Source organism: Miscanthus floridulus, chromosome 18 (genome assembly GCF_019320115.1).
Source record: "Miscanthus floridulus cultivar M001 chromosome 18, ASM1932011v1, whole genome shotgun sequence".
Classification (NCBI taxonomy): domain Eukaryota; kingdom Viridiplantae; phylum Streptophyta; class Magnoliopsida; order Poales; family Poaceae; genus Miscanthus; species Miscanthus floridulus.
Window position 1 is genome coordinate 14,317,909 of NC_089597.1, and position 71,811 is coordinate 14,389,719.

The 71,811-nt window shown below is 46.0% G+C and overlaps 3 protein-coding genes, 1 long non-coding RNA gene and 1 pseudogene across 4 annotated transcripts; 2 read left to right on the forward strand and 3 right to left on the reverse strand.

Annotated features, from left to right (window-relative positions):
* Positions 1–11,981: 11,981 nt before the first annotated feature.
* Positions 11,982–14,570, reverse strand: LOC136522994 (uncharacterized). Its single transcript, XR_010776051.1, has 5 exons — positions 14,508–14,570; positions 13,679–13,787; positions 12,843–12,914; positions 12,215–12,292; positions 11,982–12,072 (listed from the first exon to the last, which is right to left on the reverse strand). It is a non-coding gene; the product is annotated as an uncharacterized lncRNA (long non-coding RNA).
* An 18,928-nt stretch (positions 14,571–33,498) lies between these two features.
* On the reverse strand, positions 33,499–35,750 carry LOC136519438 (probable E3 ubiquitin-protein ligase WAVH2). Its single transcript, XM_066512842.1, has 4 exons — positions 35,632–35,750; positions 35,105–35,524; positions 33,764–35,020; positions 33,499–33,677 (listed from the first exon to the last, which is right to left on the reverse strand). Exons 1-4 carry the CDS (start codon positions 35,734–35,736, stop codon positions 33,609–33,611), a joined length of 1,851 nt encoding a protein of 616 aa, XP_066368939.1. The 5' UTR covers positions 35,737–35,750; the 3' UTR covers positions 33,499–33,608.
* Positions 35,751–37,894: 2,144 nt separating this feature from the next.
* Positions 37,895–38,302, reverse strand: LOC136523329 (thaumatin-like protein 1). The gene is made up of 2 exons (XM_066517046.1): positions 38,247–38,302; positions 37,895–38,162 (listed from the first exon to the last, which is right to left on the reverse strand). The coding sequence occupies exons 1-2, from the start codon at positions 38,300–38,302 to the stop codon at positions 37,895–37,897; spliced, it is 324 nt and encodes a 107-aa protein (XP_066373143.1).
* Positions 38,303–38,886: 584 nt separating this feature from the next.
* On the forward strand, positions 38,887–39,783 carry LOC136523330 (uncharacterized). The gene has a single exon (XM_066517047.1). It carries the CDS (start codon positions 38,887–38,889, stop codon positions 39,781–39,783), a length of 897 nt encoding a protein of 298 aa, XP_066373144.1.
* A 20,645-nt stretch (positions 39,784–60,428) lies between these two features.
* On the forward strand, positions 60,429–62,595 carry LOC136523739 (uncharacterized; annotated as a pseudogene).
* Positions 62,596–71,811: the final 9,216 nt, after the last annotated feature.

The following is a 71,811-nucleotide window of genomic DNA, read 5'->3' on the forward strand; positions in this document are numbered from 1 at the left end:
ACCGTAGAGCTGCCCCACGCCATCCTCGCTCGCACCAGCAACAAGCCCTAGCGCTGAGTCCCCGTGCTGCGCCTTCCAAGCTCCATCATCGATTGTCAATCTTTGTCGAGCCGAAACCCTAACCCTGCCTCGCGATTCGGTGGTTCCCCGCCCGTTCGTACCTCTTCTTGCCGTTTCGCCGTTTCGTCAGGTAGCAAGCCTCTGTTTCAATTTCGTACCTAAATTTCTTGCTTCCTAGGGTTTTGTATCTATTAGATATATTGTAATTATTTGTATATCCTATCTATTCCATCATGCAGCAAGTCGGTTCTGTTGAGGTGTCAGTGGTAGTTGTCAGTTAACTCGGGGCCAAGCTCGCGAGTATAGAACGAGGCCAAGCCTCAAAAGTGACAGTTGATCTTTGACAGCAGCAGTTGATTCTTTTTTGATCCATCAGATGGCTCGTACGAAGAATGTCGGAGGTGGTCCCGGTGACAAGGATCCGAGGCCCCTGCCTCGCTAGCCTGCAGAACCAAAAGGCAAGGCGACCAAGAAGTTGGCAGTAAGGAAGTGTAAGTATCCAGATGCAGAGACAACGAGAGCCGCCGCAGTTGCTGAGGCCGCAGAGCGTGCCAAGAGAGGAGGCACTCGCAGTGGAGTCCGGATTGCTGATCAGCTTTCACCAGAAGCGAGGGCTTCACTTGAGCGAGTTGAGTGACTTCATGGTGCTCCAGCTGGGACTCTCATGATTGGAGGATGACGTGTTGCCATTGATGAGGTTCAGCCTCATGGGGAGCCACAGTAGCAGCCACAGCCAGCACAACAGTCTCAGGAGGGTGAGCAGGCCAAGGTGACAAAGCCGACACCACAGCAACAGTTACGCTGCTCTGGTCGTACTCGTGCTCCAGTCATGTCGAGGGCAGACACTCAGAGGAGGGGCTCTCGTCCACCGCCTAGACCACAGGGTCCACCTCCAGTGACCCATCTTGACCTGAGGGCCGCCACGGCCAAGCAGGTGCAGTAGCTGAGGTTCGTGGACTTTGAGGTGTGGTTTCCACCTAGGCGGGATGAGAGAGCATCAGAGGGATTCTATACACCCCTACAGGCGGACTTCTATAATGCATATCTCAACAGTGGAGCAGTCTTTAGATCACAGAGGGTGTGCAACATAGAGTCTATAGTAGCAGCAGCTGGAGAGCAGATTCACCCGTATCTATCCTATTTGCTAGGGCTGACAGATCTGATCGGACAGACAGGCCTGTATGTTCTATCTTAGGTTCGATAGTTCTATGCTACTCTATGGATTAACCCCCAGCACAGGTTCATACACTTTGCATTTGGTGGTAGAGACTATTAGCTGACGAGCACTAGGGTCAGGGAGATTCTTAGGCTTCAGGAGCAGCCAGTCAGGCTCCGTGAGGTGTGCTATGGATAGACCGCACCCCCTAGACACCCTCATGGTGGTATGGTACCTCCTACGGACTTGGTTTTCATCACTGTTTCATAGAGCCCTTTGGCGAGGGGTCAAGGAGGAACCCCAGTGATCTCACTCCCACCGCTCACGTGATTGAGGCTATCATGAGGAGGACTTTACTTCTGAGGATGGGATATAGAGAGGGATTGACTCGGATACAACTATGGCTTCTCAACTCTCTGATGCAGCAGATAGTTTTTGATATTTGGGATCTTCTTCTATCAGAGATGGAGGAAACTATAGCTGAGGGCTTCAGGGGTCACAGGCAGCTACCCTATGCTCACTGGATCACATTCCTTATCCACAAAGCTGTTATAGTTAGGTAGCCTGAGATGATTGCTGAGTACAGTGGTGCCACTACAGAGTTTCCTGCTTATAACCTGACTCAGATGATCCGCCATAGTACACCATAGGCACCTAGCCAGCCATGTCATCGTCCTAAGGTGCCAGAGACTATAGCCCAGCAGGATGATATTATCAGGGATATTGCAGCCATAGAGGTGGAGCAGCTTGCTCAGCAGGAGGGGTTGGTCGCTAGCGAGCCCAATGATAGTTCTGATGATGACTACTAGCCCATTCCTCAGATGCCTCCACGACGACATGATGCTGAGGCCGGTAGCTCCAGTTCAGCGCCACCTACCCCGCAGATAGACCCCGCTCTTCTTGCTATACTTGAGCAAATGAGGCAGGCCCAGGCACGACAGGCTCAAGAGACAGCTGCTACATTTGCTCAGTTCTAGACTCGGCAGGACGAGTTCCAGCGACAGTAGCAAGCTATTCAGTAGCAGACATAGGCTCTATAGCAGCAGCAGCAGGCCATGCATCAATAATAGATCCTCATGCAGCAGCAACTTCTCAGATTCATGCAGCATGTAGTGACAGCGATTGGGGTCCCACCGCCATAGGCTTCACCCCAGCTTGGTCAGTCTGCCACCACTTCGATGACTCCAGTGTTACAGCCTAGTGGGCTTCAGAGTTAGGGATGGCCACCAGCATAGTATGCTTCACCTACAGAGCAGGTGTCCTAGTGGTTCGCTTCGCCAGTGGTAGCCCCGTAGTTCACACCTCTTCAGATGGGCTTCACACCGGCACAGATGTCGTTGCTGCTAGTGCCAGACACTTCAGTCTCCATGAGTCTTGGTGCCTCCTTCAGTGAGTTGATAGGGCAGCCCACTCCTCCATACCTACATGTTATAGGTCCTTCTATGGCTGCACCTATCATAGTGACTACAGAGACGCTCCCCTCCTCAGTGGCATTATCAAAGCTGGCTGCTTCAGTTATACCAGCCCGGCCTACAGCAGCACCAGTTCCTGATCCGACCCAGACTACTCTAACCTCACTTCCAGCTACAGAGGGTCAAACAGCTCAGAGCTTAGGATCAGATGATGATGGCACCTAGTTCCACCTCGCTCCTCGTACCTCAGCGCCCGGCTCGTCCGCTGCAGCCCTGTCGACCGACCCTTAGGTTTTGGTGTTTGACGCCAAAGGGGGAGACGGTTCGAGTATGTTATGCTTAGGGGGAGCTTAGTTATTATATTAGCTTATCTATTTCATTTGGAGTTTTTATATGTGAGATACACTATTATGCATTTGTGTGTGTGATACATTATGCATTCATGTTTACTACTATATTTATGTGATAGTGATATCTACATGATCATGATATATGACATGTGTGCTCTCTACTTTGAATTATTTATATGGCATGTCACATGTGCTATGCTCATTTGCATTTGCTTTCGCGTTTTACTCCGATGCAAATGAGCTTTATTACTTGTACTCATGCCTATTTCATATCTTTTGAGTACATCATGTTGGCTTGGGTCATATAAGCTTGTCTAACACTTTTGTTCTTATTGCCAAAAGCTTATATGAACCAAGCACATTAAAAACCTCATCTCTTTCATATACTTGAGGTAGTATTGTCATCAATCACCAAAAAGGGGGAGATTGAAAGTATCTAGGCCCCTAGTTGGGTTTCGATGATTAATGACAATACGTGATTACTATGACTAACGTGTGTTTTGTAGAAACAATTAAGTTAGGTCACGGTAATGGAGATCGAATGGGCAATCAAGGTTGTCATGCCCCCAACGATGGAAATCATTTCGGATTTCAAAGGATGGACGACAAGGTTAAGGATGGACTAGCTCTAAGTGTCGATTGGAGTTGGAGAGACACTTAGAGTAGTTTAGGACTTTGTTTTTCCTTTGGCCGTACTATTAAGGAGGGTATGAACGGGTAGCTTGACCTAGGTGAGTCTAGTGGGTTAGGTGTGGTGCACACTTGTCAAAACTGGCACTAGGTAGCTCCAAGACAGCCCTTTGATCCAATGGAGAAAACTTCATTCACATATGATCGAGAGTTGGAAGTGAATGGAGGGTCAAATACTGACCGGACGCTGGCTCCAGTGTGACCGGATGCTGGCTCAGGGTCTGGTCAGTTCATTTGACCAAGGTGAAAGCGTCTGGAAGTGACCAGACGCTACGAGGTCATGTCACCGAACGCTGAGGGCCAGCGTCCGGTTGACTCCAATAAGGTCCCAGAGAGGGAGAATCCTGATCGGACGCGTCCGGTCAATGCTGACCGAATGCTGATCAGGTTCCAGCTACTGACCAGACGCTGCTCAGCAAGTGACCAGACACTGGGGGTCCAAAGTTCGGTCGACATCAGTAAGGTTCTAGTGAGGGGAAAACATGACCGGACGTGTCCGGTCAGTGCTGACCGGATGCTGGCCAGCGTCCGGTCAACACTTAACCACTAGAGTTCAGGGTGCACTGACCAGTGCGTCCGATCAACATGACCGGAGCATTCGGTCACCCCATAGAGGCACATAATGGTTTGTTTTTCAGCCAGTGTTATAAATACAACCTCCACTTGTGTGTGGGGGTACTTTTGCTCATTCCAACAGCTAAGAAACACCTTAGAGAGTGCCAAGAAGAGCAAGGTTCTAGTGAGGTGATTGAGATTTGAGAATCCCAAAGAGAGCCCTCATTAGTGAAGATCAAGAGTAGCAAAGTGTGCATCCACCTTCTCATTAGGCTTGTCGTTGTCAAGTGAGAGTTCGTGCTTGTTACTCTTGGTGATCGCCATCACCTAGACGGCTTGGTGGTGATTGGGAGCTTGGCGATCATCCGACGGAGCTTGTGGGTGACCCAACTCAAGTTGTGAGCGGTTGTGGGGATTCACCGTGATGGAGTGTCGAAGAATCAACCCATAGAGAGCACTTGATCCTTGCGCGGATCAAGGGGGAGCTACACCCTTGCGCGGGTGCTCCAACGAGGACTAGTGGGGAGTGGCGACTCTCCGATACCTCAGCAAAACATCGCCGCGTTCCTCCTTCTCTATTTACTTTGAGCATTTACTTTGAGCAATTCAATTCTTGTCTTTACATTCATAGAATTGCCATGCTAGAGTAGGATTGGAAATTAGGTTGCAAGTCTTTTGTGCGGTAGAACAATTAGAAACACTTTCTAGGCACAAGGGGTTAATTGGGCTAACCATAGGATTTAATTATTGCAAAGAAATTTAGAATTAGCCCAATTCACCCCCCTCTTGGGCATCTTGATCCTTTCAAAGCCCATAGATGTTGAACAAATGCATGATCTGTCTATTTTAGTTGGGATTGGTCACGAAATCCTTATGCTGCTGAAGTGCATTTTAGCTTTAGTTTTTTTAGTGGTAGTTGGGATTGTCTACATTGTAGCGAGACTTTCATAAATTAATACCTTGTGTGATGGCATGCATGTCGTATAATTAACTAATTATGTTCTATGTTTTAATATGGTATGTATGTCATGTAATGCAGATGAGCCGTCATTGGATGTACAATGCTGATCACCGCTCCCAAGAGTTCATTGAGGGCGTGCATTCTTTCTTACGTGTGGCCAAGGCAAACAAACACGATGGTTTCATGTGCTGCCCATGTGCCATATATAAGAATTTGAAGGAATTTGAAGGAATATGTACACGAAATACGTCAAGAAGAACCTAACGCCCAATTTTAATACTAGTGGCCCACTCACGAAGTTGAGGCCCTACTGGAATGATTTTATATAGTACAAGACATCGGAAGAGGGTGAGGAACAGGTGAGAAGGAACCAAGAGAATGCCCGACAGAAGGTATACCACCATGGCATGGGATCAGGTGGCTACGCGACTGCCATTCCCAAGTGGGGAAAAATGGAAGCAGACATTCTTGCCAAGGGCATCACACCAGAATCACTCAATTGGCCCAAACACGCGAAGAATTGATTTTTCGCTCATGGGGGAAGACTGGACCTAGAGACCGGGAAGCTGGTTCATGGCCCAAAACTCGAAAGAGCAACACAAAGATTTTCTTATGCTCTACAAGCTAAAGCTATTGGTGCGTTCAGGCCCAATAGAGAGAAGGATGAACTGATGTATGCCATCGGGACTGCTAAACACAGTGGCTGAACAAGAGGTTTAGGACGGAACATTTCTTGGGAGCATGGTTTTCCTAACGACAGAGATACCTACAGAAGCCGGTAGAGAAGGAAGGATGAGGAAGCAGCGCGGATCAGTAGGTTGGAGGAATATGTTCGTGAGTCACGGGAGGTGTTGCTTCAAGCATAGGAGCGCGAAAAAGACATGCAAGCTAGAATGCAGGACGAAATCATAAAGCAAGTGCAAATAGCAATGAGTGCCCAAAGGCAGGCATCAGATCCAAGAATCAATATTAATGTTAGCCCCCCTGATCAGTTGAAAAGTAGCTGCGCTTCCACGGAGTTGCCAAATCAAGATGGCGTAATGCTACGTTTCCCTATGGATGACATCACTGCACCATTTACATCATGTGAGCTACATATTCCAAAAGAGAATGCCACAATCATGGTGGCTCTCGGTGTTTTTTCTCCTCTAGATCCTACCAAGACACCAAGAATCCATGGGGCAATAATACCACCTGGATATGTTAGCGTCTCAGTGGATAGAGTTAACAAAAGTTTTAGTGATCTGGCTCTTGACATTCCAGGAGGTGATAGGGAGAAGACTCTAGGAGAAGCAGAGAAGACATTCATACTATGGCGCAAGCGCTACATCATTATTCTTGGGGTCTCTAGTCCACCGTCGCTTCCTCAACTGTCAGACAATAGGTGCGGACAAAAGTGAACGAAACAATTTTTTTTCACTAATTTTCTATTGACATGCATGATTAATAATAATAATTTCTTATACCTAATTGTTCTTTTTTTGTACTCACACAGCAGGGACTCCGGCAACCTAAGTCCAATTATTCAATCTCTAGATCATCATAGTGCTCCAGGCAATGATTATGCAACGCCGCCACCGCCGCCACCTCCAAGGAGGTCTCCAACGGCTGCCCCGCCTCCCTTCATGACCAAGAAGCAGCTAGCTCCTAAGAGGTCCGCCCCACAAACAAAGCCATTGGCCCACCAGCCGGCAAAGAAGAAAGCCTCCTCTAATCCAGTTATTCCCCAAAAACTGTCTTACGAGAAAAGTGAAAAGGAATTAAATGCTACAGTACAAAAAGATGTGAGCAGTTTCTTTGAAAAAGCAAGAAAACAACGAGAAGCGAGGGAGAACCCGCAGAAACCATACTTCTATCTACCTCTAGATCTTCTAAGAAAGAAGGTGGACTAGAAAAAGCGGGAATCTCAAAAGACCCTGCCAAAATCGGACTACGACCGCTCTCTCACCAAGTCATTTGAGGTGGCGCAGAAAAAGACTAGAGGAGGGAAATGTGTTGCACAACTCGGACAATAATTGCAACAATCAGTCCCCCCTCTTGTCATTTGTAATGAATATGGTTCAAACTTAGACTTACTGGACGTCGATTTTGAGGACCTGGCTCGGTTTTATGAGGATACCGGTTTGGACCTTGCCCAAGTGCTCGCTGAAGGACCATCTACTCCAAAAGTGGATCATTGGAAGAAATTTAAACATGGAAAGAGTCTATACAACCCTGAGGCCTTAGGTGAACTGGGTACGCAAATGTACTTGCTAAACAAGTGGTACATGGCGGCGTGTGAATGGGGAGATAACTTTGTTTCTGTCAGAGTTAGAAACCAACATTACTTCCGTGGCGATGACGTTATATATGTCGAGTTTTTAGAATTACTCCAACTATGCCACATGGACTCTCTCGACAAAAGTCTCATTAGCTGCTATTGTCTGTAAGTGTGATTATTTTCAACTATTAAAGTGTATATATATAAAGCTACATGTATATATATAAATTATATATCCTCACACTATATTTTTATATATGCAGATATGAGATGATAGAACTCAGAAAGAGAAAGGATAATGATGTTGGTTTCGTTGATCCAAATGTCGTATTCAAACACCATAATCCCCCGCCTCAAGGGAAAGCTGAACTCAAGAAAAATCTCATGAGGTTCTTAGTGAACCAACAAAACAAGGACATACTCTTCCCCTACAACCTCAACTGAGTGTTACATAATTAATGTCGATCATATGGATATTTGTTCAATTATTTGCTTACTAGCTAAGCTATCTCCCATATATATATATATATATATATATATATATGTTGACTCTAGTTAATGTCGATCATATTTGTGTATAAAAACATATGCAGCAATCACTAGATATTGATGGTCATAGATATGGCCAATAGTCGGTTGAGCATCTTAGACTCGTTAAGAAAAGAGCAAACAGAGTACCAAGACATGATAGATATTATCCAAGGGTAATTTGGTCTCTCTAGCAACTATATATACCCCGATCTCTTAACTACAACAATTATTAAAGGTCAAATTAATTTTTTATTTTATTGGGTGCAGTGTTTGGAAAAGTTTTATTGAGGAACACCACATGAAACATTGCAAAGCGCCACTAGATGTAATCGCACACAAAGTAAGTACTAGCTACGTATGTGTACGTATATATATATATATATATATATATATATAATTCAATTAACACAATGCATGCTTTCAATTCACCGGATCTTTTTTCTCGTAAAAGTGGGTTCTAAGGCAAAAACAGGGGAACAACTACTGCGGATACTATGTTTGCGAGTTCATCATGGCGTACGCAAAAAGAACTCCTGAAGAGATCCTCAAAGTACGTTATACAAATATATTCATATATTCATAATTTCTTTTATTGCTCATATATATAAGTAATCACGTGACCAACACACATACACACACACACACATATATATATATATATATATATATATATATATATATATATATATATATATATATATATATATATACTTTTCCTTTAACTTTATTGAAGACTCTATGGTTGAAGAAAAAAGTCATACGACGTGACCAACTGAAAGCAATTCAAGAGACCATAGCAGATTTTCTTAATGACCAAGTCTTAAACCCCGCTGGCGAGTTCTACAATGACGTGAACGAAACATGGAAGCCAAACTAGATGGAGTGAATTTGTTATCCCAAGGATATGATAGAATATACAATGCAAGCTTTATTTGTAATATATATACATATTATATGTACATAAAATTACGTACAATATATGTATATGCATGTAATATATACGTTGGTTTCATACTTTAGTTTGTACAAAATGTTCGAACATTATAAGCGTGTAGAATACGTATATTATTAGCAGCGTAGAATGCGTATTCGAAAACCTATTCGAAAACCAAAACGAATCATCAATTGAAAATTGAAACAAAAAAAAAGAAAACCTTTAGTCCCGATTGGTAATACCAACCGGGACTAAAGGGCCGGCCCACGTGGCCAGGCCAGGAGGCCTCTTTAGCCCCGGTTAGTATTACCAACCGGGATTAAAGGTGGACGTTTAGCCCCAGGCGAGAAACCGGGACTAAAGGAGTGGCCCTTTAGTCCCGCATTCGTGCTCCTGGTTGGGAAACCGGGATTGAAAGGGTTTTCCAACCGAGAGTACAGCTCGTTTGTGTACTAGTGTAAGGAGACATTCTGATTATCAATGTTCCAACTAGTATTATTCAGGATCAATTACAATGGGAATTTACTAATTGTGCAACCAACATGTTCAACAAATAAAGTTTCAAATTAAAAATTATGCACAAAAGAGTCCTATCGTGCACATAAGGTGTGTGCGTGTATTAGTGTTCGCTCCGAGAAATTGTGCATATAAGGTTAGCGTGCATATAAGGCACCAATTATTCTCTTAGATATATGCCGGTTCAACTACAGAAGCAACAAGTTTGTTGTTTATAAATTCATTTTTTGATAACTCTATTGTTCCTTACGTACACTAAAGTTCTTATAAATAGGTAGTAGATGTGGTGGTCACACATGCTCATAGGGACTATGGGGAAGAAGCTAAGAGACGCAGTAAGAGATCGGAATAGGAAGCATCAGGAAAGCAGCCTGAACAGCAGTGGCGACACTTTCAGTTTAACGGTGTAAAAGGATTGCTTTGTGTCTTCATCACTCACAGCAGTCCAATAGAGCAGATGACACCATCATAGGACGCCCACTTTGCTCACCTCTTATCCCCTATGGCAGCGTGCTTTCAAGCCGCCTACTCCTCTCACCCTCATTGTTCACAAGACGCATGCTTTCCTCTTCCTCCTCCTTCTTGGAGGCTGTGCCACTACGCTGCACATAGACTTTTAGCCATGGTGCTTGACGACGGGTCCTCGCTGCATGTGGATCGACGACTCCATGGAATACGTGGCATGGTTGCAGCGGCAGCACAGCCATCGCATCTTGGTTGCCACAGCGTAGCAAGTGCTCGCATGGTGAGGCCGACGGTGAGGCAAGGGTAGTACAACCGGTGTGCCATGCATGGACGCGACTGGTGGCAAGGCAGACATTGAGGCTGACCATGTGTGTGTGTGAGACTAATAGCGACTGAACCCTTCTAGACCCTATTGCGAAGAAAATAGGGTTTTGTTCATTGATGAACACAAGTATATGTGACTAACGTGAGTTTTGCATGAGCTAATTGCACTTGAGTTATTAATCACATTGATAATACAACTGACTTGACCCCAAGACTTGGTATCTAATAATTGTATATGGAGCAAAGGATTATATGAAGACCAAAAATGGTATAGAAGCTAATGTAGGCCACGATCAAGGGGCCGGACAGTCTTTAAGTAGTGTGCAGTGTACTCATATAAGATGTACAAGAAATAGAGCACAAACAGGTAGTTGGGGGGTTGGGTGGCCCACATACAGGTTGCACTAACCCCACATTCCATCAGACCATGGAGGCTTCCCTAGTCTTGTTGAAGTTGTTTGTGCCGCTCCAAGGCCACCGACACGTGCCTTCATGAAGGCCACTGGCACCAGCTGTCTACGAGATGCCATTGAACCAGGACACAATCGTGGGGGCTGCCCACAATATACATCTTGGCGGACCATCCTAATCGGGGCTTGGTAGACTGGATCCGGACCGCCATGAATCTTGGCCACCGGCCCTCTCTATCGTGGAGGGCGCAGCTCCTAGAACTAGCCACATCGTCATGAAGAGCCGGATGACGTTGGATGGGACGAGGGAGAGGAGAGAAGGAAGTGACTCAGATTGAGGTACTCCAAAATTAACACGTGTCTTTTGGCAAACCTTAAACTTAAATAATCTGACCGCCAAAAGATAATAAAATGTTAACATTTCAAAATGCATCGTAACAGGATAAGTCTTAATTTAATAAATTTCACAATTTTTGTACTACAGAGGTTTTTTACGGGCTAGGCCAAAAAATGTGAATGAAAGGATAATATATGGACCACTTACGAATTGGTGCAAAAATGATTTGAATAGTAATTCAAATACTCATTATTGCAAAACTATCTCAAATGTTGAAATAGTGTGTACCATTCACTACTGGATTCAGGTTCTTTGCCGAGTGCCTGAGGCCAAATTGCACTCGGCAAAGCCTTTGCCGAGTGCGGCACTCGGCAAAGAACACACGGCAAAAAATTGACCAGCAAAGCCTTCTTTGCCGAGTGTCTTTTATCGGGCACTCGGCAAAGGCTTTGCCGAGTGCCCCGGGGACACTCGGCAAAGAAAAGCGACCGTCACGGCGCCGGCCCCGTTGACGGTGGCTTTACCGAGTGCCAACCCTGCAGGCACTCGACAAAGATTTTTTTTATTTTTATTTTAAAAATTTCTTTGCCGAGTGCCAACCCTGCAGGCACTCGGCAAAGATTTTTTTATTTTTTTTAAAAAAAATCTTTGCCGATTGCCAACCCTGCAGGCACTCGGCAAAGATTTTTTATTTTTTTAAAAAAAAATTCTTTGCCGAGTGTCAAGCCTGCAAGCACTCGGCAAAGATTTTTTATTTTTTTTAAAAAAAAATCTTTGCCGAGTGCCAACCCTGAGGCACTCGGCAAAGATTTTTTATTTTTTTTACAAAATTTCTTTGCCGAGTGCCCCCTGTCCGGCGCTCGGCAAAGTTTGGATTTTTTTTTAAAAAAAAATCTTTGCCGAGTGCCCTCTAGCCGGCACTCGGCAAAGTTTGAATTTTTTTTTAAAAAAAATCTTTGCCGAGTGCCATGGTCACAGCACTCGGCAAAGCTGGAAAAATGTAATTTTTTTTTTACATTCCATCATGACAAATACATGAGCAGCAACATAGAAGATTTTTAACACTACATAAGCTGTGACTACATTGAGTATGAGGGTTGTTCTTGAGATCCTGCAAAACCATTATAAACCAAAGTACAAATTTAAAAGTGCCAACAACAGGTGTAATAAGCAATAAGGTTTGCAGCTGGCAATGTTTAGAAAGAAGGGCAGTATGCAGCAGCTCTCTTGCACCATTAATCAACCAAACTTACTTAGACATAGAGAGTGAAGCAGCAGCGCATCCTAAGATATTTAAGGCACCAGGTCTCAGCCAACATGCTCAATCATACCTGAAATGCAAGGAATAAGACCTACCTTACTCGATATAGAAAATAACAATTTGGTATGCAATCCAAAATGTGGCCTTTCTAACATAGAAGGCCACTCTATACAGAAAAGTATTACAAAATGAAATACAATTGATATATAAACTGGTTCCATTTGGATTGTATCCTACAAAATTCGCATGTACAGAACAATAGTCCTTGCTCTGTGTCAACTCACACATGAGATTTATCCTGAATAAAAATTCAATTACAATCTAAATGCAATTGAAAGTGTCAAAGTGATACACTGTGTCAGTAAATAGTACATGATCTTTTGTTTTTTGCCAAAAGAGGGGCATAAATCATGATTGAGAAAGTTCTAGGGTGCTCATTTATCAAAAAGTATGCTTAAATTTCAACCTGCAACTTGTGGTCAGAACCACTGCTGCACACAAAGCTGGCAGTAGAATATGCAAGATTTCAAGGTTCTTCAATATGTGAAACCCACGGCCTGCATTGGCACTAGAAGGACAAACACTGTGTGATTTTTTTTGCGAGAAAAAAGAAAGTTTACCTGTCAACCAGGATATTTTCTTTAGCAATATTTGATAGCCCAGTTGCGTATTCAGAGTGGTCAAGAAAGCACCTGATATATACACATATAAAGTTAGTGAAATAAGAAGAAACTAACTGAACTGATGATTTTTTTTATATAGTAGAAACAGTGAGTAAAGTACACAAATATTTATATAGATCTTTCTAAGGATGCATGTTTACTGGATTAATAATAATAATTGGACCAAGAGATCTCAATTCCAGAGAAGAGATGTTTTCTGGAATAGAACATATATTGGCTCGCCAGTTAGTAATCAGGTATATGTTACCATATTTATGTCCCTCTCTGTCAAATTTGGCACCAAAAAAACCAATCTGGCTCAGGCCAATAATTAGAACCCGATGATAATCTGAATCAGAATGTCCCTAGCACTATTGGTAGCAAGCAAGTAACATAGAGTTCCTTCATTTGTACAGAAGTTTGCATGGAAGGTGTATTCTTAATTTTTCTGTGTTGTAGTCTCCAGATTACAGCTACTATCTTAAATATCATTGCTTTTGCAAGATAATTTTAAGAGTTAGTGTGGTCTGAATTTACTATCAGTTCACTAATATTTAATTTTTTATGATCAGACAATATTTTTTAGAACAATTATCATACTATAGGTACTTGCAGCTGAAGATAAGTGCAACTGTTATCATACTATAGGTGGCTACATTGAGTAAGGCATGTTCTTGACATTCTGCAAAACCATTATAAATGGCCACTGAAGATAAGTGCAGCTGGTCAGACATTTGGGTATAAAAAATTCAGTCAAGTTCAGAATATTATGTACATCATATTGAAGAACTTACTCAATAGTAGCTTGGTTTTTGGCACTTGCAGGAGCTTGCCACCGCTACGGACACAGCTCTATGGTTGTCAGGTGCCTGCTGCTTTAGAATAGAACCTATCATCCTTTTACTGCAAAAATTAAGTGGTCATAAGGAAATCATGTATACAAATAGAAAGAGCAAAAGATATAATCTGAATTCTCATAAGCAATTTAAAATTCTCCACGGTGAACAAGACAGGAACATAAAAATATGAATTGTACACCTAGGTCATCCAACACTACCTTATACATGCCAGAACAAGATCGACTTAAAACTTGCAGTGCAGCAGCAAATCAAAAATTTAAAGCAAGACAAATCTTAGGCTTGACTAGAGAACTGCATTTATTGTTGTACATTGTACTCGCAGTAGAATGTATGTGTGCACCATACTGCACAAGCTCTAACTCTGCCCCGATGAAAACTGCAATACAACTTCCTCCTATACTACTTGAGGAGTTCAGAAAGGACCCATAGAATCAGTATGAACGATGATATCTCAAGCACAAGTATAATAGCACATTAACACTACCTGATCCACACTAGTCAGTTAACAAGAGCTTTTAGAATAGTGGTCAGTATAGCACAAGTATAATGAACATTAGCACTATAATAGTGGCTAGTATAGCAGGTTGCTGGGTTCAGACAAGAAAGAAAATGCTTATAGATATGCACTAGCTTTCAGAAATACTAAACTAGTTCCATTTCCTAAAATAGAGATAATTCACAGTGTAGCCGGAAAGATGCCTAAACCGACATAACACAATGCAGCACATCTAAAAATGACAGAATGGGAATGTATTATACTTGCCTTCTTCTCAGGAGGTTTTATGCCAAAAAAATTCACCCATCGCTAACTTCTCACTTGATTCCTATACAAGGATGACATGACTACTGTGTTAGTTACATTCATGAAATTGTAGAAAAAAGGTAAAGCGACAACGATGCAGAGTAATAGCTAACACACCAGGCATGTACATGCTAGCTAATATGCAGTGCCAAATTTTTATCTCTTCTCTTGGCTGACTATATATGCTAGCTAATTAGCTATATGTGCTTGATCGATCTACCAACAAATCAAGATTCCCGATGAATACTGGCCTTCAATAACCTGCATGATGCACGCTGACCTGACCAGCTTGTCCGTTTGCTTGTTCTAGACAGTGGGTCATATGCTGCCTTAACAAAATTCTCACAGATTTGTGGTAGTGACAGCCCTGATGAGAAGCGTGTCTTCAATTCATCAGATATCTGCAACCATTACCAGCGACAACAAAAATCACAAAGTCACACCATAGAGCATACGCCATACATTAGCAAAGTTGACAACAACTGGGGGAAGAAGACAAAGTCTAGATTACACAATGGCAAGTAATATTGGACGAGAGTGGAGCCAACACCATAAGAAAATTCTATGAAAGCAAAGCTAAACAGCCAGCACAAAAATATTAAGGGTGATCACAACTGGATTATTATAATCTTAGATTATACAGAGGACTATTACAATCTAGATTATGAACTATAATGATGTGAGTGTTTGGATTCCTTGATTATTCTTAGTTCAAGTGAAAAATATTCATGATCACCAAAAACCAGGTCCGAGGTGGATATAATCCAGGTCATAATCTAGGCCTGTTGGGATCACAATTAGATTATTTTAGCTGATTATTATAATCACAATGGACCCAAACAGGCCCTAAGAGGCTAAGACACACATTACGAAGACCTTCAGGATGTACGAAATGATCAAATCGCATTAAAGGAGAGCATAAACGGCAAGTGCTTCGTGCCCGGAAGCAATCACCTCACCGCGAAGCTTCATGTTGAGGACGCTTCCCTTGCGGACGCGCTGCCACGGCGGCGCCACGAGCATGCGGAGCTTAACGGCGAGCTGGGTCCCCCACCCAAGCTCTTTGACCTCGAATGCTGCCGCCGCGGGCGCTAGCTGCTCCTGGGCCTCACTGGCGGCCGGGGACGGCTCCTGCTCCTCTTTGGTGAGCCCGGGGGAGGACTCCACTGCGCGGCGCGGGGAGGGGCTGCGGCCGAGCGCGCGGGCGGTGGCGGCGTGGGCGCGGCGCGCGGCGCGGGGGCGGGGGCGGCGCGGGGGCGGGGGCGGCGCGGGCGTGGGCGCGGGGGCTGGCTCTGGCTGTCTGTTTGCCAGCCGCTTGCCGAATTCGCTTAAGTCCCAGATTTTTTATTTGCCGAGTGCCGGACGAGGCACTCGGTAAAGATTTAATTTTTTTTTTTTAAAAAATTCTCTGTCGAGTGTTTCAGATCTGACTTTCAGAGTAAAGATTTATTTTTTTTAAATTTTTTTGCAGAGTGTCTCAGATCTGGCACTCGGTAATTTTTTTTTTAAAATACTTTGCCGAGTGTCCCTGGCACGGCACTCGGCAAAGATTTTTTTAAAAAAAATATCTTTTTTTTGAAAAAAATACTTTGCCGAGTGTCCCTGGGACGACACTCGGCAAATATTTAATTTTTTTTTAAAAAAAAGTATTTGCCGAGTGTCATGTGAAGGCACTCGGCAAAGAGGAATTTTTTAAAAAAACCAAACCCTCTTTGCCGAGTGCCTTATCTGTGGCACTCGGCAAAGACCCCATTTGCCGAGTGCCATGCCCCGGCACTCGGCAAAGTTTTTTTTGTTTTTTTTTGTTTTTGGCCTCCAATTTTTTTGTGCAGCCCTTTTAAAGCACCAGGAACTCTTAGTTACAATTTGGGGATTTTTTGTGGCTTTTTGATATATTTAGTTACTTTATTTCGTTTACTTGAATTTTTTTAAAAAAAATAGAAATTTGAACTGCACGTGGTACGAATAATGGAATTTAATGATTCAAAAATTGATAGTCATGTTAGTTGAGAGGCCGTATCCAGGAACAGACCCGAAATTTCGAACATCTTGTTCACGAAACATGCCCGCGAAATTACGTGTGAAGTGTTTTTAAATTCTATAAAAAGCAAACGAAGTACGAAAATCATGAAACTTGTTGAGATGTCGTGATATCATATGTGGAGGCTATGATAAAAATTTCAAAAGATTTCATGCACGTTGTCACGTACGATGCTTACAAACCAGGACATCTCTACATGTGATATCAGATCTCACATGTAGAGATGTCCTGGTTTGTAAGCATCGTACGTGACAACGTGCACGAAATCTTCTAAAATTTTTATCATAGCCTCTACAAATGATATCACGACATCTCAACAAGTTTCATAATTTTCGGACTTCGTTTGTTTTTTATAGAATTTAAAAACACTTCACATGCAATTTCGCGGACATGTTTCATGAACAAGATGTCCAAAATTTCAGGTCCGTTCCTCGATACGGCTTCTCACAACACTCACTAACATGACTATCAATTTTTGAATCATTAAATTCCATTATTCATACTACGTGCAGTTTAAATTTCTATTTTTTGGAAAAATTCAAGTAAATGAAATAAAGTAACTAAATATATCAAAAAGCCAAAAAAAATTCCCAAATTGTAACTAGGAGTTCCTGGTGCTTTAAAAGGGCTGCACAAAAAAATTGGAGGCCAAAAAAAAACTTTGCCGAGTGCCGTGGCATGGCACTCGACAAAAAGTGTATTTGCCGAGTACCAGGCATAAGGCACTCGGCAAAGAGGGTTTTAAATTTTTTTAAAAAAATTTCCTCTTTGCCGAGTGCATCCACGTGAGCACTCGGCAAAGAAATTATAAAAAAAATTAAATCTTTGCCGAGTGCCGTGTCAGGGGCACTCGATAAAGTATTTTTTTTTTAAATTCTTTGCCAAGTGCCAGATCTGAGACACTCGGCAAAGAATTAAAAAAAATTATATCTTTGCCGAGTGCCAGATCTGGGACACTCGGCAAAGAAATTTTTTAAAAAAAAAATCAAATCTTTGCCGAGTGCCTAACAGCATGCACTCGGCAAAGAAGGCCGTGACCGAACACCATTTCGCGGGCAGCCTATGCCGAGTGTAGAGATTTTGCCAAGAGTCTAGCACTCGGCAAAGAAGTCCTTTGTCGAATGCCTGGCACTCAGCAAAGAACTCTTTGTCGAGTGCAATTCTTTGCCGAGTGCAGCACTCGGCAAAAAAGGTCTTTGTCGAGTGCCCGATTTTTGATACTCGGCAAAGTCTCTGTTTCTAGTAGTGATTGAGAAGAGCTTGTCGAGATGATCAAAATAGATATGTTATTTATTTAATTTAGAGCTTATATGAAAAGGTGATATAATTTTGAAATTAAAAAGGCAGCTCTGACGTCAACTGACGTCAGTGCTACCAAAATCAACCACAGCAAGAGGCAAGGTACGACGCATGTGAAAGGCTCCAGCCTCCAGCCTCCAAGCGCCACTAGGCCACAGCGGCAGGCCGTCAGCAGCAGCCAGAGGGGCCCAGCGGGGGAGCACGTGCGCAGCACTAACAGCATCTCGCTCAGACCGGGACGGTTCACCTGCAACTGGCCGGTTCGCTGGTTTCATAAAAAAACCATCCGGTTTATCTGGTTTTTACTGGTCTGATTGCACCGACAGTCTTTTAAGTGAACCAGACTGGTGTAGGCTTTGGTTTGGTCTTTTACCAGTCGGACCGCCGGTCCGGTCCGGTCCTAATGACTATGGGCTTGAGAGGTATTTTTCATAGTTAGGCCATCTAAAAACCGCTTATGAAGATGCAATTTCATAGGTGGCTCCTTATGCTAGACTGGATGGGGACGGAGGACATTTATTTTTCAAATGCTAGTACGCTCGTCAGGTGTGGAGAGAACTTCTGATGGAGGATAGCAGAGTCATCTTAGCTAGCTGTGATGCCGTCCCCAATGGAGGTCCTCATGTGCATCTGAAGCTAGATGAGAAAGGGAGACACAGGTGCGAGCCATCATCACCTTTGGATGATCTGGTCCTCTAGAAACGAATTCAATGCAGAAGGAGTGAAGCAACCAGGGTATATGGTGGGAACAGTAAATCACCACTATACTGATTTTAGTGAGATGGAACACATTCATACAAGGAGGAACCACAAATCCAACAATGGTGCCGGCCTGCTCCTGATTTTATGATGATTAACATTGATGGCTCATTTCAGGAGGAGAAAAGAGAGGGTGCATGAGGCTTCATCATAAGGGATGAACATGGTGAAGTGCTTGGCTCGAGTGCGAGGAAAATTGATGAGTGCATGGATGCCCTCCAAGCGGAGACGATAGGAGCTTTCCATGCTTTGACGTTCACCACAAATGCAAGCATGATGCGAATAGAAATGGAAACAGATGCAATAAATCTGAAGATGGCGCTACCATGATCATCATTATTGGACTTATCACCAGATGGAGTCATGTTTCAGGAACTAAAATTCTTTATGATCACTGAATTTGTGTGTGCGGGTTTTGTATAATCCAAGAATATATGTAATGCAGCAGCAGAGAAACTTGCTAAGATAGGTGTGGAGTTAGGACCAGGCGTGTCTTGATTTGGCCTGATGATGTTCCTGCTCCACTTCTGATTTGGTGGCCACCGACGATTTAGGCTTGGACAAGAGTTAATGGGATCCTCTTTCTGTCTCAAAAAAAATGTTTCAGATGGAGAAAGATTGAAGAGAAGCGTGGCATGTGCCAAGGTCATATGGGTATTGGGAGCTGGCGCCTGCATCCAGCAACCAAGGAGCTCCTGCAAGTGTGCATCTGGTTTGTGGCCTCGACCAGCAATCCAGTCTGATCCTAGTATGGGGTCGGTAAATACCAGCACTGTTGCGGACCCCCTTGGCGTGTGCGCGTGTGACGGCCAAGTGGGCTGGTCACAGCAAGCTCTAGCTCGGTGTGGCCATGGTGACCGGCTCATCTCCTCTGTATCTCCAAAACGCGCCCGACTCGTTAGCAATTTCCGTCGTGTGTATGAATAGACAGAGTGTTCAGATGGCACATGCATATGCTCCCAAAGTCCCAATATCTCTATGGTCTGAATGTCTTGCCCGTGGATACTAATTGAAAGGGACCGTGACACCTAAAAGAAAAATGAATTAGGCAACTTAAAACTCTAACTCTAAACTTTGGCATCTTTTTCTACCCTTAGCACAACTTATGCAAAAGATAAACTATCTAAATGTGCAACTACGGTTTTGCTAGTATGTTTTAGGACCGTGACACGTAAAAAGGGGTGAATTAGGCAACTTAAAACTCTAACTTTAAACTTTGGCATCTTTTTCTACCCTTAGCAAAACTTATGCAAAAGATAAACTATCTAAATGTGCAACTACGGTTTTGTTAGTATGTTGCTATCTCTACCGTAAAAGGAGTTATACAACCTAAGTTCCAAACCTATCAACTAGTCTATCACTAAGCTAGAAAAGTAAAACACACAACAAGATTACAATATAAATGCGGAAGCTAAAGAGTAAGTACAGATATGCAAACTTCCATCGACGACTCCGATATTTTTACCGATGTATCGAGAAGCGCACAAGCTTCCCCCTATTCCTCGTTGGAGACCCTCGCAAGGAATCCCTCGCAAGAGCTAAGCTCCCGGTCAGGTAACTCCGTGGATAGCCTTGGGCCTTTTCTATCCGCTAGTGGGTCTTCGACGTGTCTTCTGGCAAGCCTCTCCCGAATGCTCCCCGCCGTCTTCACTATCAAGCTTTCGGCCAAACCACCGCGGATCTTGTTTCCTTCGATACACGGTGGCATCCACACCACAAACTCGGTTGGTGTGATCTCGCAAGACTACAAGCCCATCCGATGTACAATAATGGTGCGCGCAAGCACCGAGTGATAAAAGGTGTGCAAACGTCACTAAACACTAGGCCTAAACCTAGAGCAAGCGCATAAGCGGTGGTCTAATCAATCTAAGCACTTCGCAAAGCACCTACGCTAATCACCTAATGAATCACTAAGCATTATGTAAGTGAAAATCACTAAAATAGTGCATCAACACCCTTGGTATGTTTCCTCGGCTCTCCACATCTCAAATGACCGGTTGGGAGTCTATTTATAAGCCCCACCGAGAAAATAGTCGTTAGGGGCGAAACCCAGCTTTCTGCTACTGACCGGACGCTGCTGTCGTCCTGACCGGACGCGTCTGGTCGTCCCGACCATTACAGCGCTCGCATTGATCGGACTCTGGGCCGAGTCTGGTCTCACTCGATCGGACGTGTTCGGTCGCGCTGGCGCCGCTCTAGAACCTCTCTGGACTCGATCGGACACTGTACTTTGTGCGTCCGGTCGTCCAGTGCCGCTACATCCAGTCACGCTGAAAACATTGTCGTGATGAAGAACAGTGTCATCGGTGCATCCGGTCACTGCTTCGCTCAGCGTCCGGTCACAGCTACTGACGCCTGCTGTTGCCAAGCAACTGATTGGATGTGTTCGGTCCCTATAAGGGTCGCGTCCGGTCACCTCTGTCGAGCTTGTTTCTTTACGATCTTGCGTCCGGCTTGGTTTCCATCTTCATACTTGGACTATGCTTGATATCTTGTGTCTTCTCTTGTGCTTCTAGAGTCTTGCTTATGGTGTTGATCATGGGATCATCATGCCACCTTCGTCCAAGTCACTTCTTGCATCCTATTGAACTACTAAATAATTACTTGCAAATTCATTAGTCCAATTTGATTGTGTTGGTCATCAAACACCAAAATCCAAAGTAAATGGCCCTATGGTCCATTTTCCTTATAATCTCCCCCTTTTTGGTGATTGATGATAACACGACCAAAACAAACAAATAATAAAATTTTTGGAATTTAAAAACTATTTACTTGCTAGGATGCAATGCATGCTAAAAGATACCACATGTAAACATCTTTGGAAACTTATCTTGCCTTTGCAAATGTCCCCATGTGGCATTATAGATTTAAGCCTCCCCCTAATTCTATAATCCACTATCCTCCCTTTCTCGGACCATTACCACTTGTAAATTATTATGATCGGGCTTGCTTTTGGTCCTATAAATTCTTCTCCTTTGGAATCCAACACCGAAAAGGAAGACATTAGTAGCATGAGGGGGAATCAAACTTTGTGATCCTTTGTATGTGGAGTGAAATGGGTCACAAAATTTGACTCTCACATTATATAGACTAAACTCCCCCTAAAATTTGACTCTCACATTACATTGTGATCCTTTGGAGAATGTAGTTTATGCATAATTGACAAATTAATGCTCAAGGGAGTTTAATCTATATAATGCATGGAGAAAGCATATAAATACCAAAATGAAATCAACATTGTGATATCGGTTTAGAATTACCACATGTGGAAACCAATTTGATTAATACCACTTGCAATAGGTGGTGGATATTTAAAGTATGATGCTTAACTCTGGGGACTCCATTTTCCTTGTAGTGAGACTACTACACACATGATAAGTTTGAAAAGATGTTAGTCTCAAAGCATCTAACTTGTAGAGTAATCTCCCCTAAATTTGTGTACACAAGTATGGAATACTTGTAGGATACACACAAATTGATTTTAGAATAAAAAATATCACTTGAAAGATGACATCACATGAATGTGAGAATCATTTTCGAAAGTGATATTTGGAAGAAATTATCTACAATTTGGACTTTGGCACATATTATATGAACAATTGTAAAACAAGCTATGTGCCATGCTCCTAAACAATTTAAACCATGTAGGTTTGCTCCAAGGGTTAAGAGTGAAATCGAGAAAGCCTACCATATTATTTACCTAGTGTATGCATGACAAAAGATTTAAGCATGCAAATACAAACCTAGGCATGAAAAGAAACTAGATGCTAATTAAGATTGCAAGAAATTAAATCTAGTTACCTAACGTGGAAAGGAGAATTTGGGTCCATAGTATTCACTAACCCACTTGGCAATTACCTTGTCCATAATGATGCACCCTATGAAATGCACCCATACTTTGCCAAGTCTCTAAATTCTTCGAAGTCCATTGGACTTCTCACTTCCCTTTCAGGATCCAAACCTTCTTGGTGCTCTTTATGTTGAAAATGATCTCCTTTTGCACCCAAATGCGTTTGGCCCCATTGTTGGCTTGTTTGTTCACTTTGATGGCCACCACCTTGTCATTTTTTTTCTTCTTCAAGAGATAAGGTGTGGAGGCCTTTTTGTCCACCTTGTTGGTGTAGGTGTTGGAGAGCTTACTTGTTTCCTTTTTTTCTCTTTTTTCTTAGCTCCTCCCCAATTTTTTACCTTGCACTGATAGGACTTGTGACCTTCCTTGTGGCACACATAGCAAACCACGGGTTGTCCTTCATCAAGCCTATTCACTCCCTTGACGGTGTTATCTTGATGAAGTTGGGCTTGCTCTGTTTTGCCTTTTACTTGAGTTAAGTCCTTGGTAAGGCGAGCCACTTCTTGCTTGAGTTGCTCATTCTTCATTGCAACCTCTTGTGTGCATGTATCTACAATAATTTTCTCAACACAAACTTGGTTGTACAAGGGTGAGTCTAAATATAAATTATTGAAAGAAGTAGAAGCATCGTTTTTAGGCATGTCAAAGATAGAACTTTTCTTTTTAGTGCCTTGGTGAGGGTAGTACGGACGGCTTCAAGATTAGCAACTTTATTAGTTAGCTCATCACAATGTTTACACATAGTTTCCATTTTAGCGAGCAAACTTTTATAATCATCTTGTGAGTTAGCTAAATTTTTCTTTATTTTTTTATTTTTCTTTACAAGTTGCTCATCATTGATTGTGCAATTATTTGTGTTTGCACTAGTCTCAAGTTGCTCAAGTTTAGTAGATAGCGCCATACTAAGATTGGCAAAAGTTTCATATTGTTCAAGCAAAGTAGCATAAGCTTGTTGTGAGCTATCTAGTTTTTCTTTTAATTTTTCAAGCTTCTTTTGTTGACTAGTGCAAACATTAGCAAAGTTAAGATTTTCTTGCACAATTTCATCATAAAAAGGTAGCTCATCATCACTATCATTGTCACTATCACTAGGGATATATTTTTTGTTACCTTGTGCCATAAGGCACACGCGTGAAGTGCTTGATGATGAGTGCTTATGCCGACGCCTCTTGTGGTGGTCTTCTTCTTCACTTGAAGAATCATCCCATGACCTTATTGATGTAAGGGCTTTGTCCTTGTATGCCTTCTTCTTTGTCTTGGGTGTGGGCTTGTTTAGACAAACTTTCATAAAGTGCTCCAACTCATCGCATCCATAGCATCCTTTCTTTCTTTGCTCATTTCTTTGATTGGTGAAGATGAAATCTTGAATTTGGATGGGCGTACACCCTTAACATTGAGCCTTTGGATCATCTTCTCCACCTTGTTGATAAGTTTAATTGATTCTTCATTAAGGTCAGAGGTGGACGAGAAAGATTGATCATCATCACTTGATTCTTCTTCATCATCATCCTTATCTTCTTCTTCTTTACTTGAGGAGATTGAGCTTGAGCTTGTCTTAACTTGATTGCCCTTTATTTTCTTTTTCTCACTACATACGAGAGCTTTGTCTTTGCTTGATGATGAAACTTCTTCTTGATCCAGTTTTGTGACATTTTAAATACCACTATCTTGCCAATGACTATAGTCAGGGTCGTGGTGCTCAAGTCCTCTATGTTGTGAAGAATGGTGATGATGCTTGCATATTTCTTTTGTGGTAGCACAGAGATGATCTTCCTCACAATATCCGCATCATCTAGCTTCGTTAATCCTATTGAATGGAGCTCATTGATAATTAGATTCAAACGAGAATACATATCATGAACTAGCTCATCATCATTCATTTTAAAGGAATTATAATTTTATTTAGCTAGATAATGTTTTTGCTCATGGACATTAGTTGTGCCATCATGGAGCTCTTGGAGTTTTAACCAAATTTCATGTGCCGTATTTAAAGTGAACACTTAGTTAAACACATCCATGCTAAAAGATTCAAACAAGCAATTTTTAGCTCTAGCATTGAAATGAATTTCTTTTTCTTCACTCTTTGTGGGTTTATTGAGATTCTTAATGGGTTTCATCCCGTCACGAGGACTCTCCAAACATCCAAATCTACCGCCTCAAGGTGACAAGCCATTCTAGCTTTATAGTAGGGGAAGTTAGTGCCGTCAAAGTGCAGAGGCCTAGAGGTATCCATCCCAACCACTCTAAATAGCGTTGGCTCAACGGCGGTGAAGCCAAAGGTCCAAATTGAGCCAATCTCGCTCTGATACCAATTGAAAGGTACCGTAACGCCTAAGAGGGGGGTGAATTAGGTAACTTAAAACTCTAACCCTAAACTATGGCCTCTTTTTCTACCCTTAGCAAAACTTATGCAAAATATAAACTATCTAAATGTGCAACTTTGTTTTTGCTAGTATGTTGATATCTCTACCGTAAAAGGAGTTATGCAACCTAGGTTCTAAACCTATCAACTAGCCTATCACTAAGCTATGAAAGTAAACCACACACCAAGATTGCAATGTAAATGCGAAAGCTAAAGAGTAAGGTAGAGATATGCAAGCTCCCATCGACGACTTCAGTATTTTTACCGAGGTATCGAGAAGTGCGTAAGCTTCCCCCTAGTCCTCGTTGAAGCCACTCGCAAGGGCCAAGCTCTCGGTCGGGTAACTCATGGATAGCCTTGGGCCTTCCCCACGCGCAAGTGGGTCTCCGACGTGCCTTCCGGCAAGCCTCTCCCGGATGCTCCCCACCGTCTTCACTATCAAGCTTCTGGCCAAACCGCCGTGGGTCTTGTTCCCTTCAGTACATGGTGTCGGCCACATCACAAACGCGGTTGGTGTGATCTCGCAATACTACAATCCCATCCAATGTACAACAATGGTGCGCGGAAGCACCGAGTGATAAGAGGTGTGCAAACCTCACTAAACACTAGGCCTAAACCTAGAGCAAGCGCATAAGCGATGGTCTAATCAACCTAAACACTTCGTAAAGCACCTACGCTAATCACCTAATGAATTACTAAGCACTATGCAAGTGGAGATCACTAAAATGATGTATCAACACCCTTGGTATCTTTCCTCAGCTCTCCACATCTCAAATGGCCGGTTGGGGGGTCTATTTATAAGGCCCACCAAGAAAGTAGCCGTTGGGGTGATTTTTTTTTAATTTTAACACTTTTTCAAACTTAATTTTAAATCTAACACTCTCGGTTTTTTTAAACTAACACTTTTGGCCGCGCCTATTGCCCTGGCGCGGCCAAATATCTGTGCCGCGCCATGCATGGCGGCGCCGCAGAGGGCTGACATGGCGGCGACCGGAAGCGCTGGCCGCTAACGTGGCAGGGCTCTACCGCGCCACTGATCTTGGCACGGCAGTGCTGCGCCCTGATCCATGGCACGGCAGAGCCAGGTATAACCTCTGCCATGGCCAGTCCCACTGCCCGAGCAGCAAAACGGACTCCGCTCATCCAAGCACGCCACGCCACGAACGGCGGCAGCCCAGCCCTCCATTGACGCCTTCCTCCCTTCCCTTCCATTCCTCAGCCGCCTCCCTCCCTCCTCGTCCTAGTTCAAGGTAATGATGCACATTTTATTTTCATTTGAATGGTGGATAGGATATTATGAATGGGAGTTAAGGTTAGTAGGAAAATTATGTTTGGGAACTATGGTGAAGATATTAGTATGAGTTTGTCAATGTTAAGGTTAATTATTTAGTTAGAAGTATGTTTGCCATGTATATTTTTGTTGCTATAATTGTTGTTTATAATATTTTAGTTGCATTGCAAATGATTATATTTTGCATTATTTTGCGTTGTTTTGATTGGTGTTTAATTTGAACCGTTTTATTAGATGGAAGACATGTTTCAGGAGCAGTTATGATGAGAACGGGATCATCCTAGAGAAATGTACCCCGACGAGTCTAGCAAAGATGCCCTCGTCCCTCCTGAACTCCCTGTCCTTAATTGTGACTGTGGTCGTCCGGCCGACGTGTTTCAATCGAGACATCTGGACATAGCGGCTCATTGCTTCTACACGTGCAATCATTTTAATATAAGTTATTGTTTCTGTATATTTTTCTTCTTCATTTGTATTACTAGGTTACTAATATTTTGTTGAATTTTTGTTGTGTAGGCCCGTGAGAGGTGCTTTTTTCTTTCAGTGGATCGACGGTGCAGACAAGTTTGACCCTACGTACCTCCTTTTCGACGATTGGTGGAGAGGGCGACATCCACGAGAGCATTTTGAGCGGTGGGTTCCACCTCCCCCTAACCCCCCTCTAATGATGGCTAAGGAGAAGCACTTAGCTACAGTTAGACAACTCGAGGAACCTCCTCTATGCCATTGCGGAGACCGAGTCGTGATAAACCCTGACAATACGTTGGAGTTTGTGTGTCCAAACAAGCATGAAGTAAGTGCAAAGTGTATGTGTTGAAATGTTGAGCTATATGTGTCATGTACTAATGTCACGTTATTTAGGTGTATTCAATGGCGAAGTGTCGTTTCAAGGAGTGGTTGTATGGTCCTTAGAACAAATGGCCCAAAGAAGCTCCAAAAGCAAAACAAAAGAAGAAAGAAAGGTTAATTTATAAAGCACCACCAGTTAAGTGCGAATGTGGTGTTAATTCTAACTATGGCCTAGTCCCTTTGGAGCTTGGAATAGGCCATTATTGTGGTCATATGGTTGAGTACAAAGAGGTTCATTATTTTTGTGGTAAACATGCAATCGTATTTTGTTTCTTTTGCTAAGACATATATGATATAATATTTCTTTTGAACAGAGTACTAGGGAATGCAGGTGGGAATGTTACAATGGTCAAGCTAAGTTCTTGGATGAACTGAAGAAGAGGCAACTACTTGTAAGGAAGAGGGGATATGGACCTGACTACGTCAACCTATTCGTTAAACATCACAAAGAAAAGATGCGTGAGTTTGCTAGACAGCACGGTATTTGTAACCCGATTGATGTTGGGCTTAACAAATGAGGATTGGAGAGACGGATGACGTTAGAGAAGGAGAGGGCAAGGAAGGAGGCAAGGGAGGAGACAAGAGTACAGATGCATGTCTTGAACGAGCATGTTGCTGCATTATGTGCCAGTGAGTGCTTGAACGCCTATTTTTGTTGCCTGATTGTAAATGTAATATAATCACGTTGCTAACTGATTGCATTTTATACATAAAGGGATTGGATACAGCGAGGAACATGCTGCATAGGTGGCTCATGCAAGGTATGAGGAAAAGAAGTTAGATGAGCACAGAAAGCAAGCTGGTCGCACCGTTCAATCACCGATTGTGTTGTCTGATGAGGGGGACGAGGATGAGGACGACACTGCCAGACTTAGTGAGCTAATTACTCTAGCAGAGGTGGGCTTGCAGGCGGAGGAGGATGAGGACGACACTGGTAGACTAAGCGAGCTAATCGCTCTAGCAGAGGTGGGCTTGCAGGCGAAGGAGGATGAGGATGACACTGGCAGACTAAGCGAGCTCATTGCTCTAGCAGAGGTGGGGTTATAGGCGGAGGAGGATGACGACGCGTTCTTCACTCAGTCTGCAGCGACCGTAGATGAAGCGGAGGCCGCTTACTACAGGCGATAGGCAGGTCAGAGCAACGCAGGTGAGCCTAGCCACAGCAACAGGGTTGTGGTTGAGGATTGGTACTCGGACGATGAGTTGCTTACTTAGTATGTTTCTGACTGAGGGTTTTTGATTGCGCCGTCTATTAGTTCCATGCTTTATTAATGATCAATGTAGCCATGTAGTAGAAATTCTATTGTGTTGTCTTATCTTCCCTTTGAACTAACGATGTATTGTACCCATGTATGATGTACTCGGATTACCCATGATCGATCTTAAGTGATCACATCTGTTTGTATCATGCGTTAAAAATTTCTAAAATGAACGTAATCATTTGTCGCGCCATAGCCCACGGCACGTCTATGCTGTACAAAACTATAGAACTACAAGCGGAGGTGGGCTTACAGGTGGAGGTGCTGTACAAAACTACAAGTGTTGTACAAAATGAACATGAAGCAAATAAATGGACGATAAGTTGACATACAACATTTTCATTGGTTTATGAGTCTACAAGTTTTCGACGATAATATTTGTTCGACATAAGTTGGACATAATGAACTAAGTCTCACGACGTAATAAACCTCGTCGTCCGATACAAGAAGGGGGTCATCGTACTCCACATCAATAAGGGGGACCAGCTGGTGCGGCGTGGGAGGGGTCATCCTATTACAAAATGATAAACAAAGGGTTGGAGTATTCAAATTAACAATTTTCAGAGTAACATTATGTAGCATTGCAAAATTTGAACTACTTGTTATGCAATATGAACACAATATGAAATCACCTGCTGTCTTCTATGTCGGCTAGCCTTGTGGCCAGATTGTTTGCAAACGGAGCAAAGATTCCTGGCACGGGTCTCGTTGAAGTCTCCCCCTTCAGTCGCTTCTTCTTCCTCCTACCCTTCCCTACCTCCATTAGATCTGGATGCGGCACATAGTCATAACAATTATAAGGTGGCCACTGTGTTGGGTCAAGGTATGGCTCGAAGCTCATCTCCCAAATACTAACGGTGTTCGAATGAAGATACAAGGGTGACATATATGGCAAATCCTCATAGTTGTACCCGCGAACCCTACAGGCCATGATCATATGAGAGCAAGGGGCATGCATGATCTGAGGGACGTTGCAACTGCACTCTACCTTTTCAAGATCAACTCGGTAGTTTCGTCCACCATAACGTTCGCCGTCCAGGCTTGTGCCACCCTTGCCCCGTACACTAAAGATATGGCGGCGGGGTCCATACGGCTCGACGGTGTGCTGCTTGGCCAATTCCTTGGCCTCCTTCAAATGTTTAGCTCCGGCCTTGCCAAAATGCCCCTGCTCAGCTATATTTCTCTACGCAAGCTCCCACCTCTTCACAAAATATCCGTTACACTTATGAAAGGAGAACTCAACAATTCCAGACACAAGCAACGATCGAACTTCGGTGAATACACGGTTGAAGGACTCCGAGGAGTTAGTGGTCATGATGCCATACCTGAAACCCCCCCTCGTCATATGCTAATGCCCATTAAGCCTTCTGTTCCATCTGCGCCTCTAACTAGGCCTTTCCCGCTGCATTTATCATCTTGTCTAGTTCTCTCTTTGTCTCCTTGAACTGGTGCTCTGTACGTATACAACATAGAGCCTTTACCTTGTCACATACCTCCTGCTTCCGTTAACGCCGCCAGAAATTAGCGGCAAAGTGTCTCATGCACCATCTATGTACTAGAGGCGGGAACCCATCTATATGCTCAGCTACAGCATTAAGAAGCCCTACGTGATGATCGGAGATCAAACATATAGTGCGAGTTGGGCCAAGCACTTGCACACATAGAAGCCGCATGAACCATGACCACGATTCATTATTCTCTCCCTTTGCCAAAGCAAATGCCACGGGTACTATCTGGTCCTTAGGATCAACAACAGCAGCCATCATCAAGGTGCCCCTGTACTTTCCTGTTAGGAAAGTGCCATCAACAAGTACGACTGGCCGATAAAACTGGAATGCATGTTCCGTTTGCGCAAACGACTAGAACACATGATAGAGGACATGCCTCAATGGGTCCCGAAAAAACATTCCTCCGGTGTCCACAAACCATTTCAAGCCAGGGTTATAATAATGCATTGCACATAAGATGCGGGGCACCCTGTTGTACGCTTCCTCCCAAGTACCCCATCGAATCGCCAGAGCAATTTGCTTAGCACGCCAAGCCTTTCCGTATGTCACATCGTACCTAACGAATCTAGATATGGACTGTTGTAAAGAAGACACCGATATGTCGTTGTTGTCATCAACGAGCCCCAATATATGACGGACAAGGTAACGTGCAGTGAGCTGCTGATGATTTTCCTTCCCCCTATTGTCTAGGCAAGTGTGGGGTTCAACAACTTTAGTTATCCTTCACTTGCCATCACTCTGTCTCCTTCCTGCATTTAACCTCCACAGACAACCGTTTTTGCATATCAAGTGGTACCTCAACTCCTGGTTCGAATGAGTGACGGTGTACGGTCTATGGTGGTACACAACATAGTCCTGAAGGAAGAGTTTCATCTCTAACATTGTGTTGAATATCATCCCCTTCATAAGGGTTTCTGTCTCATGGTTATACAATGAATTCCTACACATCTGGAGACCGGTATCACAAACTGCCATATCCATCATGTTGATATCCCTATAGTTTGGAACGCCCTTGAAAGGTACGTTCTTGGACCTTAGTTGCTCAAGCTCAGTCGCTGTGTAAGGTGGTGGTGGAACATACTGCTGTGCTTCGCTAATTCTGGTCCATAAATCATAGAGGATATCATCTGCAGCCAAATCTGTGACTAGTCTACCCTGAGCATGGACACCTTGCAAAACCTCAGTTGGTACTGGTAATGGCATAGTATGTACCGGTACTAGCATGGCATCAGCCGTTGTTGCCATAGCATCTGTACCTCCTTGGTCATCATCAGAATCATCTGAATCACTGCTAACTACATCACCGATCCTGTCCTCCTCCTCCTGCTCCTCCTCTTCCTATTCGAACTCATTCACATCGAAGTCATTGCTTATATAGCCTACTGCAGTTGAATGAAACTACTCCTACGTCAACTGACCATCCAAATCCATGTTATCCTGAGTTGCTTCCCCTTCGACCCCTAATTCTTTTTCATTGCCTCCAAAACCATCAATGGACGGGCCGTCCTGAACACCATGCATCCTGTACCCATTCTCCACCACCACCTCAGCCATGGGCACATTGGAACCTTGGAGAACCCTAGTGTAGCGGGACCAGTGAGCAGGGTCACGCAAGGACATGATGACATAGTGTGCCCTAGTCTTCCCAGTATCAAATCTCCCCTTCAGTGTGAAATCACCATCAAACTTTACATTCAAACGGACACAAAGGTCGTTGAAGCTAGGAGGTTCATCAAACCATTCTAATTCTTCTTCCATATCCTCAAACATACCATCCTCTCTCCTAATACTTCCTCCGTACAAAACTCTAACACAACAATCCATCTGCAAAAGCATTTCAAGAAACTCCATTAAGTCGTCGAAATCATCGTACGTAATGTCCATACTAACATTAATATATTTTCTAACGATAACTATACTAACTAATCAAATATTAACATATATACAAGGCATACTATAACTGTACTAACTAAACTACCTAACTTTACTACCTATACTAACTTATTATATTACGTATACTAACTAAACTAAACTAACTAACTATACTTTAATAATTTTACTAACTTTATTAACTGTGCTAACTATATTAGTGGAGTACCTCGTTGCAGTGCGCAAGACCAGGCCAGGAGGCATGGGCGCAGGGCAGCCGCCGTGCGTGACCGGAGGGGGAGGCGCGCCGGCGTGCGGGCATGGCGGCCGCACCCGGCGGCTAGCGGCCTGGCTGCCTGGCTGGCGTGGGCAGACGCGACCGCGGCAGACGGCGTGCATGGCGGTGGGCAGGCGCGGGCGAAGGCGGGTGGGCAGGAGCGGGCCAAGGCAGGCGTGGGCGGTAGGCCGCTTTGCTGCTCGGGCAGCGGGACTGGCCGCGGCGGAGGTTATACCTGGCTCTGCCGCGCCAAGATCGGTGGCGCGGCAGAGCCCTGCCACGTCAGCGGCCAGCGCTTCCGGTCACCGCCACGTCAGCCCTCTGCCGCGTCGCCATGCATGGCGCGACACAAGCATTTGGCCGCGCCAGGGCAATAGGCGCGGCCAAAAGTGTTAGTTTTAAAAAAACCGAGAGTGTTAGATTTAAAATTAAGTTCGAAAAAGTGTTAAAATTAAAAAAATATCTTGGGGGCGAAACCTAACTTTCTGCTACTAATTGGATGCTGTTGTCGTCTTGATCGGACGCGTTCGGTCGTCCCGACCGTTAGAGCGCGTGCGTTGATCGGACTCTAGGCCGAGTCCGGTCTCACTCGATTGGACGCGTCTGGTCATGCTGGCGCCGCTCTAGAACCTCTATGGACTCGATCGGACGCTGTACTTTGTGCGTCTGGTCGTTCAGTGCCACTGTGTCCGGTCACGCTGAAAACATTGTCGTGACGAAGAACAGTGTCATCGGTGCGTCCGGTCACTGCTTCACTCAGCGCCCGGTCATAGCTGCTGATGCCTGCTATTGTCGAACAACTGATCGGACGCGTCCGGTCCCTATAAGGGTCGCGTCTGGTCACCTCTGTCGAGCTCGTTTCTTCGTGATCTTGCGTTCGGCTTGGTTCTCATCTTCGTGCTTGGACTATGCTGGATATCTTGGGTCTTCTCTTGTGCTTCTAGGGTCTTGCTTATGGTGTTGATCGTGGGATCATCATGTCGCCTTCGTCCAAGTCACGTCTTGCACCCTATTGAACTACAAAATAATTACTTATAAATTTATCAGTCTAATTTGGTTATGTTGGTCATCAAACACTAAAATCCAAAGTAAATGTGCCTAGGGTTTATTTTCCTTACAGCGGGTGCGTGCATAGAATGCTGGCCGTGATGGGTGGCGGGCGCTGGCACAGGTACATAGTTTTACTCGTGGGTGCGGGTTCGTGAGACTTAGCATGTTCGGTTGGCTGGTTCATATCGTTGCTGCTTCGTGAAAAAGTACTGCTGGTTGATTTGTGTGAGAGAAAAATATTGTTCCGGCTAAAAATTTACGATAGTTTACGATAAGGCACGGCCAAACGAACAGGCTGTATATCCGTGAGTAAAATACCCGTTGCCATCTTTAGTACAGGGTGTGTGTTATCTGTCTGCTGAGATTCGACGTAAAAATGTTTCGGAATAGAAAGCAAATGAGAGCACAAAGTCAACGCATATACTAGTTATCGAAATATCGAATGCATATGATCGATTGCTTATTAATCACAAGCTTGGTTGTACAGTAGTACTTATATACGGAGTATAGTCAATAAAATAAAATTGCAAGCACACCATGAACGGTAGTTTTCGTTTCCCTACTAGGACGGTAGCTAGATGGATGGATCGGCGGTGAGTATGCATTTCCATTGTGCCTGTACTCCGTCAGTCGTCGTTGCTCGCCGGATCATGCCGGCAGAACCTTGAGGCCGGCAGCAGCGTCGCATCGCGTGAGATTGCTCGCCTGGACCAACGCCTGCAAGCATTTGTGTACGTCCTCATCAGCACGTTATGACTCCGATCCAGTAGTCACTGATCAGCGAGGCCTATCAAGGCACGTACCAGGTACATGTGCTTCATTGCTAGGTTGATGGCGTTGAACAATTCGCCATGTGGATATGCGGGGTGGACGCGGTAGGTGTCGTCGCCGCGTCCGGACGGCACGAGCACCGGCGGCGGCAGTGGCTGCACGCAGCGGTCATCGCACCCGCACTCGCACGCCGGGCAGCCGCCGTCGATGCATAGTGGAGCAGCAGTGGTGATGATCGTCGCCTGCTGCAGCGTGAGCTGCATGTTCACGGTGACGAACGCGGCGGCGACGCTGCCCGGCGAGCCCATAGCCGTCGGCTGCTGCATCTGGTAGCTCGACAGCCACGACAGCATGTAGGCCGTCGCCGACGAGCCGCTTCTGGTTCCTGCTGCTGCTGCTTCTAGGAAGGTCACCATCCTGTTGACCTCGACTTCGAGGACTCCCAGGTCCAGGCCGCTCCAGAACTGCCGCGCCTGCACGAACTGCTCCCACTGGTTGCGCAGCTTCGTCGACACTTCCACCGTGATGGAACTAAGCTGCCAGATGTCTTCGTTGACGAAGGTAGTCACCATCTCCAGCACGCCGAACCGCGCGATGTGGTTCATCACCACGGGGACGGGGACTCTCTGCAGCGCGCCGCCGGCGACGTCGATGGCTTCCGGCGGTGGCCTTTGCACGTACAAGATTGCTTGGGGACTTGGAGCTGGAGCCGCAGCATCTCCTTCGCTGGTGGTGTAGTGGCCGACGAAGCTGACGGTGAGCAGCTGTTGCTTGTCGCAGCCGCCGTCGACAGTGGATGTCGTCGTTGACGTCGAAGACAGAGCAGGCACGCTGAGGTGGACGATGAAGCTCTTCACCTCGCCGGCGTAGAGGACCCCTACGGAGACCTCGCCGGACGCCTTATCTCCGGTGATGGGGCTCACGTATCCCCCCGAATCGATTCTCTCGATCGTGACCCCGCTCGTCCCGACGGGCGCCTCGAAGCGGACGCGCGTGCCGACGGCGACCACGTCCTTGAGCCCGCTGAGGCAGACGGCGATGGCGCCCGTGATGCCGTCCGTGTTCTCGTCGTTGACGAAGGAGTAGGTGCCCTGGGATTTCCTGGCGATGTAGAGCAGCGCCCTGGGATCGTACGCCGCGCCGAGGCCCAACGTGTGCACCGGGGGCAGGTCCTCGCGCGGCAGCTTGCTGAATCTGCTGCTGGCCTCCGTCGTCGCCGTGTCCGTCACCAAGATTACGAAGCGCGCGCGGCTGCTCCGGCTCGCCGTCGCCGGTAGCTCCCTTAGGATCTGAAATTTCAGTTGTTAAGATCAGCTACTAGCTAGTATAGCTGGCCGGTCTGAATTGAAGATAATGAAGAAACGTGCACGTACCTTGATGGCCTCCTCCAAGGCGGCGCCGGCGCCGGCTCCAGACGTGAACTCACCACGGGGCTCCAGCTCGTCGACGGATTTTTCGGCATTCCGTCGAGCCTCGAGAGTGCTCAGAAACCCGGTGACTAGCGGACTGTTGGACGACGGCCCGACGACGGCTAGACGGTCGTCGTCATGGATGATCTGCCTGACGATAAACTTGACGGCCTTCTTCACCGCATCCAGCCTCGCCGTGCCCGTGGCACCACCGCCACCCACGTCGAGCACCACGGCGAGGTCGATGGGGACGCGCCTCTGCTGCTGCGCCGCCGGTGGCGCCTCGACGCGCACCAGCACCTGGAAGTCTTTGCTTGCCTGAAGTCGAGGGATCTGAGCGAAGACTGGGGTGGTGATCACTTTCACCGTCTCTGCGGCGGCGGCCTGCGGCACATGCGTATTCGTAGATGAAATATAAATCATCAGCTCGTCGTCACGATAGGTGCCATCAATCGAAGGACAAAAATGAAATGAAGAAAACAAAAGTAGACCACTGATGCGAGCAGGAGTGTGAAAACGAGCCATATCATTGGAGCTGCCACTCCCGACGTGGTATGCATTTTCTTTGCATGGAACAAGCGGGTATTGGTGATCATTCTTCTAATTTGGTCTCTCGGCTGTGTTGTGTGAGAAGGCCTCTGCATTGGGTGGGCACATTATATAGCCATGTAGCTTGGCGATCGACATCATCAGGCATCTCGTCAGACTCACATTGGTGCTTGCATTACACTGTAGTAGTACTACTACTCCTACTTATAAAAACAGATTTTAGGAGACAACTTCTCGTTAACACGAACAGACATACTCCTAGGGCACAGCTCAGAACAGCTGTTGGGAGCTGTTTTTTATTTTTTTTATCAAACAACTATTTCTAAATCAGTTTTACAGATGAAGTTGTTTTTCTTCTCCTCCCACAAGGAGAGAGCGAAAAAAAAATAACTTATCATAGCTTGATCCCACACAAGTGGGACCCACTGGGCCTAAAAGACAGCTATTGCCCAAGGGCAGAGAGAGAGCGCGCGCGCTCGCGGGGGGGGGGGGGGGGGGTGAGCCGACGCTGGGGGCGCGGCTCGCCCGGGGCGCCGCCCGCCGGTAGCAGCCGGGGGCCGCTGGGGCGCGGACCGCCATGGGGGCTCGCAGACACGAGGTCGCCGCCGGCCACCGGACGCCGGTGCCACCATTCACGAGCGTGGGCACGACGGACCGCCGGACGCGGGCGCAGCTGCATCGCCGGATGCGGGCGCCGCCACGCGCGAGTGCGGGCAGGGGCGCCGCCGGATCGCCGGACCGCTGGATGCGGGCACCGCCACGCACGAGCGCGGGCGCGGGTGCCGCCGGACGCGGGTGCGAGTGCCAGGATGCAAGCGGGCACCTTCGCGCAGATGTGGAGGCCGCCGGGATGCGGACGCCAGCAGATCTTGCAGCCGGACGCCAGGGTGCGGACGGCGCCGGATCTCGCCGGCTCACCGGGGGCAGATGGCCCGTCGAGGCACAGCTCGCCGAGGCCTACGAGGACGAGCGCCATGGTCGTTGAGGTGTTGCCCGTCGAGACGCGTGCGCCGGCCTGCCGAGGAGCAGACTGCTGAGGGAGGGGGTGGAGGCGCACGACCTGCTGGGCTGGGGACGGAGGCACGAGCAGAGGCAGAGGCGCACAGCTCAGCTCGAAGAAACGACCGAGCTCTGCACGGCCCGATGGAAGAAGGCGACGGAAACAGAGGAAAACGAAATCTAATGGCATTATAGTCTTTTTAGTCGTTTGGTTTACCATGCGAAACTATTTTGCTAAATAAGTTTTCAAAACAACTTTAGCTTCACCAGAAAGTTGTTTGGAAAACTGAAAAAAAAAACTTAACTACTCAAGCTGAGTTGTGCCAAACGAGCTCTTAAATTCTAAGATTGTGAATGAGGCGGTGATGACCCGAGGATGTGACGTCTAAGAGAATGAGGCGGTGATGGGACGATAATGTAAGGCCACAAAGCTGAGATAATGATAGTTGATCTCGAGCATGGACGAGGAGGTGGCAATGGATTTTATATATGGGACGAGTAAGTGTAGAACCGTGTTACCGACTCCACCGTGGTGAGCCCTTATCCTCTCTTCGACTCTTCCTCTCTTCTCTCTCTCTCCCTCGTCCTCTCTCTCTCCTAGATCCACGGCTAGCGAGCTAGATCTGGCATGGGTGAGAAGCTAGGATTCGTGGTGGTGGTGCCATGGCCACAGAGGTTGAGGCCGTGATTCATGGTGGTTCGCGGTGTGGCTTGGTGCTAACGCGGAGATCTGGTGCCGGCGTGGCCTTGAGCTGGATTCCTATTTTTCATTTTTAAAATATGTACACTGTAGTGTTGTGAAAAAAATAATTAAACAAATCAACATAGTAATACTTGTCCTATGTACGCCTCAGCACTCCATTAAGGGCAGCTCCAACGTGTGTTCTAAGCCACTGCAAAGAGGAGAGACGAAGGTAGGAGCATCTCCAAGAGTTTATGTTTTCCAAATCCTAAAAAAGTTTTTGGAGAAAAAAAAGATCATCTCCCATAATTTCTAATATTTGATATGTAGAAAACCTGGTCCACTTGGCGTTTTTTTCTGCGGTCTTTTTTTTCCCGCGCGAAACCCATCGTGGCCGCGCGTACCCACGCCGCCGCCGCCTCCATCCGTCGTGTTGCCGTACCCTGCACCTCCCAGCCAGCAGTGAAGTTGCAGGTGAAGGTGTTGCTCCGGTCGTCGTACGCGTAGCTATACGTCTGAGGGCACTACGCCTTGAACAGCTTGGAGTAGCCGCTCGGCTTGCACGTCGCCGGCGACGCGAACTTCCCGCGACAGCAGTACTCGTCCGTGCCGAACGCCAGGCACGCGCTCTTGCAGCCCACCACCGCGTCATCGCCACTGCCGCCGCCGCCGCTGCCGTCCTTCTTCGCCGACGCCGCTGCTGCTCTCACCGCCTGCTCGCTCGGGCACACCGGGTTGATGTCCGCGGGGCACGACGCGCTCCGGCATCGGCCCCCCGGCCGCGGGCTCGATCTCCAAGGGCAGGTCGAAGCCGTCGACGTTGCTCACGTCGTAGAAGTCGTCTTTATTGCCGCTGCCGCCACCGAGCGTGTCAACTCAGCCAAGGTAGCCAGCGGGGCGCCGCTGCCGCCGTTGCACGCGACCTGCCCCATCCGCAGTCGCACCTGCATGTCGCGACGGAGGCGGAGGTGTGCGTAAAGTTACGCGGATTGGCTTGTTTTTTCGAAGTGCATAAATTTTATGAGTTAAGATTAGAAATTGTTAGAGAAAGGTTTTGTTCGATTATTCTAAAAAACAAGGATTAAGAGAAGGTTTAGAAAATTCTTGAAGATGCTCTAAAGGCGGTACAGTACATTGGAGAGGAGGTGCTAGCCTATCACCATCTTACACGTATTGCTTATTTTAGCACCTGGTTGTTAGAATGTAAACCGGCAGGTGGGCCAGCCGGTCCCAGGCTCCCCACCTAGCCTATATGTATGCACTGTCTATCCTTGATCAATACAGCGAGTATTATCCAAACTACAAGTTCACATGGTATCATCGTCACGGTTCGCTCCTACGACCGATCGTTTCCACAAACCCTAAAACTGCACCGCCGCTGGTCTTTTCGATCGCCGGCCAGCCCTTCTGCCGCCGTGGAGCCGTCACTGCTTGCCGGCCTTCCTTCCACGGAGCGTCGCGGAGCCCACGCACGCCGCCCGATCCCCTCCCGTCGCTGATCCTTGCGCCGCCAGCAATGGAGACCGAAGCCGACCGCCTGGCCCGTGAGGCTTGCGAGCAGCGCGAGCGTGATGCGGCGGAGGCCGCACGTCAACACGCCGCGGAGGACGCACGCCTCATGCGCGAGGCCGCGGAAAAGGCCGCTGCGGATCGCGCGGCCGCCCTCGACGCCTACGAGGCCCAGCATGCTGCTGTTCACGCCGCAGCCATCGCCGTCGTCAACATCAAGGTTCTCATACCTCTGGTGTTGGATCACGCCGCCAACAATTACAATCGGTGGCGATCTCTCTTCCTCGTCGTTCTGGGCAAGTATGCCCTCACGGATCACGTCCTCGCTGATGTGGTTCACGCTGACCGACCGGCGTGGGTGCAGATGGACTGCACCGTTCTCACTTGGATTTACGGCACCATCCATGGCGATCTTCAGCAGTCCACGATGTTGCACAACCCTAACGTGCGCACCGCCTGGACGTTCCTCGAGAACGAGTTCCTCGGCCAGCGCGAGTCACGTGCTCTCCTCCTCTCCACCGAATTCCGCACGGCCAAGCAAGGAGCGTCGTCGATTCACGAGTTCTGCCGCCTCCTCGAGTCGATGGCCGCAACACTCAGCGACTTCGGTGACCCGATCGGCGACCGCACGCTGGTCCTCACGCTCCTCCGAGGCCTCAGCGACAAGTTCCGGCCCATGGTGACTAACTTGAAGATGCGCCAGCCGTTTCCTATGTTCGAGGAAGCCCGCACCCTACTCCTTCTCGAGGAGATTGATATCGACGACATCGCCACCGGGAATGACGCTCCACCACCACCGGCGTCGTCCGCTCTTGTCGCTGCCCCACGCACTCCTTCTGGTGGCAGCGGGCAAGGCCACAGCAGTGGGCACGGCGGCCACAGCCGCGGCTCCTCCCAGTCCTAGCGCTCGGGCGGGCGACGTCGTGACCGTGGAGGCAAACAGCAGCAGCAATCTCACCATGCTGGAGGGTCTGGCAACCAGACCAGAGGTGCTGGTCACTACGCCGGCATGCCTCGCCCGCCAGCGCCCTTCATCAACCCATGGGCTGGCATGGTCCAATTTTGGCCGCATCCGCCCCTCGCTGGCAGTGCTCCAGGAGCGCCCCCTCATCCTCCGCCTGCTGCGTTCACTGCACAGCAGTACCCGGTGTTCTACTCGCCGTATGGCGCTCCTGCATATGGCACTAGTGAACCTGGTGCTGGTGCACCCCCTCCGAGATATGGCACCCCGCCTCCAGGTTTCGGTGGCTACGATAGTACCTCGCAGCAGCAGCAGCAGCTCTCTCCCTGGGACCCGATGCAGGGCGGCTCTTGGGACGCATCGTCTCTCGTTAGCAACTTCAACACCATGTCGCTGAACCCACCATCTTCGGCCAAGTGGTATGCTGATTCCGGCGCTGGCACTCATATGGTCAACAATGCTAGTATATTATCCTCCTTTCACCCTCCTTCGTCATCAAGTCCTTCATCTATCATTGTCGGTAATGGAGCTTTGCTTCCCGTTACCTCTGTTGGGTCACATTCTTTTTCCATCGATCGACGTCCTCTTATTCTTTCTAATGTTCTAGTTTCACCTAGCATTATTAAGAATTTAATCTCTGTTCATCGTTTCACCACTGACAATAATTGTTCCATCGAATTTGACCCCTTTGGCCTTTCTGTGAAGGACCTACAGACGCGGAGCGTGATCGCCAGGTGCAATAGCACGGGTGATCTCTACCCGTTCTTTCCACCGGCACCAGCCAACCTAGTCGCCCTCACTGCCGCCCTGTCCTCATCCACCCTCTGGCATCGTCGCCTTGGTCACATCAGTCATGAGGCTTTGTCCAAGCTCATCAGCTCCAACGCTATTTCCTGTAATAAGCACCACAATGATCATGTTTGTCATGCTTGTCAATTAGGCTGCCATGTGCGTCTTCCTTTTTCCATGTCAAACTCCCGCGCGCTCCATCCGTTTGATTTAATACATTGTGATCTTTGGACTTCTCTAGTTGTTAGTGTGTCTGGCTATAAATATTATCTTGTCATTCTTGATGATTGCACCCACTACACTTGGACGTTTCCTTTACGCCTCAAGTCCGATACTTTTGGTGTTTTATCTCATTTTTTTCTCATATGTGCGCACGCAGTTTACCACTCCTATCAAGGCGGTTCAGTGCGACAACGGCTGTGAGTTTGATAACTCCTCGGCCCGCACGTTCTTCCTCACTCACGGTGTGGTCCTCCACATGTCGTGCCCATACACCTCTCAACAGAACGGGCGTGCCGAGCGTACCCTTCGCACCCTAAACAACATCGTGCGCTCCCTTCTGTTTCAGGCTAGTCTTCCCCCTGTTTATTGGGCTGACTCCCTCCATACTGCCACCTACCTCCTCAATCGTCACCCAACCAAAACCCTTGACGGCCGCACTCCATTCCTTGCTCTTCATGGCATAGAACCATCCTACACTCACCTTCGGGTTTTTGGCTGTGCCTGCTATCCTAACCTCTCCTCCACAGCTCCACATAAATTGTCACCTCGCTCATCTTTGTGTGTCTTCCTTGGATATTGCTCCGATCACAAAGGATACCGGTGTCTTGACCTTCACTCCAATCGGATTATTGTCTCTCGACATGTCATGTTTGATGAGACTTTATTTCCTTTCTCCAAAGTGTCCACCACCCCTCAGGATCCCAACACACTAGATTTTTTGAGCACTGATGATGATGTTTCCACTTTGCCCATTGGGCTGAGAGTTGTGACTGCAGGTACTCGACTTCCTGGCAACGTGGTTGCTGCCCCTGGTACTCCCAGCATGGCAGCCACGCCTGGCTCCAGCAGCCTAGCTGCTGGCCGCTCGCCGCCAACTGTGGGTCCTACCAGCGCTGCTGCTGGCCACTTGATGCCGCCCGCTGCGCCTAGCAGCTCGCCTACAGGCCACAACAGCCCGGCAACTAGTCCCTCAGCACCCACTACCGCTGGGCCACCACCTGATGCCGCTGCCCCTGAGGTCATCGTGCCTCAGGTTGTTGCCAGTAGCGTCAGGCGGTCCACTGGTCGCACCACGTCGACAGCGCCAGAGGCTATCGTTCCCGTCGTCAATGCGCACAGCATGCGCACACGTGGCAAGTCTGGCTTTCGGCAGCCAGTTGATCGCCTCAACCTCAACACAACGGCTCTCTCTTCGGTGCCTACGTCCGTTCGCACCGCCCTGTCCGACCCGGCCTGGCGCCTCGCCATGCAAGCTGAGTTCGATGCGCTGCAAGCGAATGACACCTGGACCCTGGTGCCTCGTCCACCTAGTGTTAATCTTGTCACAGAGAAATGGATCTTCCGTCACAAATTCTGGTCTGATGGCTCGCTTGACCGCTATAAAGCTCGGTGGGTTCTTCGCGGTTTCACACAGCGTCCGGGAATTGATTATGATGAGACTTTCAGCCCTGTCGTCAAGCCAGCTACTATTCGGGTGGTTCTCACATTGGGCCCGTCTCGGTCCTGGCCTATTCATCAGCTTGATGTGAAGAATGGCTTCCTACATGGCACCCTGACGGAGACAGTTTATTGTGCTTAGCCCACTGGGTTTGTTGACTCTTCCAGACCTGACTATGTGTGTCGCCTAAACAAGTCTCTCTACGGCCTAAAGCAAGCTCCTCGCGCATGGCACAGTCGCTTTGCCTCCCACATCACTTCTCTGGGGTTCATGGAGGCTAAGTCTGACACATCACTGTTCATCTATTGCCAAGGTGCTGCTGTGGTGTTCCTACTCCTATATGTTGATGATATTGTTCTCACAGCATCGTCTACAAGTTTCCTTCAGTGCATTATTGCAGCACTTAGCCGGGAATTCTCTATGACGGACATGGGACCTCTTCATCATTTTTTAGGTGTCACTGTTGATCGCAGAGCTGATAGCCTGTTCCTCTCTCAACGACAGTACATGCTGGATATTCTGGAGCGTGCTGGTATGCGTGACTCCAAGCCTTGCAGCACACCTGTGGATACTCACTCCAAGCTTCCTGCCGATGGGGCCATGGTCGCCGATCCCACTCACTATCGCAGTATTGCTGGAGCTCTTTAGTATCTCACCTTCACCCGCCCGGATATTGCATACGCAGTTCAACAGGTCTGTTTATATATGCATGATCCCCGGGAGCCTCATCTTGGCGCTATGAAGCGCATTCTGCGGTATATCTTCAGGGCACTCTAGATCTTGGACTTCATCTCCACCAGACCTCACCGTCTGATCTCACCGTCTACACAGATGCAGATTGGGCGGGCTGTCCTGACACTCGCAAATCCACCTCGGGTTATGCAGTGTTTCTCGGGGACAATCTCATCTCCTGGTCGTCCAAGCGTCAGCCTACAGTGTCTCGGTCCAGCGCAGAGGCCGAATATCGGGCCGTCGCCAATGGAGTAGCTGAAGCCTGCTGGTTGCGCCAACTTCTGCAAGAGCTTCGCTGTCCTCTTCGTCGAGCAACATTGGTCTATTGTGATAATGTCAGTGCTGTCTACCTCTCCACCAACCCGGTTCAGCATCAGCGAACTAAGCATGTCGAGATCGACCTGCACTTCGTCAGAGAACGAGTCGCCCTCGGTGAAGTCCGCGTTTTGCACGTTCCCACTTCGTCCCAGTACGCCGACATCTTCACCAAAGGTCTGCCGACATCTGTTTTCACGGAGTTTAGATCCAGTCTAAATGTTCACGGTGCTTCTAGTTCAGACTGCGGGGAAGTGTTAGAATGTAAACCGGCAGATGGGCCAGCCGATCCCAGGCTCCCCACCTAGCCTATATGGCCCCGTTCACTGGTCTGAAACTTGGCTGAAACTGGCTGGTTTTATGAGAGAGAAACGCTGTAGCGGCTGGTTGATGAATAGTGTTTTGAGAGGGGGAATCAGCCGGCTGGTCTGGTTTACCAGACCAGCGAACACCGCCTATGTATGCACTGTCTATCATTTCATTGATCAATACAGCGAGTATTCTCCAAGCTACATGTTCACACCGGTGCGGACAATATAAATCAATTTTTCTTCACTCATCCACTCACCTCTCTCCTTGTGTCACCACTCGTACTCTGAATGTCTATTCATCCACACAGTTTTTTGTTTGGTGTGGGGCCCACCTTAGTGTGAACAAGTTTACACGTTGGAGACTTCTTTTCTAACGAATTGAAGCACCTGTTGACGTGTCAACCTTTGCACCTTGCTAAAAGAAAATATGTTGTGGCTACCCTAATAAAGATAGCTACGGACAGGTAAGGTGGTTGGTCGTTTTTGCTGAGGTGAGGAGTGTGAGGACTTTGAAAAAAAAAGACGTAGAAAATGGTGGTTTTCCCATAACGTACTGTGCATGGGATTATTAGATTGGACCACAAAGCTGCTACGCTCATTATTAATGCCTTCATCCACAGTACAGTACTCCCTGCGTACTAAAAATTTAAGTCATATTTTATAGCGACACGGTCTCAAAAGCGTAACTTTGACTACTTATTTTTATAAAGATATTTATCAAAAAGTGATATATGTAAATTTTTGTGAAAGTATTTTTTAAGACAAATCTATACATATGATTTTCATATATTCAAACTAAACAACTTAAAAGTAATTCATGATTTATATTCCAAATGTTTGATCCGAGCTTTATTTAAAACGACTTTATTTTTTAGCACGAACGGAGTACTGTTTGAACAGCTAACAACGACTCATATTAAATATAACACAGTTGAGTATAGCTCGTGTGACATTTTTCTACGTCACTGTTTTTTCATCACATCGATGACCTGACATCGTTTCAAGTGCTTACGTCACTGTTTTTACACCACATCCATGAACTATATTGTAAAAGTCAATATTATTAGATAAATCGTCTTATAGCTTATAATTTCTCTCATACGGTTGAGGGTGTGTTGGATTATAGCCGAGCAAATGCTGACGTGGAGTAGAGAAAAGAAGAGCAAGCAATACAAATATGGGCTCATATATTAAGTGAATGTGAGGAGAATTAGGAAAGAGAAGGTTGGACACGAGTAAAAATGTTAGATTAATTCGGGCTAGGCCCATTATTTATTCTAATTAATCAAATAAACTTCAAAGGGCCACAATTATTGTTAAGTGAAAAAGTGATTAGTACCATATGGGAAATTCACTAAAAAGGTTCTCAACTTAAATAGTGAGTCTTAGGACTCTCACATAGACAAGTTGAGAGGGAGAACCGGGAGGCCACACGCGCGCGCCGCCGCCGCCGAGCCGCGCCGCCCGCGCCCGCGCGCGACTCGCCGGGCCTGGTTTGGTCAGGTTTTGTCGCTTGGCCCAACCGAAACCCTAGCCGCCGCAGCCAACTCCCAACGCCCAACCACCCTGTCCAGGTTCATTCCCCCAACAGGGCCTAACGGATAGATGGGGAACTGCGCGGCTATAAAGGGGGGGGCGCCCCTGTCCGTGAGGGGAGACCCGACTCTTCCTCTTCCTCCTCTCCGCAACATCTGAGCGCTGAGCTGTTCGTCTGCATCTCCGACCGGAGTTCCCTGCGCGCACAGGGAGCTTCGGTAGCAGGCCTCCAGAACTTCCCCCCGTCAAGCGTACCTGCACGGGTAGGCGGGGAATCAAGTTTTTGGGGAGCGCCGGCTTCCCGGTGCGACTGCTGCCCCGTCTGCAGTTTCCTGTTCGGGGGCTTCTGCTTCCTAACGGGAGAGTCTCGTTCTACTGATCCGACACCTTCCTGTTCGGGGGCTTCTGCTTGGTATAAATCTAATCCCACTGTGCGCTATTGTTCATATGCTATTCTGTTAGCGTACTTGGTTGCTGCACTGTTGAATACTATCTGCAGTAGTGGTGGTGTTATAGTATGGTTAGTGGTACTGTTACTATTGTTTAAGTCGTTTTTATGGATTAATATAAGTCGTAAATTGACCAAATGTTCAACAATCCAAAAACTTAATAGGTCTTTTTCGACTGCTAGTTTTGCTGCGTCACTAAAACCACCACCATTGAAAGATGATGGATCCAACTATAAAGTGTGGCGTGTCCGTTCCAAGCTGTGGTTCACTAGTATGCGTTGTGAGCACGTGATCAAGGGAAAGCGCATTGAACCTCCTTTCTCTCACGAGGAGGAGATTAAGTTCAATGAGGCAGATAACTTGTTCAAGGGGGCTCTCATCAGCATATTAGCTGAAAGCATGGTGCAAGTGTACATGGATATGGACACTGGCAAGGACATGTGGGATGCACTTGAGGCCAAGTTCGGTGTTGCCGATGCTAGCACTGAGCTGTACATCATGGAGAAGTTCTATGACTACAAGATGGTCGATGACCGATCTGTAGTAGAGCAGGCTCATGAGATACAGATGCTGGCAAAGGAACTCCAGAACAATGAGTGTGAGTTGCCTGACAAGTTTGTGGCCGGCGGTATCATCGCTAAGCTGCCACCTACTTGGTCGAGCTTTGCCACTACTCTAAAGCACAGGAGGCAAGTGTTCAGTGTGACTGATCTCATTGCTACTCTTGGTGTGGAGGAGAATGCTAGGGCAAAGGACACTCATGGCAAGAAAGCGCATGAGGAAGGTTCTAGCGCTAATCTGGTGCAAAAGAAGAACTTTCATGCCGCACAGAGGAAGAGGAAAAACAAGCCTGCAGTCAAGCCTAAAGCTGCAACTTTTAAAAAAAAGGGCAAGGAAAAAGAAAATGGCCTTTGCTTTGTCTGCGGTGCATCTGACCATTGGGCAAAAGAGTGCCCTGACCGCAAGGACAAGCAAAAGAAGTCCACAAACATGGTTGTTAGCGAATCTGGAGGATCTGGGTACGGTAATCATCTACCTACAGTTTTTTTAGTTTGTCTCTCGCCTGAGTGGTGGGTTGACACGGGTGCTAACATTCATGTTTGTTCTGATGTTTCTTTGTTTTCTTCTTATCAGGAACAAAGAGGTTGCTCCTTGCTGATGGGAAACGGTACGCATGCTGCTGTACTTGGTGTTGGTACGATCAATCTGAAGTTTACTTCGGGAAAGATCGTGCAGCTAAAGAACGTGCAGCATGTCCCCTCCATCAAGAAGAATCTCGTTAGTGGATCTCTATTGTGTAGAGATGGCTTTAGACTTGTATTTGAGTCCAATAAATGTGTTGTATCCAAGTATGGAATCTTTGTTGGAAAAGGCTATGAAAGCGGAGGCTTGTTCCGCTTCTCTTTGATGGATTCTTGTGATAAAATTGTGAACCATGTGAGAAATGATGATGAGTCTAATGTTTGGCATTCCCGACTCTGTCACATCAACGTTGGTTGTATGACGCGCTTAGCTAGTTTAAAATTAATCCCTAAAATCGATCTGGTCAAAGGGTCTAAGTGTCATGCTTGTGTTCAAGCGAAGCAACCTCGCAAGCCTCACAAGGCTGTGAAAGAGGCGAGAAATTTGGCACCGCTAGATCTCATTCATTCTAATTTGTGCGAGATGAATGGTGTATTGACCAAAGGAGGAAAGAAATATTTCATGACTCTTATTGATGATAGCACTAGATTTTGCTATGTGTACTTGCTAAAAACAAAGGATGAAGCAATGCATTATTTTAAAATCTATAAAGCTGAAGTAGAGAACCAATTGGAAAGAAAAATCAAACGGTTGAGGTCTGATCGTGGGGGAGAATACTTTTCACATGAGTTTGATTCATTCTGCGAGGAACATGGAATTATTCATGAGAGGATGCCTCCATACTCCCCCCAATCCAATGGGATTGCCGAACGAAAGAATCGCACTCTAACTGATTTGGTTAACGCCATGTTAGACACTGTAGGACTTTCCAATGAATGGTGGGGTGAGGCTATATTGACGGCATGTCATGTCCTGAATAGAGTTCCTACAAAGAATAAAGAAGTAACACCATTCGAGGAATGGGAAAAGAAAAGGTTGACTCTCTCATACCTACGCACTTGGGGATGCTTGGCCAAGGTGAATGTGCCAATCGTCAAAAAGCGTAAACTTGGACCAAAAACTGTAGATTGTGTGTTCCTCGGTTACGCTTTACACAGCGTCGGCTATAGATTCCTAGTTGTAAGCTCTAGAGTACCTGACATGCGTGTTGGTGCAGTGATTGAGTCCAGAGATGCTACATTCTTTGAGAATGAATTTCCTATGAGAGGAAATGAACCTAGCACATCTAGTAAAAAACCTATTGATTCTCCCGTGGCGCCAACAGAACATCTTGAACAAACATGTGTTGAGAATCCTGAGGAGGATAATAGTGGAGCTACTCGAAAGAGTAAGAGATAGAGGACTGTAAAGTCTTTTGGTGATGATTTCACTATATACCTCGTGGATGACACTCCAAGCACCATTGTTGAGGCATATTCCTCTCCCGACGCTGACTACTGGAAGGAAGCAGTGCGAAGTGAGATGGATTCAATTATGACCAATGGAACTTGGGAGATTGTTGATCGTCCTTATGGGTGCAAGCCTGTAGGATGTAAATGGGTGTTTAAGAAAAAGCTCAGGCCTGATGGTACGATTGAAAAGTACAAGGCAAGGCTTGTGGCTAAGGGTTATACCCAGAAAGAAGGCGAGGACTTCTTTGATACTTATTCACCAGTGGCCCGATTGACCACAATCCAAGTACTGCTTGCCCTAGCTGCGTCTCATGGTCTTTTCGTTCATCAGATGGATGTTAAGATGGCTTTCCTAAATAGAGAGCTAGATGAGGAGATCTACATGGATCAGCCCGATGGTTTCGTAGTAGAAGGTCAAGAAGGAAATGTGTGTAAATTATTGAAGTCTTTGTATGGCCTAAAACAAGCACCTAAGCAATGGCATGAAAAGTTTGATAAAACTATGACATCTGCTGGTTTTGTTACGAATGAAGCCGACAAATGTGTGTACTACCGCTATGGTGGGGGAGAAGGAGTAATCATGTGCTTGTATGTGGATGACATACTAATCTTTGGGACAAGCCTCAATGTGATTGAGGAAGTCAAAGACTTTCTGTCAAAGAGCTTTGACATGAAGGATTTGGGAGTGGCTGATGTGATACTAAACATCAAACTACTAAGGGGAGAAAATGGTGGGGTAACACTTGTACAAACTCACTATGTGGAAAAGGTACTGAGTCGCTTTGGTTATAGTGACTGCAAGCCTGTGTCCACTCCCTATGATCCAAGCGTGATCCTGAGAAAGAACCGAAGAATAATGAGGGATCAGTTGAGATACTCCCAAATCATCGGCTCGCTAATGTACTTGGCTAGTGCAACGAGGCCTGACATCTCATTTGATGTGAGCAAATTAAGCCGGTTTGTTTCAAATCCGGGAGATGATCACTGGCGTGCTCTTGAAAGAGTATTGCGCTATCTAAAGGGAACGTCGAGCTTTGGCATTCATTATACTGGGTACCCGAAGGTACTCGAGGGCTATTGTGACGCAAATTGGATATCTGATGCTGATGAGTTAAAAGCCACAAGTGGATATACATTCACACTTGGAGGTGGCGCTGTTTCCTGGAAGTCTTGCAAGCAGACCATCTTAACGAGGTCAACAATGGAAGCAGAACTTGCAGCACTTGATACCGCTACTGTTGAGGCTGAATGGCTCCGTGAGCTCCTTATGGATTTGCCGGTGGTTGAAAAACCTATGCCCGCAATTTCTATGAACTGTGATAACCGAACAGTAATTATCAAGATAAACAGTTCAAAGGACAACATGAAGACCACTAGGCATGTAAAGCGGCGGTTAAAATCTGTCAGAAAATTGAGAAACTCCGGAGTAATAGCATTGGACTATGTCCATACGTCTAAAAATCTGGTAGATCAATTTACTAAGGGACTATCGCGTAATGTGATAGATAGTGCATCGAGTGAGATGGGACTGAGACCCACATGAAGTTCTATCGTGGTGGTAACCTGTCCTATGTGATCGGAGATCCCGTGAATTAGGATGGTGAAACAAGCTATGGGTAGACTGAGGGAAGAGACCCTTTTTAATAAAGGTCAATCTCTTGAGTAATGCACTTCTCTTCCTATCTGTATGGCAGGTTGGTAAATACCTCAATGTGATCCGAGTTGCTTAATGAGAAGCAAAGATGTCGGCCTACAGGGCATCTTAAAGGAACACACCTATGTGAGTTCAATTGCTAGTCGCAATCTATGAGATTTAGGTGATCTCTAGATACTCATGAATAGGCCAGGAGTATGACTTATATGCTCCAACCAGAGGGGATGCTACAGGCAGCCTAGTATCAGTAAAGGAATCGAGTGAGCCTCACTTTGCACAAAACTATCAATTCAAGGCATAGTCCATTGGTCAGTTGTAAATGAGTGTAAACTCCTTTTCTAGATGGATGCTCAACTTAACAGTCTCCATCGAAACACTGGTATATCAAACAAGCTCAGAACTGAAGACATTAACTGTGGACTTCTGAAGTTTGGTGGGGATTGTTAGATTAATTCGGGCTAGGCCCATTATTTATTCTAATTAATCAAATAAACTTCAAAGGCCCACAATTATTATTAAGTGGAAAAGTGATTAGTATCATATGGGAAATTCACTAAAAAGGTTCTCAACTTAAATAGTGAGTCTTAGGACTCTCACATAGACAAGTTGAGAGGGAGAACTGGGAGGCCACACGCGCGCACCGCCGCCGCCGCCGAGCCGAGCCACGCCGCCCGCCCGCCCGCCCGCGCGCGCGCGACGCGCCGGGCCGGGCCGAGGCCGAGGCCGAGGCCGAGGCCGTGGGCCTTTGTCGCTTGGCCCAACCGAAACCCTAGCTGCCGCAGCCAACTCCCAACGCCCAACCACCCTGTCCAGGTTCATTCCCCCGACAGGGCCTAACGGATAGATGGGGAACTGCACGGCTATAAAGGGGGGGGCCTGTCCGTGAGGGGAGACCCGACTCTTCCTCTTCCTCCTCTCCGCAACATCTGAGCGCTGAGCTGTTCGTCTGCATCTCCGACCGGAGTTCCCTGCACGCACAGGGAGCTTCGGTAGCAGGCCTCCGGAACTTCCCCCCGTCAAGCGTACCTGCACGGGTAGGCGGGGAATCAAGTTTTTGGGGAGCGCCGGCTTTCCGGTGCGACTGCTGCCCCGTCTGCAGTTTCCTGTTCGGGGGCTTCTGCTTCCTGACGGGAGAGTCTCGTTCTACTGCTCCGACACCTTCCTGTTCGGGGGCTTCTGCTTCTTGACGGGAGAGTCTCGTTCTACTGCTCCGACACCGCACCTACAGGAGCTTCCCGTGCCAACATGGTGGACACGAGGAGGACTGGTAACCGCACCAACACCAACGACGGAGAAGATGGTGGCTCACTGTCCGCGGGTACCGGCAGTCCCACCCTAGGGTATAAATCTAATCCCACTGTGCGCTATTGTCATATGCTATTCTGTTAGCGTACTTGGTTGCTGCACTGTTGAATACTATCTGCAGTAGTGGTGGTGTTACAGTATGGTTAGTGGTACTGTTACTATTGTTTAAGTCGTTTTTATGGATTAATATAAGTCGTAAATTGACCAAATGTTCAACAAAAAATAACAATAAAAGAGTTTTTTTTAAGACAAATACTCCTTGGCCTCTTACCCTACCGGACTATTGTGGCCGGCCCGCCGTCTCCACCTCTGCCTCCATTTGGTAAGTATCGATCGTTGCTTGTAGAGAAGAAATTGTTTGGAGTATTCCTGCCAAACGACCTTATTAATTTGTCCAGGACGGAGGGACTAGTTTACAGGAAATTATATTAAATTGTTAAGTCTTGGAAATACTATGCGTGTTGTCCTAGCGAATTTGACTTAGGACAAGATGTACTTATCACGGTTCCAACCTAGAAACTATGAGATACTCTCTTTGTAACTTGGTTCCCGTGTATAAGAAATAAGAAACCATTTTCCCCTGTCACTTTTCTTAATTCCACATCACCATTTTAGTTACTTGATATCATAATTAATGACTATAGAAATCTAATTGAAAACGTACTTTATTAGTAGTACTCCCTCCATACTTAGAAATGAATGTAATTCTAGAACAATACCATGTGTTAGTATCTATAGTCTGATTAATTATAGGTTAAAAAAGTAGCAATATTTCTAATATCAAATAGATACCGTCAGATTAATTACAAAATATATTTTCATAATAAATTGATTTAGAGCCATAAATGTGAATATTATTCACTATAAACTTATCAAATGTAAACTACTCTATTTTAACAAGCACGTAATCTATAGTTACATTTTTTTTTGAGAGAGGCTGTAATTGCGACGGGTGAACTTACTTTTTCAATAAATACTGGTCCTGCTCTCCAACCTACATCGTACCGATGGGGATGTGAATTCAATTGCTCACAAGTACTGTATGACAGCTGTGTTATGGGAATATAAATGCAATGTAGCACTCCATTGTTGAAAAATCATTCTTCTGTAGCCACTCCGATCGAGAAAGAATGCAATTCTAACGCGGTGTCATGGTTTAGAATCTTAAATTCGATCAATTATAGAAAAAAGTATTAATATTTATGATATCAAATCAATATCATTAGATTAATTATAAAATGTATTTTTATAATAAATTATTTTAGAGCCATAAATGTGAATAGTATTTATCAGAAATTTGATTAAACATAAACCATTTTTGATGGCACGTAACTTATAGTTGCATTCTTTTGGGAAAGCACACCACCATCTCAAGCTTGCTCCGTGCATTATTGCACAATGGTACTGTGGGAAATTGCTGCAATGTTCGTACAGCCTGTTCGCTTGTTGGTTTCAGCTAGCCCAAACCAGCCAGCCAACAGTGTTTTTCTCTCACAATAAACCAGCACCAGTCAGCTCAAACCAGCCCAAAAACCAACCAGCGAACAGACCGATTGAAGAAGCTGCTCCTGCTCTTCAATGGCATTGTCCTTGTCCATGCATGCATCTTCTCCTGTTAATTACGAGACGGAGTACTAGTACACAAAGGAGTGATTGGTTACACGTAGGAGGTCATCCTGAGCACCATATTAGCGTCGTTTGGTGCATTTGGTCGTGTTTGATGTCTGTCTCGTATCCTTTATCTGTTCTGTCTCATTCATCTTTACCCCTCCATTCCGTATGGATCCGTCTTCTCGATTTCTACTTCCCTCGCGATGCAGGACGACGCGATGCACCCATGATACAGAGGCCCATGTAGTATACACTCAATACTCTCATCCATACATGCAATCAAACAAGATCTCATCTCGTACTGGACCAACGACAAAAACAACCAAATATGACTTGATACACGATTTAAACATACATCTCGTCATCCTGGACCGATTTTTCATCTCGACTCCCCATCACCGAAGTGACCAATCACCCCCAAATTAAAGGCATCTCGTGCAGCCACCAACAACTCATACTCCTATTAACTGTGTCACAGTAGAGTGTGAAATGTGCTTACGTCACCGTGCTTACATCACATCGATGACCACACAACGGTTTTAAAAAGCCGCCGTTCACACATCCTTTGTTTAATAAGGCATTTTATTTGTGAATCTATATATAGTTTCAAAATTAAACGCGCCATGTACTAATACGTGGCTCGGCACGGCATCGTCCATTTGCGTTCTATCTTTCTCAACCTCACAATTAGAACACATTTCTATGCATGGTCACCGCTTAAGCTGACCCAATCTCTTTTATCATTTCACATAAGAAAAATAACCTCTATTATACCCAGAATTTATTATAGATTTTAGAATTTATTTGATTTACTTGAATAAATAATAGATCAGACCCAATTAAATTATACTGTACACATCTCAGTACTATATATATACATATATGTATGTATGTATGTATGTATGTATGTATGTATGTATGTATGTATGTATGTATGTATGTATGTATGTATGTATGTATGTATGTATGTATAAAGGCATTATTTGAATAGGTAACATGGATGATATATTGTAGACATACTCACCTAAAATGACATAAAACTTCGACAAATGTGTTGTTAACGAAACAAATAATTAAACAATCATGCGGCAGTACTTCTGCCTCAACAACACTCCACTAACAAAGAATCAATGCTTATTGTTGAAGATTAATCTTCCAAGATCAATAGCCAATATTAATGCAATAATATAAGTTTGCATATATACTGAATGTATAATAGCACTAGATTCTTATTTTTAAAGTATTTTAATATTGTATTTTTTCTTTAAAAATAATGCTCCCTTTAAGATGTAACTCTAGTTATGCTAAGAACGGTCTCAATGGAAGTTTAATGAGAGTTTCATAGACATGAAACATTAAATAAACTGACATGACATAGTATAAATGACATATAAATAGTATAAATGACATATAAAACATAGGAGCTGTTTTGAAATCCAAACTATCTCAGATAAAAAAATAGTTGACTCACTATGTCAAAACATGTAATCACAGTCGGACCATCATTGCCGATTATGTTGGAGTCGGCACTGTTAAGTTTATCACTACTAGTTTGTGGCTATAACTTACAGTGATAGGTGGATATCACTACCAGCTCGTGACTCCAACCGACAGTGACAGACATGGTACTACCTCGTCAATTGAAGCCATGAACCAATAGATATAGCCTGTTTAGCACAAAAAATCATAACTTATTCATATGACCTCGGCTTAAGACAATCTTTATATCAAAATTGTAGAGTTTAAAGAGATCTAAAACTTTGTAGTTGATAACTTTTTTATTTAAGATGCTTTACAAGTCCAAATATCCCATATAAGTCCTCAGAACAGATTTGAGATGATTAACAATGTTGAATGGAGATGAGATCAACATCAAAGTTGTAGTACTCGATGAGATCTACAACTTTGCAGTTAACAACTTTTTCATTTTAGATCATTTGAAGTGTCAAATGTACAATATAAGATCCGAAATTGTGTAGTTAAAAAAATAGCGTCAGCTATATAGTCACATATGTCGCGTAGGTCAGCTGGTATGTGCGCTCGAGGGAACTTCAACGTTGAGGTCTTAATTTTGAATCTTGAGGAACACAATGGTCAGCTGGTATGTGCGTTCGAGGGAACATCAACGTTGAGATCTTAATTTTGAATCTTGAGGAGAACAATATTTTCTAATTTTTTACTACTTAAGATTGCCGGTTCTATGCCCGACAATGATGAGGCTGCTCTGTCACTGCCTATTATCCATTTTGACCCGACAGTGATTATGAAATCTGACATAGTATTCTACAGTTTTATAAAAAGTTTGTATTCTTATGCCATATGAAGAAGTTATGGATTTTTTCGTGTGTGCCGGTGGTTTACACTACCACGCATAGCGATGAACCAAAAAGTGATATATCACTGCTGATTGAAGGAGATAACCAGCACTTACGAGGATCATCCGAGTAAAATTCAGATTCAGAGGTGGTTACATGCATGCTATATATTGGGCCCCAAGACGATTTATGTAGGTTGTATGTGCCAGACGAAATCGATTTTGTAGTAATGTTTGAACAAATTAAAGACTACAACAAAGTTTTTTTTATAATTCTTATTGCAAATTGAATCCAAGAAAACATTTTCTAGCAAAACAATACGATCTATGCGGCTGAAGACCCAGTAAAGGAATAAGTTGTGCATGTACGTTGATATTCTAGTATCTCTGATGAAGTGCATGTACTTATGTGCAAATTATAATATAGCCAAATAAGTGATTCCTGTGTCAGTTGCCAAGGCTTTGCATGGAGCAAGTGATTCCACACTCACAAGCCGGTCTTGTTGGATATAATATGGGGTTGGCCATATAATATTTAATAATTAAATAAAACTCTATGGTGCGTAACATTAAGTGTTGTATGGTTTAATACCATACGGGATTTTGACTGAACGCTGACTCAGCTTATATGGTTTGAAATTATTCATCTAAATTGAGAAGCTGAGAAAAGGATAAATGCGTGCCACACGCGCGCGCCGTCGCCGCCGCACGGGGTAAGCGGCGATTAGATTTTTGGTGAGCGATCCGCGACTGCTCGTCCATCTTCTTCCTGGAGATCGCTCTTGGATCCGTCCTCTCCCTGGAACGTGAAGGCGTCTTCTTTCTGGTGATTCATTCGTGGGACTGCACTGCGAACGTCTTCCTGCATCGACTGTGGTCCGCGACTTCGAGCAACGCACTATGTCGACTAGTGCGAATGGAGCCTCCGATGCCCATCGGCATGGGACCCTCCGCTGAGTACAGTCTAATCTCTGTGATTACTGTATTTTATATTCTTACTGTATCAATCAGTATGCCATCTATATATGCTATAACGTTCATAAGAAATATACACATGCACATATATGCTGTCACAAACCTGCTGATATTATATTTCTGGATTAAACTGATAATGAAAATGCCTAAATTCCTAACAATCCAAAAACCTAATAATAGGCAATTTTCTGTCAGTGGATTTGCTGCCGCTTTGAAGCTGAATAATTTTGATGATAAGAATTTTATGACATGGTGTGCAAAGATGGTATTGTGGTTGACTGCGATGAACTGCTATCACGCCGCACAGGGAAGCCTGAACAGTTTACTCCTGAGGAGGAGCGAAAGTTCTTGGCTGCCGATAACCTATTTTGAGGCGCCGTGATTAGTGCACTTCATCCCAAGTATAAGAAAAACTACATATCTTGCACATCAGGCAAAGAATTATGGGATGCTCTTGAGGCAAAGTTTGGGGTTTCTGATGCTGGTAGTGAGTTGTACCTTATGAAGCAGCTGTATGACTACAAAATGGTTGAAAACTGTTCTGTGGTCGAACAGGCTCATGAGATACAAGCGCTAGCAAAGGAACTAGAACATTTCCCATATTTGTTGCCCGACAAGTTTGTGGCCAGCGGTATAATCACTAACTTGCCACCTTCTTGGAGGGTTTTTGCTACTTCTCTAAAACACAAGAGACAAGAGTTTAGCGTGGCTGAGCTTATTGGATCTCTTGATGTTGAGGAGAGGGCGAGAGCAAAAGACAACCGTGGAAAATGAGTTGAGTCTTCTGCTACCAATATGGTGCAGGAGAAAAACTCATTTGCATCTCGTAATAAAAAGAAGAAGAGCATGCAAGAGAACAACAATGCAAAGCCTAAGCAGACTGCACAGTTTAAGAAGAAAAACAACAAGAAAGATGGAGGATGCTTTGTTTGCAAGAGTGATGAGCATTGGGCAAGTGCATGCCCAGACCGCAAATACAAGCAAGAAAAGATATCAACAAATGTGGTCATTAGCGAGACTGGAGGAGGAACATCTGGGTATGGTAATTCTTTACCCTTTGTTCTTTCAGTTTGTCTTTCACCTGAGTGGTGGATGGACAGTGGTGCTAATATTCATGTGTGTGCTGATGTTTTTTTGTTTATTTTCTATCAGGCCGGCAGGAGTGGAGCCTTGTTGATGGGAAACGGTTCGCATGCGCGTGTTCTTGGTGCTGGTACGGTCGTTCTGAAGTTTACTTCGGGAAAGACGGTGCTATTAAAGAACGTGCAGCATGTCCCCCCATCAAGAAGAATCTTGTTAGCGCTTCTCAGATGTGTCGCGATGGCTTTAAAATTGTGCTTGAGTCCAATAAATGTGTTGTGTCAAAACATGGAACATTTGTCAAAAAAGGTTATGATTGTGGAGGCTTGTTCCGCTTATCTTTGCTTGATGATGTGTGTAATAAAGTAGTGAACAATGTTATTGTTTCGGATGAGTCGAATATATGACATTTATGACTTTGTCATATTAATTTTGGCTGTCTCACGCGGCTTACAAATCTGAATTTAATCCTGAAATTTAACTTAGTCAAAGATGCTAAGTGCCAGGTGTGTGTGCAATCAAAGCAACCGCGCAAGCCTCACAAGGCTGCTGAGGCGAGGAACTTGGCACCATTAGAACTCGTTCATTCTGATTTATGCGAAATGAATGGTGAATTGACTAAAAGGATAGATGATACTTCATGACATTTATAGATGATTGCACTAGATTTTGCTACGTGTATTTATTAAAAACTAAAGATGAAGCGTTGCATTATTTTAAAGTCTATAAAGCTGAGGCAGAAAATCAACTTGAGAAGAAAATCAAGCGTTTGCGGTCTGATCGCTGTGGAGAATATTTCTCCAATGAATTTTCTAAGTTTTGCGCGGTGTATGGAATTATTCATGAGAGGACGCCACCATACTCACCACAGTCCAATGGGATTGCAGAGAGAAAGAACCGCACTCTAACTGATTTGGTTAATGCCATGTTGGAAACTGCGGGACTATCTAAGAAATGGTGGGGTGAGACTATTTTGACAGCATGTCATGTCCTGAATAGAGTGCCCACAAAGAACAAAGAAATTACACCATTCGAGGAATAGGAGAAGAAGAGATTAAATCTCTCTTACATGCGAACTTAGGGTTGTTTGGCAAAAGTGAATGTGCCAATAAATAAAAAGCGAAAGCTTGGACCAAAGACTGTTGATGGTGTTTTTCTTGGTTATGCTATTCACAGCGTGGGTTATAGATTTTTAATTATAAACTCTAGTGTTCTTGAGATGGCTGTTGATACAATCATGGAATCTAGAGACGCTATATTTTTTGAGAATGAGTTTCCCATGAAAAATACACCTAGCACAACTAGTCATGAATTTATAATTCCCCACGAGCATGAAAATTTTACTCCGATAGAATAAATTGAGGAACCCTATGTGCAAAATCCTAAGGAGGATGACACTATAGTCACCAGGAAAAGCAAGAGACAGAGGACTGCAAAGTCTTTTGGTGATGACTATATTTGTGTACCTTGTGGATGACACACCAACGACCATTGAAGAGGCATATTCCTCTCCTGATGCTGACTTATGGAAGGAAGCAGTACGGAGTGAGATGAATTCTGTTATGTCTAATGGAACTTAGGAAATAGTTGATCGTCCCTATAGGTGCAAGCCTATAGGTTGTAAATGGGTGTTTAAGAAAAAGCTTAGGCCTGATGGTACTATTGAGAGGTACAAGGCAAGGCTTATGGCCAAGGGTTATACTCAAAAGAAAGGTGGGGATTTCTTTGATACTTATTCACCGGTTGCCCGATTGACCACAATTCGAGTTTTGCTTTTTCCCGATAGCCTCGTATGGTCTTATCGTTCATCAAATGGATGTTAAGACAGCTTTCCTAAACGGAGAGTTGAAGGAGGAGATCTATATGGATCAGCCGGATGGGTTTGTGACAAACGATCAAGAAGGCAAAGTGTGTAAATTATTAAAGTCGTTATACAGTCTAAAACAAGCTCCTAAACAATGGCATGAGAAGTTCGACAGAACTTTAACATCTGCTGACTTTGTTGTGAATGAAGCTGACAAATGTGTGTACTATCGGTATGGTGGGGGTGAAGGAGTCATTTTGTGTTTATATGTTGATGACATACTGATCTTTGGATCCAGCCTCAAAGTGATCAAAGAGGTGAAGGAATTTTTAACTAATAATTTTGAGATGAAAGATTTAGGAGATGCTGATGTTATTCTTAATATCAAGCTTCTAAGAGAAGGTGATGGTGGGGTAACTCTGTTACAAACCCACTATGTGAAAAAGGTACTGAGTCGCTTTGGGTTCAGTGACTGTGCACGTGCTCCTACACCTTATGACCCTAGTGTGCTATTGAGGAAAAATTGAAGAATAGCAAGGGATCAGTTGAGATATTCCTAGATCATTGGTTCGCTCATGTATCTTGCTAGTGCAACAAGGCCTGACATCTCATTTGCAGTATGCAAGCTGAGCCGATTTGTATCAAACTCGGGAGATGATCACTAGCGTGCTCTTAGAGAGAGTAATGCGCTACCTAAAAGGGACCATGAGCCGTGGGCGTGGCGAGGCAGGCCGGCGGGCGTGGCCAGTCTTTTGCCACTTAAATCCACATTATCACGGGAGTTTCGCTCCTTGATGGTGAAGGCGAACTGACTGCGTCAGTTACCGTCCCTTCCGCTTCCGCTTCCCGTCTTCTGGGATTCTCCGCTGCCTTCGTCTTCTGTTCCCCGTCAGCAGCCATATATACTATCCTCCGTCAGTCCAGACCCCATCTCCCGTAACCACTCCCTAAAGAACCACAGATCAGCAGCCTTCTGACTTCCCCATCCTATACCTCTACGCGCACGGAGGAGCGGGAGAGCAGTGCCTCCGGAACCCTCGTCGGGTAAGCGGCGATTAGTTTTTTGGGGAGCGATCCACGACTGCTCGTCCATCTTCTTCCTGAAGATCGCTCTTGGATTCGTCCTCTCCCTGGATCGTGAAGGCGTCTTCTTCCTGGTGATCCGTTCGTGGGACTGCACTGCGAACGTCTTCCTGCATCGACTGTGGTCCGCGACTTCGAGCAACGCACTATGTAGACTAGTGCGAATGGAGCCTCCGATGCCCTCGGCATGGGACCCTCCGCTGGATACAGTCTAATTTATGTGATTACTGTATTTTATATTCTTACTGTATCAATCAGTATGTCATCTATGCATGCTGTAGCGTTCATAAGAAATATACACATGCACATATATGCTGTCACAAACCTGCTGATGTTATATTTCTGGATTAAACTGATAATAAAAATACCTAAATTCCTAACAGGTCTATATATGAAGCCAGATTGAGGATACTTCCATCCAATCCAACACACAAGAATTGTATCATCATCGTTAGCTGACACAGATCATGCAGATCTTCCAAGTGACGACGATGATCCTGCAGCCTCGGTTACTCGCATGCTTCTTCTCCACACTCCTGCTCACACAGCTGGTACCATTAATTTGTTCGAACTTTGCTAATATAATCTGGCCACATGAATTTAGTCTCATGTCTTAGTGATTCGATGGTGCGTGTATGCAGATGATGGCGCCTACTGCGGCGGCGGAGACGACGGTGAAAGTGAGCACCACGCCGATCTTCCACGAGATCCCACTAGGCCAGGCGAGAAAGGACTTCCAAGTGCTGCTGCGCGTCGAGGCGCCGACGGCGGCGGTGCGTCCCGAGGCGCGCGTCCCCATCGACGTCGTCGCCGTCCTCGATGTGAGTGGCAGCATGAATGACCCGGCTGCAGTGCCGCCGGAGCGGAGGACGCCGACGTCGAGGCTGGACCTGCTGAAGACGGCCGCCAAGTTCATGGTTGCCAAACTCGAAGACGGAGATCGCCTCTCCATCGTAGCGTTCAACGATCGACCCGTCAAAGAACTTAGCTCCGGCTTGCTGTACATGTCCGCCGACGGCCGGAGAAACGCCATGAGAAGCGTGGACCAGCTCGAGGCCCATGGAGGCACTGCGCTCGTGCCGGCCTTCGAGGAGGCGGTGAAGGTCCTGGACGGCAGGCAGGGAGACGGCCGGAGCCGCCTGGGTTTCATCGCCCTCCTCACCGACGGCGAGGACACGAGCGGGTTCACGCTGAGCGAGCGGCGCCGCGAGGTGATCCGAGGCGCCCTCGGCAGGTACCCCGTCCACACCTTCGGCCTGGGCAGGGCGCACGATCCGGAGGTCCTGCTGTACCTTGCCCAAGAGTCTCACGGCACCTACTCCTTCGTTGACGACGACAACCTCGGCGAGGTCGCCGGCGCCCTCGCCGTGTGCCTCGGCGGGCTGAGCACCGTCGCTGCCGCCTACACGCGCGTCGTCCTCAAGGCCGACGAGCTGAACGGGGTGCGCATAGACCGCGTTGACTCCGGTGGCCACGACAGCAGCGTCAGCTGCGGCGGAGCCTCCTGCGAGGTCTCCGTGGGCGTCCTGTACGCCGGCGAGGCGAAGCATTTCGTGGTCCACCTCCACGTGCCAGCTGCTGCGCCATCATCGTCGTCGTCGTCGTCAACGGAGGGCGGTTATTACTGCGACGGCCTCGGCGCCTGTGACCGCTACTACCATCACCGCCACGAGCAGCGCCTGCTCGCCGTCGGCTACTCGTACAGGGACCATCCCAGCGCCCGGTTGATCACTGTAGAAGGACACGGCGTGTTCGTGCAGAGGTCACCGTCACCGGCGGTGTTAGACGGCGGGCGGCAAGCTCCTGTTCCTGTTCCCTCCCCGGTGGTCCTGCAGCACATCGTCCGGTTGGAGCTGCTGGAAGTCGTCGCCGGCGTCGTCCACGGCGAGCTGATCACCGACGACAGAGCGCGTGCCGCGGATGTGCTGCAGCTCAAGTGGGAGGAGTTCAGAGCATGCCACCAGTTCTGGGGCGGCGGCCTCGACCTGATGAGCGGCCTGGAGAAGGAGGTGGGCGTCATGGTGAGCAGCCTCAGGGCAGGGGTGGCGGCCTACGTCTACGCCTAGGTGTCTAGCCACCAGATGCAGCGCGCCACCAGCATCGGCTCGCCGGAGAAGGCGGTCGTCCAGTTCCTGACGCCGGCGATGCGGCTCGTCTTGGAGGAGGCGCGGAAGCTGCCGCGGTGGCAGGCTGGAACGACGGCGGCGGCGACGAACGTCCAGCACGTGGGCAGCGGCGTCGACGAATTCGAGATGGTAGAGTGGAGGCTGGAGGTGTGGTCCAAGGTAAAGCAGCACCTCATGTCGTTCCAGGAGCAGCCGGCGGTGGACGACGAGCAGCAGCACCTGGCCGCCGTCTTCCAGGAGGCGTCGCTGGAGGCCATCGACCGCGCCATGTACCGCGACATTTACCTGGTACGAATTACTACTCTTTTGGGTTTATTTTTTTCTACGAAAACAAGCTTTATTTATCAACATGTATTTAATAATTAATTTTATGTAAATATAATACAGGCCGCGGTTTATGCGAGCAAGCTGAGGCGATGCCGCTCGTCGGGCGCCAAGAAGCAAGAAGTGAAGGATTGAGAACTCGGCACTTGATTTAAGTGGGCATATTTATCAGGTCGTCAATAACTAAGTTACCTAGCCGTTTGTACTGGGCATACCCTCCTTTATTATTTACTAGCAAATGAGCTCTTACGTTAAGCATACATTTTGTTGTGTAATCATCTTGTGGTTCAGAGATTTATAAAATGGTCACGTCATCTATTCCAATATATACTATATTAGACCCATATGTATCATTGCCGGATCTAAATCTAGCACCACATATATACCTAGCAGTGATAGGATCGTCTGCCTTTACCCGAGAACATATCAGTACCGGGTCGATCCTCTACCCGATAGGGATAGCGTAAGGGTCACTGCCGACTTTAACCGACGGAGACCTTCATTTTCCTACTTTTTATATACTTTATTTTTTCCATTCAATTAAATAGAGGTTATTAATCGTCTAATATTTTATATTTGATATTAATATAATACATCAAATATATCCTAATGCCATCATATATCTCACACGATAATGGATATAACATCATAACTAGAAGAGGCGAAGTCATTACAAACAGTGTTATTACTACAAAACAAGTGATCACACATTCACACTCACTGCTACTCACTACTACAAAAAGCATTTTTAGGAGCGGCTGGTAACCCTTTGTAGGGGCAGTTTGGCCAACCGCCCCTACCGAACCGTCTCTACAAATCATGCATTTGTAGGGACGGTTCCCAGGCCGCCCCTACAAATCGATTTGTAGGGGCGGTTGGTGATTGAGCCGCCCCTACAAATCGATTTGTAGGGGCGGCTGGTATTACGAACCGCCCCTACAAATCGATTTGTAGGGGCGGCTGTAGTGCCAGCCGCCTCTATAATACCTGTTTGTAGAGGCGGTTCAATCTAGAACCGCCCCTACAGTACGTTTTCCCGCAAAAAAAATTCAAATTTACAATTCAAATTCGACAAGAACTGTTTATTTTCGCGCATTCCATCCAGCGTTCGCGTTGCCGAACGCCCCGCGACCAACGTTCCGAATGCGACTACAAGCACAATAGTATTATATAAACTACAATTACAAGTCCAATTTGTAAGGATATATACAATCCATCATTTAATATACAAATTCCATACACATTGTTATCAACGTCCTAGAGCTAGCCTTTCAGTCTCACGAAGGTGTTGGTACTGAGGATTTCTACTTAAGTCAGACTCTCGGTCATGGTAGGTGCCTTTGACGTGTACAATCTGGTCCAATATGAAGTTGCAAAGGTCGCCGACGAGCTCTAAGAGTTGGTCATCCTTGTATGGGTCTTTTTTCATTCCTTTCTCTTCTCTCCACTACAAGAGAACAAGTTTCGGTTTAGTATTTCATACCATGTACGAAGTTTTTATACTACTGATGAAGAGGTTCAAACTTACCATTGAGGGGTGTCTCCTGTAGGCACTGGTGTTACTCATCATAGAACATATATAGTATCCACAATGTACACTCCCAGGCCTCTGCTTAGGGCACTGTGTGTTTTGCATATAAAAAATTAGGTAATGCTTTTGACAGCCATTTAACGGAGTACTGAAGAAGTAAGTTACACTTAACGCACATAGTGTTTTTATAGCCAGCTTTTCCTTCCTCGCTGGATCATGCCTTCCGTGATGATGAGTGACATAGAACCTAAATGCGCTGTTTGAATTATTTTAGCAAATACAACTTGTTAGTATCTATAAGTGAACGTTATAAGTATGTATACAAACATATAAGCTAATGAGGATTGTCGATATGTATACGTCTTGAGAATCGATATGAAGTCTTTGTATGTCGCTGGGTCCTTATCTATTGAATCAAAGACCCATGCCATGCTCCTCCCGACATCGACGGCTATACAAATCCAGTAGTTGCTGCATGGATTTAATCATAGAACTAGATAAGCTCTTTGCATCGAATAAAATATATCGAACAAAGCTTTAAGTATATACTTGAACTTACTCGAAGTTGTATGGTAGCCATATAGTAGAGTGTTGTTGTAGATTTTTGAAAGCCAGAGCAATGTATGCCGCAACCTTAAGGGACTCTTCCTTTAGTTTCGCCGTACGGATGCGCTCTTTCTCCCGAAGAGTCTTTGCAGTAGCTAGCTCTTTGGCATCCAGTGTCCACTGTTTAGGGTAATTAAAATTTGGTTGGGCTATAGCTTGAGGGTCTACATACCCGGCTTTCAGACTTGGCATTTGTTTGACAATGTGCACTTGCATTCTACAAATCACGGCGTTGGTTAGTTACAACAAAATTCAAAGATTATATTCATATCATATCGGGAGGATAAGGACTTATAAGCACCACGTGCGAATTAGATTCATCTCCATTTCTCCCAGGTGAAAGCATGTGTGCATGTCATTGAAGTCAAAGACAATTTTCCTGGCTGGGCTTCCAAATGTGCCGGTGGGGAAGCATGCTTGTACGAGATCTATGCTCGTTGAGAGAACACGCAAGTACCAATCATGGAACCTTCTCATTCCAAGTGGTAGGCGCTGGATGTCCCGGTTTGGTATGAAGAGCTTGCCTCTTTCATATGTTTTCGGGCAATCCTTTGACCATTTGATGTCATCAACATTTGGATACCGCTTTGCAATTTGGTGGAGTTTGCTAGTTACAGCCTGCTCAGAACCCCATGATGGGACTTGTTTAACTTGGTTCTCAGGCTTGAACTGGTCATGTGAATACCACTTGGACACCGACGAGACGTCTTTCACCGGAACATAAACTGGCCTTATGTTGATTGGAATCTTCTTTCAAAGTTCCCATTCAGGCATGTCCTCGTCTTCTTGTGCATCACATTCTTCAGGAGGCACTCGTTGTTCATGTATTGGCTGTGCTTGTTGAGAAGACTGCGGCATCTCATCATGCACTTGCTTGGTACGAGCTAGAGAAGGTTGTGGCATCTCATCAGGCACATGCTCGCTAGGAGGCGGGGAAGAATGTGGCATCTCAGGTACGTGGTGGTCACGAGACGGTGAAAATATCTCCCCAACCTCAACAACTCGCTCCAAATTTGGGAGAGGGGGAGGCGGCGAAGAAGCAGTCAATATAATGTCCTGTTTGTGCTAGAGGATGAACTGTCCAATAACGTCTCCGAGTAACACCAGCCCCTCGGGAGTTGCGTAGTCTATCCTCCAATGCATGAACTCGGGCTTCACGGTATGCACCTCGACCCTAGTGTAGTCCGGCGGTATCTTATTATTGTGGTGTAAGCCACCGGGAGGATATGCCACACCCGTTGCCACCTCCATCACAGTGTTCTGTCGGCCGCTTAGAAACACCAAGGTGCAACTAGTTGGTTCCCGTATGCGATCGACGAGGGTTGTGGCTGCAGTGGAACCTTTGGCTGCTAGGAACTTTCGGAGGGCTGCCAACTAATGCCAGTTCTCCCAGCGGCGTCACTAATATCCGTGGCTCCGTAGATAGTCCTTGCTCCTCTAGCGCCTTCACAACTAGAGCCTTCACTTGGAGCTCAAGACTAGTCTCCCGGTCTCGGCCATGTTTATTGTACATGTGCCTGTCCACTTCGAATCCTTGCTTCCAGGTCGTCCTTTTCCCTAGTCCCCTGGTGCGGCCTGTGTGCTCCTTGTTTCCCAAGCCAAGGCTAAGCTCGTCCCTCTCTCTAGAAGGATTGAAGGAGCCCTTCTCCTTGTCTTCAGCATATTTCAGTATCCTTGATATCGCCTCTTGGGTCTCCGGCTTATCAAACTTAAGATTACTACCGGATGATTTCAGCTGATTTTCAAACACTAAATGATTTCAGCTGTAAAGGTGATGAATATAAGAGTTGTATAACTCATCAAGATCTCCTACTGTTATTTTGGTCATTTCTTTATTTCATAAAGTGTTAAGTGATTTCATAAAGTTTTAGTAGTAATAGAGTGGATGTTCAAATAGAGTCATCTGGATGTTGCAAAGGGTAGTCTCACACACATGCATAATTGTAGTCTCACACACATACAAAAATATGTAGTCTTACACACGTACATAAATATATAGTCTCACACGCATCCATAAATGAAGTCTTATAAACACACATTTATATAAACACTCCACGTTAAACAACTAGCTAGCCCGCTGTAACGACTTTCCCCTTGACACCTTTTCGTTCCCATGGCAATATGTCTTTGGGGAGGTTCTTTTCCACAACACTGATCTTCTTAGGAAAGTCTGTGAATAGCAGCATCTCATCGTAGTTATTGTAAGCTTCAACATCATCCACGCCATCAACTCCAATAATGTGCTGTTTCCCGTAGACAACCACGTGCTTTGTCTTCTTCTTCGGGGGGAGGTTACTTTATGGGTCAGACATAGAAAACTTGTGCGATACGTGAAGCGAGCACCCAAGGGTCATCTTGGTAGCCTAGATTCTCGAGGTCCATGACTCTTAATCCGATCTTGTTCAGTTGGTGTTGTTTGATCCAGCGGCATCGAAACAGGGCCACTGTTATATCCCTTCCATAGTCAAGTTCCCATATCTCTTCAATGATGCCGAAGTATTGGATCTTTCGCCCTAATCCATTTGGTTTTGTGGCATTATATCAAAAAAAGCAGGAGGTAAACACATCTCCAGTTGGTTTTGTGTCTCCACCACAAATTCATGTAGGTCACTCAGCTCTTCCTTGCCAATTGTCTTCTATGAGATCTTCGAAAAGAAGTAGCACATGAGGGTGATGGCCATTTTCAAAAACTCTGGCTTTATAGCCCTGATTGCAATAGGTAGAAATACTATCAGTATCACATGGCAATCGTGAGCCTTGCAGTGTGTTATTGACAAGTCCTTCATCGACACTAGCTTCTTCACATTTGCTGAAAACCCAGTTGGGACTTTGATCCCTCTCAGGAAAGTGCATATAGCTCTCTTCTCGCCTGGTGTTAGATTGAAGCACGCCGCAGGCAGAGTGTATTTTCCATTAGCCTCATGTACCGGGTGAAGCTGTGGCATCACGTTTAGCTGCACCATGTCTTTCCGTGCTTTCAGAGCATCCTTTGACTTGCCTATGTCCATCAAGGTAGCAATGAGACTCTCAAAGACATTCTTCTACACATGCATAGCATCAATGGCATGGGGGACCTCCAAGTCTGGCCAATAAGATAGATATTGAAAAAAGATCGATTGTTTCTTGAAAGGTACGCCTTCGACAGGAGGTGTGCTTCTATCTCTATTCGTCCCATCCGGATTCTTCTTTCCATAGACGACGCGTATGTTTTTCACCATTCTGTACACGTGTTCTCCGTTATGACGTCTATCCGGAGGGGTTTCAATCTCTGGGGCGTTGTCATAAAATCTAAAGAATAATTTGCTGCGGTACTTGTGACTTATCTTTAAGAAGCATCGGTTCCTTAGGTAAACTATCTTCTTGGATGCATCCAGGTACACCCATGTAGTACCATCCAAGCAAACCAAGCATCCCGTCTTCCCTTTGATCTGTCCAGACAAAGCAAACAGCGCGGGGTAATCATTGGTAGTAACAAATATTATTGCTCTACATATGAAGTCCTCCTTTCGGAATGCATCGTACATCTGCTCCCCATGCCTCCATAGCCTCTCCATTTCTTGCATCAAGGGCTCGAGGAACACGTCTATATCAATGCCTGGTTGTTTAGGGCCAGAAATAAGAATAGTGAGGAGAAGGTACTTTCTCTTTTGACATAGCCATGTTGGGATGTTGTACATGGTCAAGATCACTGGCCATGTGCTATGGTCACTCATCCTCTCATTGAAGGGATTCATTCCATCGGTGCTCAAGCCAAACCGTACATTCCTTAGGTCATCGCTGAATTCTTTGTGCTTCTCATCAAACCTTTGCCACTGACTACAATCAGCCGGGTGTGCAATCTTATCATCATCCATCTTGCGCTCATCATCCCACCATGTCATGAGTGCGGCTTCTTTAGGGTTTAGGAAGATACGTCTCAAGCGGTCGGTCACTGGCAGGTACCACATTACCAGGGCAGGAATTCTTCTCTGCTTTGCATCGTTGCCTAATGGAGTGTCCTCTGGGGGCTGAGATTCTTGTACCACCTTTTTGGTACCCTTCTTATTCCTCTTTTTCCCCGTGGAGGGTTCGTCCCCACCATAAAGGTCATTGTTCTTGTACCGGCTGGCCCCACACCAGGGACATTTATCCAGTGACTTGAATGTTTCGCCACGAAAAAGTATACAGTGGTTGGGGTATGCATGAATTTTTTCAACCCCCATTGTCAATGGACTTATGACCTTCCAAATAGCATTTCTAAGGGCGGCTGGTGATTGAGCTGCCCCTATAAATCAGATCCCATTTGTAGGGGCGGCTCGAAACACCAGCCGCCCCTGCTATTCCATTTGTAGGGGCGGCTGGTGTCTGGGCACCCGAGCACACCACTGTAGGGGCGGCTCCATCACCAGCCGCCCCTACAAAAAAATCAAACCGTTGCTAAAAAATCGTTTTTTACGTAGTGACTGCCTATTAAGTGCCATGACATAGTTTGTGTAGTGAACCGTGAACGTCTCCAATTGTGTAACCAAACACATCATTTAAGTATATCAATGCATTAATTAATGCAGAGCACATGGTCTACCAAAGATGGAACAACCTAGTCTACTTGCAAATGGGGTAGGACCCAAAGCAAAAATGCAAATGATCTTGCAATCTATGTGAGGTGGGCCTTGAACCTGCATAGTACTAGCGGTAACCGAGTTGCTCCATGACTTTGACATAGAATAGCTCTCGGCCAATGGTGTTGGCTTGGACAGCAATGAAGCTTAGGCTCCGGCCAAATAGTCGAGCAAAGTTTCTGTAGAAGGCTTTACCATGCAAAAGAAAGCTCCGGTGTCACCCAGAGGAACGAAAAGCACCAGAAGAAAGGGTGCTCACCAGAGGCTCTACAGAAGGTTTGGGACATCACCGGAGAAGGGCAGCGAAGAATGGAGTCTCCACGGTTGGCAGTAGCTAGCCTAACTGCTAGTCTACGTCGCAGGCACCAAAAAATCTTCAGTGGCCTCACCAGAGCTTCGGTGAGCTCTGCCTGAGGGTACACCAATGCCAACAGCTATATTGAGGGATGGAGGCTATAAATACACCCAACCGACCATTTGAGTGTTGTTGGAGCTGAGCATTGTTGCTAGTGAGTCGAGGCTCATATCTAGTTGCTCTAGCCACCAAAATTCTTAAGGAAATATTAGATGATTAGCATTAGTACTTTGCAAAATGCTTCGACTAGTTAGACCTCATATTTGGCACTTGCTCTAGGTTTAGGTTTAGTGTTTAGTGAGGTTTGTATACCTCTTGCCTTCTCGGTACTTGTGAGCACCATTGCTTGTATAGTAGGGGCTTGTAGTCTTATGAGGCCCTCCGATGTGTGGAGAGCCTGCCATCAGTGTACTAAGCAAACAAGGTCTGCGACGTTTTGGCCCGAAGCTCCATAGTGCAAACAGCGGAGAGCGGTCAGGGAGAAGGCCCAATGTAGATCCACTGGTGCATGTGGGCTCCACGGAGTTACCGACATGAGTTAGCTCTTGCGAGGGGCTCCAACAAGGAGCAGGGGGAAGCCACGAGCTTCTTGACACCTCGAGAAAAATACCATGCATAGGATCTGGCCACCGCCGCCATTGCCGCAATGAGCAATGGCATCATGCCAGTCGCAGCCGCAGGGGGCTTCACCGGCCATGCCGGAATCGCCGTGGCAAGCTGGGCACGCGGCCACCACCGCTGCAAACCGGTCTAATAAGGAATCAAGTGTTGTCTGGTCTAGTTTTAATTGGCAGATGGTTTGGTTGGGTTTGGATCAAGGAGCAGAAATAGTGGAGGGTTGGATCGGCTCGACGTTAGCTTATGCAATTGGTCTTGTGTAGTTTTAGGATGGTTTCCAACCCATTAGCAGGTTTATGTAAAAGAGCTCATACTATATATATATATACTCTCTCCACAGGGCAATATATATAGGGATCAATTTCTCTAGTCCCAAGTGTATATATGTTCATTATTAAACCAACTCATTTGGTCATCTTTTATGTCTCACAATTACCACCCGGCATGGCAAAAGGACATTATCGTTAGGTGAGACCTTCACTACTACTCAGTAAAGAGGCGAATTGCTAAAGTTATTGAGCTGATCCAATCACCATGACAATATGTTCCTGCTTGGCAATCCCTTTAAATTGCCATGCCTCCATGTTCTCACCAGCACTAGTAGAGAAATGACCTTTCATCCGCTTCGATTTTGGACTTTAGTCTCGGTATTTTTTTACGTCCGGGAGTAAAGGAAGAATTAGTCCCGGTTGGAGCTACCAATAGGGACTAAAGGTCCCTATCCTGGCACGCTTTCGCAGCAGGCCACCTTTAGTCCCGGTTGGTGTTACCAACCGGGACTAAAGGGTGACCTTTTAGTCCCGGTTGGTGTCACCAACCCGGATTAAAGGTCTTCCACCCGGGACTAAAGGTACCCCACAGGTCAATTCAAAAGGAGAGTGTCCAGGACCCTGTCACATGTGGTGTACAGCTAAATTGGTAAGGAGTTTATGCGCGAGGAAAGAAGTCCTAGGTTCGAATCTCACACATCGCAAGAGAGGTCTCCGTACAATTTCGTTTATTTTTCTTCTGAGGATGGGCCTTTATTCCCGGTTATGTGACCCGGGACTAAAGGACAGGACCTTTAGTCCCGGATTCGTAGTCCTGGTTGGAAAACCGGGACTAAAGCCAGTTCCCAACCGGGACTACAACCCATTTCTCTACTAGTGCAGATCAACAGGCACCACCCAATGAGCCAACGATGATATATATGTGACCCAAAGATTTCAATCAAACTACCATTTCTCGGGTAGAAAGCACGCATACATAATATGTGATGCTTTACACAAGTTGTAGTAAGAGTTCAGGATTGAGAGGCATTTGGGATGATTTAGTTGCATGTTGTCTTTCTTAAGCAACTACGGACATCTCCTCCGGTGTGGGAGTGAAAATCTTGCTGAGGTGACCGGCCAGGGTCATAAAATTCCAGAACATGTCCTGAAGACGTCGGGAGTGAAGCATCCAGTTTATACATGACGGGACAGCCTTCTGATGGTTTTCTAGTACCTTCTCCTCTCACTACGTGGAAAATAGTTTACAGCAATGGGCCGTTTTTTTAGGAGCGGCTGGCATTGAAGCAGCTCCTACAGTGACGTGCTCGGGCTCCAACACAGCAGCCGCCCCTACAAATGACACAGTAGGGGCGGCCGGTAATACGAGCCGCCCCTACAAATACATCGATT

Excerpts from the sequence above, each read along its gene's own strand:
- LOC136519438 (XM_066512842.1), bottom strand. The coding sequence starts at position 35,736 with ATGATCACCAATACCCGCTTGTTCCATGCAAAGAAAATGCATACCACG. Across the intron at positions 35,525-35,631 it reads CACTCCTGCTCGCATCAGTG|GCCGCCGCCGCAGAGACGGT; the intron begins GTCTACTTTTGT and ends CATGTGCCGCAG. Across the intron at positions 33,678-33,763 it reads CAATGAAGCACATGTACCTG|GCGTTGGTCCAGGCGAGCAA; the intron begins GTACGTGCCTTG and ends AAATGCTTGCAG.
- LOC136523329 (XM_066517046.1), bottom strand. The coding sequence starts at position 38,302 with ATGGGGCAGGTCGCGTGCAACGGCGGCAGCGGCGCCCCGCTGGCTACC. Across the intron at positions 38,163-38,246 it reads CCGCTGGCTACCTTGGCTGA|ATCGAGCCCGCGGCCGGGGG; the intron begins GTTGACACGCTC and ends CTGCCCTTGGAG.
- LOC136523330 (XM_066517047.1), top strand. The coding sequence starts at position 38,887 with ATGGAGACCGAAGCCGACCGCCTGGCCCGTGAGGCTTGCGAGCAGCGC.